Here is a 64,116-nt window from a genome sequence, read left to right as displayed (position 1 = left end):
ATCTTGAATATACAAAGAGTCATTCAAGCGCGACCTTTTTTCTTTCTTCTCAGAGTCAAAAACACAAACAGGCTGTAAACCATCGTCAATATTCCAGCCATTCTGAGAAATATAAAGAACAATTTTACTTTTCTGGAGGAAGTCCCTACCCACAATCGCGTCTTTTATAAGGAGGGGGAGAAGATGAAACTTCTGCCTTATACGAATACCCCTAATAAAAACATCGACTATAGTGCTCTTATGAGAAATAGCTGTCCCCTGGGCTAGAGTCAAAAACAGTGTCCTTTCTGAATTTGCACCCATTTGCTTGCCACCTTTCTGCTTCCTTTTGCGACACATGGGAGAGGGAGCTCCCACTATCCGCATAAAGATATGTTTCTCCCCCCAGAATTGTAGCTTTTATTAGTGGTTCCCTGGCCCCGGAGGTTTTGTCTTTGGCCGACGCGGCCGTAAAAAATGACCAGCTCCGTTATTTCTTTTCTTTTCTTCCCAATCGGCCCTCAATTTCCTCTCTCTCTGAGGAGATTCAGTATCGCTACCAGACACTTGTTTTCCTCCTCCTTTCATTTCAGAAGAAAAGGCTGAACCCATGTCTGGTGCTCGCATATTTGCCCTCTTATTGCCCCCCTTTTGTTAGTGTTATGTCTTTGTGGCTCAATAAATCCTGTTAGTTTCTCTTCATTCTGAAAACGCCAACCATTTTTGCACATGTGTAATTCTATTTTGGCTTTCGTTAACAGATCATTCCCAACTATAACGGGAATGTTAGCCGACTCTAAAACATAAAATGGATGCGACAACTTCTTTTTCTTTATACAGAAAGTCGGAAAAACAAGCTTGTGCGCGAAAACATGCCCTGAGGCCAACGAAATTTCCTGCTTTATTTTCTTACTTTGAGCGCCTTCCTGTTCCCATCTCCTAGCAGTGTTTCCATCCGTGATAGATATTTGGCTCCCAGAATCTAAGAAAAGTTCTGTCGGCTGCCTATAAAAATACCCAAATATATATGGCGGTGCATTTTTATTTGTCGCTAATTTCCTAACAAAAGTGGCTGCAGATACGTTCTCTTTTCCTGCATTTCTCTTCCACTTTTTAAACTTTTCGCAGACAGATTTTTTATGTTCAACAGATTTGCAAAAAAAAGCATTTAATCTGCTGTTTTTCCTTAGTATTCTCGCCTGCAACTTTATCGTGTCTTTTAAAAAGTGCTGGGTTTAGAGCTTCTGCTCTAATTTCCGGCGCACTGTCTAAAACCGTACCCTTTGTAGCAACTACAGCTAAGTCTGCCCTTTTCTGTTCAACTTCATGTGACTTTATGTAATTCAATTCCTCTAATAAATATGACTGTATTTTCAAAGCATACGCTTTTAGCTGTTTCAATCCAGAAAACTCTTTTTCATGTAAATAGACCTTATACTTTGGGTGTACTTTGGTCAAAATTTTCTTTACTTGTTCTACTTCTCGTGGAGGGTCAGGCAATCTCTTAAACATAAGTGACATCTCCCTAACAAAACGCGCTAGAGGTTCACTTGGTTTCTGAATCCTACTCACTAATTGCGATTCAATCTCTTCCTTATAATTAAAACTGAAATATTCCTTAAGGAAGCTATCTTTGAACTCCGCAAAATTTGCGAATGGTTTCTTAAACTGGAACCGTTCCTTACTTTCTCGCTTTAAGACTTTTGGCACGACTCTTTCTAGAATAATATCTAAAGAGACTTGTTTATGCGCCGCAAAGTCTTCCAAACAAGACAAAAACTCAGATGGATCTTGCGACGGATCCCCAGAAAAATGATAAAGCTATAATTTCAACTGCTCAAAATCTTGTCTACACGAGCAACTAGCATTTTCACTTCTCCGTGCATTTTGTGAGTCTTTCAAATTCCTAATAAAATCTAATAGAGACTCAGCGCTCAACTTTTCGGTTCTTTCCATGCCCAGAGCTTGTCTCAAAGCTTCTAATTCTATAGAATTGGACTCCATATTTCTCAGTATCTTCCCTGATCTTAAACGCATATACTACTTAAAAGAAAAGCCTAATATCCTGGACAGCATCCAACAAAAATTATGTGATGTGCCTTATATCAGGCGTATGATATAGTATGTTCCCTCTACTATCTTATACTACGCTTCCAAATCTGAAACTTAATTCCTGAGACACTCACATAATATAAATAAATTTGTTTACTAATCGTCTAGGTAACTAGCAAACAATAAACTTAATATCAATACCCAAGGTTCAGGGAATTTTATATCAATCAGACTTTTCCCAGTAGACTAGTTTATTCAAAATTCCAAAAACAAAAAAAAATGTTCTCTTTGATTAATGGTCCTTAACGAAAATGATTTCTCTAATCGAAAAAAAATCGTTCAGGTACACCTCTAGACCCAGAGGTCCCCACCTATTTAAACCTTAAATTACAGATCACTCCAAACATGAAGCTTCCTTTAAAAATTGTCTAAACTTCCTTAAGAGAGGTTCTGAACATGCGTCCTCGTACAAGCCATCATGAACCTCACATACTCTAAAGACAGACCCAACATTCTGAGTACTGTCTGGTCTAAGTCCCTAATTCAGGAATCGCCCTTAATTGGACAACCCTTAAGGAAATAGCTAGCTAACAGACTTTAAAAGGTAAAGGGAAAGGGAAAATTCCTTCATTTAGGAATAAAGCACCTCCACTCAGGCTCGGTAGTAGGAATAAAATTCAAAACAAACAACAGCCTACCATCCCCTTATGTGACGAATCAGCTGTGAAAAAATCAAATCAGCTAATCAAATACAACTAACCGAAAAAAAAATACCTATTGGGCTCGGTTACTATAGCAACAGCCTTCCCTGAAAATCAAAGAAAATTCTGAAAACAGACAGCGTCCGAAGAGGAACGTTGCCTCAATAGATCTAAAGATCCCTACTAAATTTCATTTCCTTAAACATTCCTAACCGGGAATCGAACCTATCCTTAGACTATAAACCCTAGGACATACAACCAGAACTTAAATATTCTGATTCGTATTCCGCCTAACAAGTCTAAGGGTTGACCCTATACACAGCCATCTCTTTCTGCTGTACCCCTGCTCTGACTTAAAAAGAAAAGTCGCGAAGCAAAAGAGACCCAAGGAGCCCAAAAGCTCCTCCCGCAAGAAATTCCGTCTCGACTCTATCAAAAGAATCCAAAATTTGCCTCCCCGCTGCCATTTCCCTTCTTACTTATATACGATTTAACAGCTTCCCCCTCTCCGCAACGGCGAGAAGAAAGTTCTACACCACCTAACACCTCCAGAACCTCCTAAAATTTTCGGACTCCCACAAAACTAAATTCCTTACACTCCTCAACTAGAGGGATGCAATATTAAAAAGATTCATTCTTGTTCTGCCTAAAGGCTCTCCAGGGCTTTGTAGAAAATATTTTAAATGATCTTATCTGTAGGCAGAACAGAAATTAAGTTCTGTCTAATCTTTGAAGACAGGGAATTCTACGCGAGGAGGAATGTTTTTTAGCGAAATGCAGCATCGAAAAGCTTGACTCCTAGCGTGTTTGTATGGAGATGGAAACTCATGTATAAAATGGTTCTAGTAAGGAAGGTAGGAACTAACTCCAAGCGGTCAAAATGCAAGGAAAATTCTGACGACAACAAAATCCAAGGCACAAAACCACAGTAGTATATATTGGATACCAGTGCACACCCTATATGATTATTTTTCCCATCGATTACATATATTCTAGAATGTTATCTGTATTTTTTTCCTCTGAAATACCTTTTTCTTTCTTTTAAAATACTGAAAACTCAATAAAACGTAAAAATGTTACAATGAAAGGGCAGATTAGCTTTAATTACTTTCACAGATACCCATATGAAAAGTTCTGGGTATTCCTTTTTATTATACCTTTAATCCATTTGAAATACGTTTAGCATATAGTAATATCATTCATTTTAGTTACGAAAAGTAACTGTGATGCTATTTAATTTTTAAAATGTCGTTCTTGTGTGATAGCATATAACAGTCTTTTATTTTGAGTAATGTATAAATATTTATTTTAACCCTTTTAGTATTTTGGTAACTTCTGTTACCATGGCGTAAAATGAAATCTTTGAGTTTTACGTCCTACGTTATGCCGACTCGGCTAAAGGAGACGGTGATGATGATAAATGAATGAATGAAATGGTGGAATGAAGAAAATGGGAGGAAACGGGAGAACCTCAGTTAAACCCACCCACACGGTGTTCGTTTCTCCAACTAGTAACTAAATTTGGCTTTATTTTCTGTGCAGACTTTCAACAATTCTTTCGCTCTTTGCTTTCAGACACAAGAATGAAATTTTCACACGTATTATGTACATAACTTATTTTTAAAATTTTCAGATCCCTACGTGAAACGAGGCCCGGGTCAGAGGAGCAAAGTGTTTTGGAGACATTTCAAAAAATATTCCGGGATTTTCGCGAATTTTCCGGTTCAGGTGTATGGACACGGACATGTGGGTGGTACCATTAGAAGGTACTCATTATACTGAAGAGAATGGGTTTTGAACCATGACTAGGTCAAATAGTAATGACGCGATACATTTTTGAATTATATATATATATATATATATATATATATATATATATATATATATATATATATATATAGAGAGAGAGAGAGAGAGAGAGAGAGAGAGAGAGAGATAGATCGATAGATTTTTGAATTTTATATGTATATAGATTAGATAGATATTTGCCTGTTTTGCATAAAATGAGAGTATTCTCGAGTACGCATACAATTGTCAAAGTTACAAAGTAATTACATAATGCTATAAAAAACATATAGATAGAGTAATACATACATAACTATGACTTCTATAAGCTTACACATTCATAACATAATTAACAACAAACATTTATACATTGTCTTCAAAAGACTCATTTACCGAGTAGTAACATTTATCTACTAAGAACTTGTGAAGATCAGATTTAAACATAGATTATGATTTGTTTTGCTTTAGAAAGTCAGGTAACTTATTGAAAATTTTTAAAACAGTTAATATGTACGCTTTTTTGAAAAAAACGAGAAATTTTGGGGGATAGCATGCAAATTATTAACGAATTGAGTACGTATTGTATTTATGGACGTTACTGCTTTCAATAAATAAGTGTTTGCTACTTATGGTAAACAAGATAATTTTATATAGATAATATAATGGTAAGGTTATGGTAATATTTTTATCCTCGAAAGATGGGCTTGCAAGAAGACTTTGGTGACAATCCAAACACAACCCTTAGTGCTTTCTTTATGGACGTTAACGTCCATAAGGGTTAATTCTGAAATATTGATCAAGAATTTTTTAGCAAAGATCAAAATGTGATATATATATACTATGTATATAAGACAAATCAACTGATAAGGTGATGTCGAAAAAGGAGTTGTGATGTAGAACACTAACATTCTTTTTTGTGAGTCGCCTTATGCATCCTCTTGCATTGTTTACTTGATATATAGCCAAACATGTCTTGAGGATGTGAACTGTGGCACCTTTTACGTACTGCGATTTTAGCATGTTAGAGATTAACTACTGGAAAGTAAATAAAATCTTAATGTCAAATACTTTGATATTATACCGAATTAAGTTTATTTTATGTTTGTTTTAGTTACAATGTAAAACGGATTTGTTGCAACTGAGTCAATCAATTTTCCATTTACCCACAGGTATTTTAAAAAATTACATTGATCTTTATCAAAGTAGACGTGAATAACACTGTTGGTAAAGAACTGTATCCTCGTCATTTTCCCGAAAACAACAAGAAGAATTACATCTAAATTTTTAATGAAACTTGAAGAAATAATTATTTTTCTTACAGCCTCTGTTAGAATTACCAAACAGATTATTACGAATGCAGGACAACATTCAAGAGGACAAACCCCGAGGAAAATTCAGACAAAACGGGCTAAATTCAAGCGACAGAATTATAGACTCAGATCAATAAAAGAATGATTATTTTTTTCTTCAACAGTTATGCATCTAAAATGTTAATCTGAAATTATTCACTTTACAGAAATAACATTTTTTTTTAAAAAAAAATGCTGAAAACCCAATAAAAGAAGTAGGATCGTTATAGTAAGTATATATATATTTCACATTTTGGTCTTTGCTAAAAAAAATCTTTATCAATATTTCAGAATTAACTCTTTTAGGATTTCTACCTTTTGAGTTAAATTTTTAGACTTTTACTTAAACAGCTACTGCTTCCTTACTACGTATCGTAGGATCATGGTTCATACCTAGTTTTTTTTTCTTTCAGGATAGAGCATACTGTCCACTGGTATTAATCGCTTGTCCGTTTATACACCAGAAACGTGAAAATCATGTAAAACAGGTAGATTTTTTTTAAGAAAAAGGATATGTTTCGAAATTTTTGCGCCCCTCTGCCCCAGGCCTGAGTTCACGTAGGGACCTCAATTTAAAAAAAAATACATTGTTATATACGCAATACGTGTGCAAAATTTCAATCTTGTATTTTGGAAACTCAAGTAGGGAGAAATTTTTGAAAATCTGAAGGTGACCCATGTTTTTCATCTATCTATATCTATATCTAAATCTATATCTATATATCTATATAAATATATCTATAATTCAAAAATGTACCGCGTCATTATTATTTGACCTAGAGTCATGGTTCAAAAACCATTCTCTTCAGTATAATGAGTACATTCTAATGGTGCCACTCACATGTCCGTACCATACACCTGAACCGGAAAATTCGCGAAAATCCCGGAATATTTTTTGAAAATCTCACCGAAACACTTTGCTTCTCTGACCCAGGACTGGTTTCACGTAGGGATCAGAAGTTTTTAAAAATAATACATAGTTATGTACATAATACGTGTGCAAGATTTCAATCTTGTGTCTGAAAACAAAGGGCGAAAGAATTGTTGAAAGTTTACACAGAAAATAAAGCCAAATTTAGTTGCTAGTTGGAGAAACAAACACCGTGTGGTTGGGTTTAATCGAGGTTCTCCCGTTTCCTTCCATTTTCTTCATTCCATCATTTCATTCATTCATTTATCATCATCACCGTCTCCTTTAGCCGAGTCGGCATAACGTAGGACCTAAAACTCAAAGATTTAATTTTACGCGATGATAACAAATGTTACCAAAAAATCCTAAAAGAGTTAAAATAAATATTTATACATTACTCAAAATAAAAGACTGTTATATGCTATCTCACAGGAACGACTTTTTAAAAATCAAACAGCATCACAGTTACTTTTCGTAATTAAAATGAATGGTATTACTGTAATATGCTGAACGCATTTCAAATTGATTAAAGTTATAAAAAATAGGAATATCCAGAACTTTTCATATGGCTATCTGTGAAAGTAATTAAAGTTAATCTGCCCTTTTATTATAACATTTTTACGTTTTATTGAGTTTTCAGTATTTTAAAAGAAAGAAAAAGTTATTTCAGAGGAAAAAATACAGATAACGTTTTAGAATATATATAATTCAAGGGGAAAAAAATAATCATATAGAGTGTGCAATGGTACATCCAATACATACTCCTGTGGTTTTGTGCCTTGGATTTTGTTGTCGTCAGAATTTCCCTTGCATTTTGACCGCTTGGAGTTAGTTCCCACCCTCGTTACTACTAACATTTTATACATGAGTTTCGATCTGCATACAAACACGCTAGGAGTCAAGCTTTTCGATGCTGCATTTCGCTAAAAAACATTCCTCCTCGCATAGAATTCTCTGTCTTCAAAGATTAGATAGAACTTAATTTCTGTTCTGCCTACAGATAAGATCATTTAAAATATTTTCTACAAAGCCCTGGAGGGCTTTTAGGCAGAACAAGAATGAATCTTTTACCCCCTAGTTGGGGAGGTGTAAGGAATTTATTTCCCGGAGGGGTGTCCGAAAATTTTACGAGGGTGCTGGGGGTGTAGATAAATCATTGGTATAGTGTATGCTGTAATATTAGTACAATCACGAAAGAAAATATTCTTCAGTTGAGAAATTTTCTTTCCCTAATAACTCAACAATAAATTAACCTATTACAGTTCCGATTTTGGCAAGTTATCGAATTATAACTATTCTAAGATTAACAACAAAAAGATTCAAATTAATTCATTTGCTCCCGAGTTATTGGCAAAAGAAAATTTTACAATTGCCAAATACTTTCTTTTCCGTGTGTACAATGATATTTCAACAACTATAATGTATAAATGTATGAATTATGTTTAACAAATGTGTTTAATATGTGTACTATTGTGCTGCCAACATGTCTTGAGCCGTGGCAAAAATGCGAACTAAAGCTCACACCCTCACACACCCACGCGTTGAGCCAATAAGGGTTCATCTGTTGCTAAGAGAGAGAAAGGGATTGGAATTCCTTCGGCCGATAGCAGCGCTTGCAACGGAAGATCAGGGATCAAGTCAATATGGTATATCTTTACTTCAATTAAGCAGACGAATCCCAAGTACTATCGCAAAATTATTTCCAAGTTTGTACAGAATGGAGGATAAATCATATAAAATGAAATGAAGCATATTGTGCCTTATTCAAAGTCATTTTGACGTATTATTAGTGCCATACTAAAGGTCGGACTACTGCAGGAAACATATGCTAGTCGAACTCTTTAGTATGTCACTAATCACGCGGGTCAGAACGACTCTCTATCAGGCCCATTTAGATTATTTACACATAGTCTTTAAAATATTTTTACAAAAGGCCTGTGAAACATCCATAAGGTGTCTGAGCCACAACAACCGATTCCCAGATAGCACAGAAAACTTTTTCAAAATGTTTAAAAATTTGCAAAGGCAAACTAAAATGTTTGCAAAAAACTTGCCTTTTCAAATGAGAAAATTTGCCGAAAGTTCAATGCAAATAACGAAGTTGACGCTGGCTGAGTTTGCAGCAAAGTTGCCTCAGAAAATGAAAACATCTGCCAATACAAACGAAATGTTTGCGACTGCACAGCAAGAAAGTTTACCAGGACTTTGCTGCAAATATTTTGTGCAAATTTTCTTTGACAAAATTTCCGAAAATGAGCTGATGAATTTGGTGAAAATATTAAAAGGTTTGCAGCAACATTACAGAAAGTGTTTTCACGATCACAAGATCATGTTTGCTGCAAATGTATCAGGTAATGTTTGCTGCAAATTTATAAAGTGAAACCTAACTTTATGAAACATCAACATTTTTATAATGTGGATCCGTCTTTTCTTAGTGGCAAGCATTAAACATCTTTAGCTACTTGCCAAAGATAAGAAACTTGCGAACGATAAACGCACAGACAAAGGATATCGCAATTTATCTACTTACTCAACGATCATATCCCTGTACTTACTCTCACACACATTCACAAAATAACGTCAGGCTGCCTGGGTCAATAAAAACATTTGATAAGAGACCAGTGAGTTTATTCTGGAGTCCTCTGATGTATTGTTTTTTCTCGATTCTCACTTCCCGCTTGTTTTGTCACAGTTGATGTAGCGCAGTGAATTCTGGGTACCATGCGCGCGCACTCGGTAATATCATCACATATTTGCTTTCAGCAAGTTTTTCGAAACAAGTTTTTTACAGAGTTGCAAACTGTTTGCGACGGCAAACTTTCGACGCTATATTTTCAAAATATATGCAAATTAATTGCAGTGGTGAATTTATTTTTATAAATCAGCGAAAATTTGCAGATCATAATGAAAGTTTTTAATAAATATTAAGAAATTTTGCCTTCGCAAACTTTCAGATTGTTTGCTCCACTAAACGAAGCAAAAATTTGCCGCAAGTATTCGTGCTATCTGGGATTTTAACGAAACTTGGTAGACTAATAGAGCACCTTGCAAAACTAATGTAACTAAAAGGAATTTGTCGAAAAAGCTGTAGTTTCTGAGATGTAGTCGATTCATTAAAGATGTCATTTGTAATGATATCTTGGGAACGGCCCCACCGAGAACAAGCAAACTTTGCAAGCCATAGTAGATACATGATAACTTTAAAACAAAATTAAAACGAATTGCCTGCACCTACGCAGAACTACACATAACGCGCATATCTCGAAAACGTGAAGACCGCGATATATTTTTCTCTTGCTTAGTTTGAACTACATGACGAGTATAACATAATGCAAGAAAAAACAATTAGACTCAAAAGTGAGAGCTTTCAGCAGGTGAGATGTTGGGGGTGGTCTACTCCGGCTACCCCCCTCTAGTTACGACACGGGGGGAATCATTCAGATGCAGAAAGCATATATGAGGATTTTAAGACAAATTGCCTTAAATTATGCCAAATATTGTAAATTTACAAATACAATGAGGGGACCCACCTTATGGATGTGTCACAGACCCTTTGTTCTGTATAAAATACGCTGTCGTTATGCTTGTTCTAGTTTTGGAAAATTTCTGTTCATTGACTACCAACACTGTAAAGTTTCAATATGGCAGATAGCGAACCGTGTGACGTCGAAGCAGAAGAAAAGGAGGTGTAGCAGAAACAAATTGGAGTTTCAACTAGCTTTAGCGATATTTGTTCAAATGATAGAGAAGAATTGTTGTCACTGTATTTGCCTATGTATGTATCAGTTAAGTGATCGTAAATCGAATCAAATCATTTAGTATATTAATCATTCTTAGGACTTAATTTTTCGTGCATGCTTGTTGTAGAAGAATCGATATTGTGAACTTGGTGGATGTGATTACTGTAAATTAATGTATAAGTTAGGTTATCCTTAGACAAAAACGTGTTTTATATATTTTAGTATTAAAATGAAGTGTGTTTTTCAGTAGTGGTAGTAATAGATTCAATCGTTCATTTTAAAACACCAAGAGACTTCCATAGGTCAATGAACTGGATCCATAAGCTGTCTTGGTTTGAAACAAAATTTAGTAATTACCTTTAAAGAAGATTACGGACTACGTGTATAACACAATTCCCTTGTTATTCATTTATTAGGTAAACTAGTTGCAATGGTGCGTCCAGAGAGGAATTCAGAAGAAAATTTTTCATAGTTAAAACTCACTATATGCGCTGGGTTTACTCGAGCAGACGGTTCTACCAAATAGAAAATTTATAGGTGAAACATTTTTTGGGAAGGAATGAGAGTGTGAATTTAAGTAATTTCTGTCAGTGCACAGGATATTGAAAAGAAATGTCAAAATTTGATACAACCAACCTGAAAGCTAAAAATGTAAGTGTTCTGTCAAAATTTGGTAGGACCGTCTACTCGAGTAATACCTATGCGCTATTTGTTATGCGTGAAGCGTTAGAACATTGATCCCCCCCCCCCATATGTTATAACAGTTTATAGCTCTGTTATAATTTATGGTAAATACGGTTCCATTCGTTGTAAGCGGAGCAGTGAATCGGAACATTGAAACATATTTGCTGTAATTGTTCCGAATTCATTTTCGGCTAAGATTCCGCTGATGGGCTTCCGGATTGGAGCAACATAATGTTATTTAAACATTATATTTTCATAATTATTTATGTAAATATACCTTACTCAAAGTACCCTTCTTTGATTTCCCTACTTCAATGACAATTCTATTTCGGAAATATTTATTAATTTCCCGCTTTCTTTATTATTTACTAAATAAGTATGCATCTATATTGTATTACTACGCAAAAGCAGTACTGTTCAACTGGCTACTGTTGCAAACTCTGCCATACTTAGAAATAACGAAAGCAATGGTTTACCTGTCGCCTTTTACCGTCACGTTTACAAACCACTGCAAACTGTAACCAACCTTTGGAGTAATAAAACCGGCTAGCTGCAGTGGAGTCCTGAGGGGACGATATGTTTTGGTTACTGTAGTGTTGCTGGAATACATTGCCTAGCTTACTCATTAAGATAGTGGTTTGAAAGACTGGAGCGGTATATCTATTGTCTATTTAGATAATATGGGCTTATTATGCGCCTTTAGATAGTCGAAGATTAAATTTCATTTCACGGTGGCTCAGTGGTAGAGCGTTCACCTTTGGTGCGTGGGATCTCTGGTTCGATCCCAGCTCGCGCCAAGTGGGCTTTGTGGTGAGCAAACACCGTGTTCGTGGGTTTTCTCGGGGTTCTCCCATTTTATTCCATTAGCCGGCAAATTTTTACTTTGACTCAAACAGTGACTTCAACCGATTCATCTGATCCGGTTCCCGGAGCAGTTTAGGAATCATTCCTAAACTGCTATCTGAACCGGATCAAATGAATCGCTCACAGTTACTATCACAGTCAAAGTAATGTACGATGTTAAGAATTCTACTATAAGTACAAGGGCCAAAATGTTACTAAACACCATTCCTAAAGTCTTTCGAGAAATCAATTCAAGTGAAGTGGTGACTATCAATTTCGAGATCTAAATGGGGGGGATACCGCCCCCCAAACCCCCCGCTCAAGTACCGTAAAAACATCCAAAACGAAAAATAAATAATCACACCACTACAATAAAGCTAACATAAGAAGGGAAAATGTAAAAGAAAGAAAAAAAAAACACTCGTCACTAATCATAAATCAGTGCATGACAAAGAAAAATAAATTACATCTCAACAAGACAATAGGACAACCAGCAGCAAGCCAAATACTTTGCTTAATACTCAAATGCAAAACAAATCAAGAATAAAAATAATATGAATTAAAAAAAGAAAACACTCACCATTTCGCCATAGGAGAACACTCATGAATAATGAACTCATAATTGCTTTTACCAACTTTTACCATACGTCGGAAATATCTTCAGCCTTAGACCACAACCATGATAGGTTTTCTGTAACTCAATTAAACCACTCACTCTGCAAAGCGATATGAGTTAATATCCAAATCTAATACAAACTTATTTAAAAACGACAAGTTCAAATTCTTTCTATTAAATTCATGAAACGGTTTCTCAATAGCATTTGCTAACTCGATCGTCGCCATGAAACGAAAATTCAGTTACGCGCTCCCCGCATTCCACCAACAACAGCACACACATACAAGCACACAGAACATGTGACATCACACGAACAAACTACCATATGACTGTACGCAGACTCCTAGTAGGAAAAATATGAACTACCACCATAAACTACGTCACACGAAAGTCACGAGCAATTCCAACAAGCGACTCATGCAGAAATAGTTCCAAGAAGTCACTGAACCTATAAGAACCGATTAATGTCACTGTTTGAGCCAAAGTAAAGACTTGCCCATTAGCCTAACCGGCATAATCGTGGAACGTAAAACTGAGGTTGTCATATTACCCGATTTTAGCGGGTACCACCCGATTTTCAGTTTTTACATTGGTCCCCCGCTTAATCATATCTTAATGACGAAAAACCACCCGCTTTTTGGATTGGAGAAAAATTTAAGACGACTTTGTTGATAAAGTGGTGTTAGATATATTCAACGTAAACCGCTACATCTCTGTTCAATGTCAATCGCGATTGAGTTAAATTTAGACTCGCGCTCAGGTTCAGGCTGAGAGTTATGTGTTCACTTAGTCTTTATATATTCAGAAATGATTGCAAATTGTATTACGGTATTCTTAGTATTTTGTTTAGATTAGATCCATTATTAATATTTTTTCTTTTAAAATAGTTATGCTGTATTTCATATATTGTGAAAGCGTGGTAATTTTGTATGTTAGTACGATTTCTACGACACATTCCCTCGCTAACACTCGTGCCTCCCTGCTGCTCTCCTCCCCTGACTTGGTTAAATAACATTCGTGCTTTTGAGTGACCACCTAACAGAAGTTGATTCGTGTTATATGCACAGTAGTTTTTATGCCATACGTCCATACTGTATTCATACTCATGACTTAATCACAGTTACAAATAATCAACCGTAATCACTACCAATTGATTTGGGAGAGAAACTAAATAATACCCACAGTTGTCAACCATTAAATTTTATTATTATTATTATTATTATTATTATTATTATTATTATTATTATTATTATTATTATTATTATTATTATTATTATTATTATTAAATATTTACGTATAAATGTCAAATCCAAATTTTGATCTAGTTTAGTCACCAACAATTAAAGAGTAGCATTGTTACGTGTATTCTACGTGAAGAAATTTGGTCCGTTTGGCCTGATATTGTCTCTTTCTACCACTTCCGGGTTTTAGTACAGGGTTCGTACTGGTCAGGGGAAGTTCAGGAAAAGAGACTGGAAAGTCAGGGAAATTTTATAAATGAATGTATAAGAAGTATCGTATCTTCAGAGTTATTTGTCAGACGTTTGTAAGTAGATATTAATGATCATAGTATGAAACATTGCTCAGATTTTTATGGGAGATAGGTGGAATGTATGTATGAGCAATTGATTACTATTTGTCTCTATAGAATAAATGTTCTCATATATGAATATTCACCGTTATTTATTCCTTATTTATATGTCAACGTCATCCGGCACCTGTCATGAAAGTCAGGGAATTTCGTGCCAAAGGTCAGTGAAAGTCAAGGAAATAGACTTCTTTAGATCAGTAAGAACCCTGTAGTAGAGATTAGAGTGGAAGTGGAATATGTTGAGATGTTTAATTAGTTGCAGAAAACGGGTTCTTGCTATCTGTTACAGTTTTTACTCTGTGACGGTCAACGTTAAAACCAGAAGTAGTTGATTTCTGCCACTTCCTGTTTAAATATAAAGTTAAGTGAGCTGCTTTTATCTAGTTTTAGAACTATAAATCGATTGCAAACAAAGCTGCTCGATATTTTTAATCCTTTTTTTTCTGTATGTACATAGATCAGTACCGGTATTGAAATCGGTAGTTGCTGTAGATTTCTAGGGCAGCTTTAATAAAGAAAGAAATCACCCGAGCTACTAACCAGCCTTGACTTGCTATCGCTTGCTGCACATTACTATGTCAATTGAATATTGAGCTTTTTTAAAGCTGGCTACTAACCAACCTTTACCCATGTGTACATGCCAGCATAAAACCTTCCCGATTTTAGTGCGTCCGCTTTTTCACTAGATTGTTATGAATTGAGATGAAATTTATTTCTAGGGCGATTAATCGATTGCAGGTAACCGTTGCTTTTTGTGTATTACCGTTTTTAGTTTAATAGTGATCAACAGGGCCCGGATCTTGTTGACAAGTCAACCTTTTTCTGTTACGCATAGGACAAGGCAACTTCAAATAAAAACGTTATCCATCAACTCTAGGTTCTAAAAATATAGTTTTTTAGGGTCAACTTTTGGTCACTTTTTGCCGTTTTGAAATTTCAGGTCATTGTTTAATATTTTAAGGTAACTTTTAGGTCACTTATGGTCGTTTTATTCTTTTTCTTCCACATAAGGAAATCTTTAAATGACCACGATTTACGAATGTGGAAAAGACGAAGTTGAATAATCTCTTTTCTTGCTTCCTGACTATTGGGGTGGAAAAACTGCATTCTTAACAAGCTAATGAAAACTAAACTGTAGCTGGTTAACGAAAGGTGGGGGTTGGTAGGTGGCCTACAGATAGTTTTGGGTTATTGACCACAAAGAATGTGATCACGTGAATAACTAAAAATGGATTAGAAGGCGTACAAGGATTTTAAACAGGTTTCTATCTATTGTTTTCATGTAGTCTACACTTGCGAACTTTTATTGTTTAAGAGTGCTTCCTATCTTCAACTCGCGAGTGAATTGACGCTTTCAATACTTACAATGCCGTACAATGGGCTGATCAATAGAAATAAATGATCAATGGACTACAACTAAGTGAAACAATACTTTTTGAATATGAGTGAGAAATGTTAATGAAAACCCAATGGATATTTATAAATGTCAATGTTTAACGAAATAAACGTTTAAGAAAACGCAAGTTTTAAGGTCAATTTTTGTGATTTTTAGGGTCATTTTACAGGAATTTTAGTGTCATTTTATAGGTCACCTTTTACAAATTTTTAGGTCAACAACATCCGGGCCCTGGTAATCAACATCAAAACCGCAAATGATTGGTTTCTACACACGCAATCTTCACCAACGAACTCTATTCCTATCGTTTGACCCTCTTCATTCTGGCCAAAATTGATGCTGATCCAACAAGTATTTAATGAGATTTTGTTCTATCTTGGACTGACACGGACAGACAGGGTAATTAGCAGGGTTGGCTGGTTTAAAACGAAAAATGTTCGTAAACGTGTAAGTGTTTGTAAAATCTTAATGAACACACATTTGTGGGTTATCACGTTTTACTCCCGTATATTATGTGTATTATATTCAGACCTAAATTCCCCATTCAGTACTCAAAAAGATTATACTACAAAAGCAACTTTTTTAAATATATATACGTTTATGAATGTATGTTTTGTGATTTTTTTTTATAGTTGGTTATTATTGTTATGCAATTGCAATCGAAGAAAATTCTAAATATTGTTTCGTTTCAATAATGTTTACTATTGATAAAATACATCGAAATCCCGAACTTTTTTGTGTGAGGGGGGGGAGGGGTCACACAAACCCCACGAGAGGCATTTAGTGAAATCTGAAGTATCTTTGTTATCTATTTATGTATAAATGAGTCTGTGCCAAAGTGGACTCAAATAATTCTTATCTTTATTATTCACTTTTCTTACTGATATGCAAATTAAGTCGTTTTATTTTTTTTTTTTTTTTTAACTTGGACTAATAGAAGTCGTCGTTAACTAACTTAGACTAAATTAGTTGTTCTGTGCTCTGTAGTACTTTAAAATTGTCCATATGTAATTCTGTATAATGGTTTCACTTCTGCAACTGTTTATCTTTTTGTTCTTCTGTTATGACTCTTGACAATTATATTAACAAGTAGGCCTACGTAAAGATCAGTACAACGTATTTTTATCAGGAGTCCTTCGCGAGTCGGCAGACGTATCGCATTTGTGGCCAATTAGTCCTAGTTCCGAGTTCAAATGGAGAATAGTTTCTCTCGGATGTAAGTCGAGAAGCGGTTTGGATTCCGCTTTAAGCTTATATGACCCCTTTGTAGCATAACCCGGTTGTTGCATAATAACACCAAGGCGAAACAAACTTATTTCTGTCCATATATGCCAACCCTGGTAAATAGGTATATAAACTAGTTTTGGGAAACCAAAAACCTCTTAAAAAACTAATTATTCATATTAGAATTGAAATCTTTGAGTTTTACGTCCCACGGTTATGCCGGCTAGGGCAAAGGAAACGGTGAGGATGAGAAATGAATATAATGGTGGAATGAATAAAGTGGGAGAAAACGGGAGAACCCCGAGAAAACGCACGCACACGGTGTTTGTCCACCATGAAGTCCAGTTTGCACGAGCTGAGATCAAACGAAGGACCACATGCACCAGAGGTGAACGCTCAACCACTGAGCCACCGCGATCCATTGTTGATATTAGATTTTTTTTTCTTTTAAAAAGACTAAGTTTTTAAACTTGTATAATAATACTTGTGAATCCTACACTCTTCAGTTAGTGTTCAGCAGTCGGTGGAAGTGGGTGGAAGTGAATCGTGTGCTATAACAAGCTAGTTTAGATAGAATATGTGTGTAGAGACCAAGGGCCTTTGTTTTTCAAGTTACAGTACTTGTTTTGGGCGTGGGATTCTCATTCCTTTTTGTCAATTGAGGGGGAGGGGGGAGAAGTAAGAAGCAAGGGATATTACTGTACTTCCAATGTTGCCAATTGGAAAACATTACTAATGCACTAAACCTTCAGAATTTTTTTTGTAACTTTAACGTCCCACCGTACCCTAGGCTAAAGAGATGTAATGAAGTGAAATCTTTCAGTTCAACGTCCAACGATTAACCTTTAGGCTAAAGGAGACGATGATTAAGGCAAGTAAATGATGATAGAAGAATTAATGGAATAAGAAAGTGGGAGGAAACTGGAGTACTCCGAGAAAACTCACGGACACGGTGTTGTTCACCATTAACTTACGTGGCCCAGGGTCGAACCATAGATCCCATACACCAGAAGTAAGCGTTTTACCGCTGAGCCACCGTACACATCTCCCTGGGCTAAATGATCCAATGCTAAATGAAGTGGTCGGGAAGGCGGAGCCCTACGAAAACCTAGCATAGTAGTTCACTATAAATCCTGTGTACCGTAAGCTATTTGAGTATTTTATTTTATTTTATTTTTAAATAAATAATAAACACTTTTGACTAGAAAATATACATTTGTTTTTTTTAAAACTAAATTACAGTGTAACGGTTTCAACAACTTAACGTTGTCTTCATCACATACTAACTTATTTTATTTCATTTTTTATACTCGGGTTTTCTTTATAATATTTTATGAGCCTCTGAGGGACTTATCTTTCGCACCCTTTATGTTCTTAGTGTTATAAATAAAGTAATTAGAGGTTGCCCAAGTAGGACCAGCCCGAAGAAAAACCATTGTTTTTATTTTATTTATATTTTTCGAGTTGAACCTACCTGAAAAAACGTACCTGGATTTTTGAACTTTCTAAATTGTATTAGATGTACACTCAAGCTATATGACATTGCGCTTTTGGTATGTTTTATGAAAAAATATTTGGTAAATTAGACACTTTCACCTATTATTAAGGATTAGGAATTAGGATTTCTTGGCTTTCGGCATCTGTGACAATGTTAGCCCATCACGCATGAGGGATGACGTTCCTCGGCGAGCACTTATTCGGGGAGAGGGAAGGAAGGAAGCGGCTTTGGAACCCGATGGCAGAACTTTCTGCGATGAGCTCTTGTAAGTCAAAAATTTTTTGCAGCAAGATGATCAGTTCCAGCAGAAGAAACACTTGTGATTGTTAAAAATACGCTTTACGCGACGTGAAAAACAGTTCAAACTATATTTATCCGAGTCGTCCGTGCATTGAAGATAGCCACACATAGCAGGCGTGTTTTTATACATTTCTGTTTGCTATTTTTTTTTCCTCTGGCACTTTTTTCTACACAGGCACAGCAAAGTTTCTGCGATCACATCGCAGATCGTGGCATGTTCTGCTATGTAGCTCTGGATCTTATGTTATGTACCATCCCGGCGTTTACGAGGTGTGAATGAGGAAAACCATAATCAGGATGACTGGCCTCTTAAAACCTTTTACACTTTTCGACTGAATGTCCCCGCCGAGAATCGAGCCCGGGGCCGCTGGGACCAAAGCGTTTGCTACCACGCTACACGGGACCACCACACTTAATTAGATACGCTCTACTACGACTAAATTGTAATAAATACTAATCCAAGGCCCTCTTCAAATTGTGAATATACTGAATGAATAGAACGTATTCTCAACTTAGTTTCATCTAATTAAAGAACAAAGTAATTTGTGAGTTACGTTTATATTTTACATAACATATACCGGTACTCAATTTTTCGTGAGCCTTCGTCACTGGTCTAGTGGCTAGTGTATACGTCTTTGTTCGCGGTAGAAAGAGACTATTGAACTTATTACTGTTGTTCGGATGCCATCTTAAACTTCAGGTTGACGACTTATATAACTTCAGTGCTAAAAAGGGAATCCAATTTTCAATAATAATAATAATAATAATAATAATAATAATAATAATAATAATAATAATAATAATAATAATAATAATAATAAAAGCTCAAAACCAGAGAAGCCCGGACTTCAAGCACTAGAATGGAAAAATGGAAAATATTGAAGTCTTTATCTACCGGTACCATTGTGCTCTTCAACACAGTTTAAAAACTCAAAATCTTACGTTGTACCTCCTACCTTACCAGTTCTAGGAATGGTCACTTTTATTTAAATACCTTTTCAAAATCTAAAAGTTTTCGAAACCCGGAAAAAAAAGAAAAATCTTTCGAAAAGCCAAAAACGAAGACTAGAAAAAAAACTTTTGTCGTAAAAGGAAAAACTGAATTCATTTCGGTTGCTAAGACTATCAACAAGGCTAACTTTACCTTCTACACCGAAAATCTTACCTTGTTAAGGTACGTTATCTCAATATATAAATCAATACCGGGAATTGTTGCGTAAAACTGGAGAAATGTAACGATTCCTTTTTGAGACCCTTCAAAGTGGCAGCCCATCACTGGGTGTAGGTGGTGATAGGGCCAACTAGCGAACCACTGATAAACCAGATAGTTCGAATAAGAAAATGGATAGTGTTAGGACCTTAATAAATTTTGACATCAATCAGTCCTGCTGCATCCTGTATTACAGGATTGCTCTTTGATATCTGTAATTACGGTAATTGTCTTCTACTTAACAGTGTTTTCTATACTAAATATTATAATACGAACGAAAAAAAAATTTTTTTTGAGTTGATTTTGAGTTTAACGTCCCGTTCAGCAGCGAGGCTATATCAGACGTGGACCTACTGATTAACGTGGAATCCGAACCACATGAGCTCCCGCCGGGAATCGAACAAACGAAAAAAAAAGTATATATATATGTAACACGGTGAACCAGGTTAGGAAAGGGTTGGCTGTGAGGGATGAGTAGAAGCAAACGCAAAAAAGAAAAATAGTAAGTATGTGCTATAACAGGCATTATGAAAGAAAAACCGTCTACAAAGCCTTTTTTTGGTCTTTTTTTAAATCCAATTTTAACCCACTGGCTTCTGCGTATTCTTTCCGTTAGAATATTATAGAAGACTGCTTTTACACCATATTTTAAGGCTTTTAAATATCACAGCATACATCCATGTGCGATACCCACTTTTATTTTTATTTATTTATTTATTTTTTTTTTTTTTTCAGTTTACGGTAGTATACTGGAAATTTTTCTAGCAGGACACTGGGATACTAGATGTATCTAGATCAACTCCAGTAGACACCCTATTTAAAAATAGCTGATTTCTTGAGGGCAGTAGATCAACAATACACCACTCTGGAAGTCGCTAAGTCCTGAATCAAGGGGCCAGTCATCCCGATGAAAATTTTCCCCTTAGTTTATCACATGAATGCCAGGGTAATACATTTAAGTGTAGGCTCTGTCCGACTATATGAAACTTTTTGTGAAATTAGTATCTGGTTAACGTCCTTCTAAGGTTCATTTTTATTTGTATTCATTTATTTTATTTATTTATTTTTGTGGAATTAGCATCTGACCGATACCATTACATCCTGCCTTTCTTTCATTTACTGTGAGAGTTTCATTGTGTTGAAGCCTTTTCTGACTGTTTGGTACGAATCTGAAACGTACAGTCATGTCCAAAATGATTGTCGCATATCTATAAGTGTCTTCCTGTAAGAATATAATTTGATAATGATTTTGCAGGGTACTTTTAATACTGATTCTATGTGTAAAATCAGGAAATGTATATTTGTGGTAAATATCATAGAAATAGAATTATAAATATGAAAATTAGAATAAGTAAAACAAAATGTTGCTAAATGGACAAGAAAGTTTTATTTTCGTTTTGTTGTGCTTATTTACTACTCTTTTGGCATGAAATTTTCCACATATATGTCTCTGTCGATTATACACATACTAACATAAGAAATACCGAGCGAATTCGTTATCAAATTATATTCCTATAACAACATATTTATAAACATGCGACAATAATTTTGGACATGAGTGTACACAGCACAGTTTTTAGACTTACTTACTAAACTATATCCATCCTCCCCTTTGTCTGTCCAATAGGTATTAGAATAGAAAAAGTAAGCATTATCAAGATTTTTTTTTTTTTTAATTGATTCTTCGTCTGTATAGAAATCCAAAACCAGTTCCAGCTTCAATATTATCCAGAGAGAAATAAAGCGTTCACTGGAGAAGCGCTAGGCGATTGCAGGTCGGAGTCCAGAAGACTTTTTACTTTAGCCAATCGCTTCCACGTTTTCACCGATCTCCCGTCCTTTCTTGACCAGGGCAAATGTCTCGGAAGCGCTTTTGCACAGCTGAAAGCAACATTTAATTGCGCAGCGCTGCTCAAGCGAATGCTTCATTTCTCATATTCTCTGCCGTGACAAAAACTCAAAAACAGCTTTTGTGCTATGCATGATCCTCATTGCGTCTGAGCTCGGATGGGACTGTCGCCCGGTGCGTTGCTTAGCTTAGACCCCCCCCCCTTCACAAATTCTCTCGCCGGGAAGCCCGCTGCTGGCGACTGGAGCGCCGCGCGGTGATCACTCTCATTACTTTACGGATAAACTCTGTATTATAATGTAGAAATGACAAATGTAGAGAGTACCGGAACTTGAAAGTTAAAGTATATATTCCCAGAACTGCACCCCTCAAATTTCTGTATCCGCCGCTGATTGTGGCCTTGAAAAGTCAGGGAATTCTTGCTGACCAAATAAGTTTAGGTGCTCTGGTACTAGAGACTACCAAAACTGCTTTTATATATGTTATATAAGAATTGAAAACTTGTTTGTAGATACATGTTTTTGATAGAAAACTAAATCGGTCTTTTAAAAAAGGTTTTTTCTTTAGTTTTCAAAAACTAGTTTTTCTCAATACCGAAAAACTATTCTTGTGCTCACCACCGGTGGTTGTCCTAATTTTTAAGCATTGACTTAAGTGAAATTCATGTATTTGTTACCGATGTTTAACGTAGATTGATTTTATTAAAAAAAAAAAAGTAATTTTCTTTTATTTTCTTGTCTTGCAGAAGACTGTAGTTAGCTTAAGTGAGAATTGACCATGGAAAAAGAGGGAGAAGAAGAATGGAAATCGGGGGCAGTTGCTCAGCCTCAGCACGTTGGGTGGCAACCAAATGAGCAGTATTTGGAAATCCTTATGAGTATGGGCATCTCACGGAACGTAGCTGAAAAGGTAAGAGATTAGTACTATTAACTTCAGACTTGTTACTTTTTCAAACCGTTTTGTTGTAATGTAGTATGATGTGTTACCATTTAATGTTTCATAGCTTCCGTTTTTAGTCATAAATTTCAAATTTTCGTCAGTATGCGACCTAAATATTTTTTATGAACCTTACTTAAAAGGTCGGAACCCACATTAATACAGGGTGTTTCAGTCAAATTAGTCCAAGGGGCAAAATTTCCGGTCGCCATTTCGCCATTGGCGACTAGAAATTTAGAGTTGGCGACCAGTTTTCAGTAGGAATGGTTTACCTATATGTGAATTGTCCAATTCAAAATTGATTATCCTGAATCTAATTGTCTGATTTTGAAATTTTATACCCTGATGTACTCTCTTTCTTTGTCAAACCAAAGGCCGTGGGAAGGGGGGGACCTCTCATAATTTGTACGTGAGAGATACTGGCGATCATCATTTTTGGATTGGCGAGTGCGTCTGACTTTGAAATTTTGCGCCCTGCATTAGTCAGTTTTTTCGTTTTATTACCGTGACCAAACGAATTATCGTATACAAATAACCAAAACATCACTGTGAAGAATACTGATCTCAATTTCATTACTGGCGAACAAAATGTATGACATGTTCAATGTGTCCTCTACGCCTGTTGCAAGCCTTACACTTGCGAATCTAGGAGTTTTGGAAAACCCGTCTACATATATCTCTGTCGATAAAGGTTCCGCAATCAATGATGTACAAGGTGTACAAGTAACCTTAGCAAACACTTTCTCCTTCAGGAATCCCCATAGGAAAAAATCGCATGGGTTCAAATCAGGGCTAGTGGATGGCCAGGAAAATCCGCAAACACCAGAAATCGATTTGACACCACTCGATCCCGGAACTTGAAATGGAGATAACTGAGCACTTCTGCAGTCGTGTGAGGTCCTACTCCGTCTTTTGAAATCACTGTCGATGTAATGGAAACCTTTTCCGTCGCAGTTCTGGAAGAAAAAAGTCTCTAACATTTCCCTATTTTCCGCAGTGTCATGGACATCCAAGAAGAAGGGACCACCACACTAACAGTTTGGCCAGATGAAGGTGGTCTCCTCGATTACATGTAGATTTTGCAGTCCCCAGAAACGGACATTTTGTCTGTTTACGTCTCCTGTGAGATGGAAATACGCTTCATCTATCATCCACAGTTTATCCAACACATCAAGCTTTTCTTCCATATGATCACCGAATGCACCGTGCGAACGTTTCCCTCTTGACACTTCTAGCATTCGTTAGTCCCTATAGTATATGCATTTTATAGAGGAACATCTGCGGATTTTGCCAAAGAAAATGCCAGGTGCTGGTCAACGATACCTTATTTTTCATAGACAAACCTCTCAACGATTTCTTTGTTGGAGAGTCCACAACACTGCAACGAAAGTTCTCGATGTTTCCAGTAGTACGAACACGAGGCGTGATCTCATTTTTTCTTCCCTGTCACGTTTCTCGTGGCACGAAATTGTTTGACAAACCTTTTGATTGCAGTTTTATCCTAGCACATGAACACTTATACTCCTTTCTGAACATTCTCTGCACGGTAGTGGGCGATTTCGTTTCAAGATATCACTATACAACACACGATTTCTGTCCCGTCGTTAAGTATGGTGCCAGTTTGAAGTACGTGTAAGTGTCAAGTATTGCCAGACGTCAAAACAAACTTTGAACTCCATTGGTAATTAATATCACCAACAGCGCTTCATCATATTTCGTTTGGTCATAGTAATAAAACGAAAAAGGGACTAATTGACTGATACACTTCGTAGAAGTGTATCGTTGTCTGTGAACTTTTGAAAGAGTTAAAATCGTATCCTGTATCTCGAACATGTGTTTCTATTCAAGATTTCATCTTTCACAATATTTCGGCGCTCTGTACTCGTGTCTGTAAAATGTGATATGAAATATCCGTTACCGTTAAACTACATAAATTTACGGAAGGAATTAGTGATAAGAGATACTGAATTTATAAATGAAAACAAATTTCACAAAAAGCATCCGTAATTCTTGAAAAAAGTGTTAATTACAAAACTTACAAGTGTTGAATTGACATAGTGAGTGCTTCACCTGGATGCGATGCGTTCCTGTGATGATCAATGTTTCTTTAAATGCTCATCGATATTTCAGGCGAAATTATTGATTACCTTTTCCAGGACGGTTTTTAAGCTTAAATTGTGTTAGATGTTTGACTAATCATATGCTAGAGTAAGGGTATATTATTTCAGTGGTAATGGAGGATCTATGTATTCCAGTAGTTAAACAAATAATGGAAACTCTATACAAAGCCTTATATACAATATTTGTACTTCCTGATTATTTATAAAGGATTTCAAAATGCACTGTTTAAATCAATATAATAAATTAATACTCTCCATTTTCAGACAAACTTCACAAAATTTCTGGGCATTATTCTGGACGAAGAAAAAGTAATTTTTTAAATGAATTTTTAATAACATCTAAAAGTTTTCTGAAGTCTACAACAAATTATGTCAAAAACATGAAATCGATATATGTACAGTGTCCTGTAAGGCACTTAAAAACGGTTGTAACAATGAATTATAATGTTTCAGCGCTCTAATTAGGCATCTGCTTGTTGTGTTGGTAAATAAATCAATAAAGCTGTAAATAGTGAGTATTAACTTATATTGAGTTGAACACTTTCAAGTCATTTATAAATAAACAGAAACTAGCATATTATATAAAGCACTTTCTATAGGAAATTTTCGTTATTTGTTTTAGTGCTGGAATACATGGATTCTTATAACTGGTTCATTGCCACTGAAATAATACTCTATACTCTTACTCTAGTACGGCCTTGTGCAACAGCCAGCCCTCGGGCCAGCTTCTGCCCATTGGTTCCTTTCATCCGGCCCGTCTGACTCATTAGACACTATTTGAACTATATATCTTAACTAATATTTAAAACTGAATTGAAACTGCAACCCTTGAACACACAGTGAGACTTAAAACATGAGAAAACAATCCAGAAGCTAGTATTTCTCTTCAGCACCACTCCTTCCACTCAATTTTGTCCTTCAAAACTCGTCATAAGTAAGATTTTTATTTATTTATTTATTTTTTTTTCTTTTAGTAACTAAATATTTTTGGTAACCGACAGACAGTTTTAACGTTCCTGTGATATTAGTGTACGAGAATGAGATTATCCATTGAATATAGCTATTCAATTCTTGTGAAAATTTTATACATTGTCTCGTACGACCCCCGACACCACTAAGAGTCTGTAACCGACCGTTTCAGCTTTGTTCATTTTATTTCAATGTTAACGTTTGAATGTTTGGTTTATGTTTATTCAATATGCCGACGTTATGTATGCTGACGTTATGTCTATCTGCGCTGTTGAATTTAAGTTTACTACTTGTTAAGTACCTCATGTTTATGTTATAAAATTGTCCCTCTGACATATAAATAATCTTTAAAAATCTTTTGTAATTAAGTTTAAAAAAAGTAAGTAAGTAAGTGTGATATATAGTATATTGTCTTAAAACAAGACTACTAAATAATTTTGAAAAATAATTTTGTGTAATTTTAAACCACAAAATAATCATCTAAAGATATAAATTACAATTATTTATTTATCTGCATTCTATATTTTGTGAAAAGGGATTTATTGCCAGAAAGTTTAAAGAAAGAAAAAAAAAAAATGATGTATCTGTAAACCAATGTTCTCCGGAATCTACAGGTAACATTAGATGTACGAAAATACATTGGATGTAAGATTCATTCACGTCTGAATACCGAAGTTTTCTTTCATTAGTATTTAGATTAGTTTAACTGTCTACGATATTTATCAAATTCGTTAGCTACATCCAATTAGACACTTTCTTATGAGGGCACACCGTCTTGTTTCCGAACCGGTAATCTAGAAGGAGTAAGACAAGTCCTATGTGATTAGCCCACCACGTGTTCCAGCTTGCACACGCCTGCTCTAGTGTGTGATTAGTCAAATGTCTAATACAATTTAAGCTTAGAAACCATCCCAAAGAAGAGCTCCTTCGTGGCTAAGCGGTTAGTGTCCGCGCCTTTGGCGTGGGAGACCTGGGTTCGATTCCCGGCGGGAGCTTATGTGGTTCGGATTCCACGTTAATCAGTAGGTCCCGTCTCATATAGCCTCGCTGCTGAAAGGGACGTTAAACTCAAAATCAATTCAATTCAATTCCATCCAAAAGAAAGACAATCAATAATTTTGCGTACAAGATCAATAGACATTTAAAGAAAAGTATTAATTATCACATGAATACTTCCCGATTAGTATTGTTTGATGCATTGTTTAGTAGATTATTGATGGAGCACCTCGGAACCTGAATAGCTGGAAGTCAGCTAACTTCCTTAAAGGGCCGAAAATAACCCGAAGTAGTAAATGTAGCCTGCTTTGAGTACTACCCATTGTTGAAAGTCTATTACAATAGACTTCGCGGTTCGGGAGATTTAAAGGAAACTTTTCCATACCCCATTCTGTTCACCATTCCTAATGAGGCAAAAATTTCAGAATCGTCTTATTTTCAGTGATCTATCTATTGGGCGTCGTAAAACCCAATCACCAAGAGAGCATAGTTAGCCCAAAGTAACTTCTAATACAATAAAAACTATATATATAAAATAAACTGCTATCTTTGATTTGCGTGGAACGTTTACCGAATTTCCGACCACTACCCTTCCTGTGACCATCGTCAAGGTGGATATTTCTATCCCACGAGAGTGCGGGTTCTTTAGATATTCATAGTATCCCGCGGAGGGAGCATAAGTTAATAGCTCAGATTACACAACTACTAAACAGATTACACAATTACACTTGGGGATGTAAGACATGAGGATGAAAACTGATATCCTACGCGGAACTTAACTGTTAAGGGTTATGTTTGAGTGTAAATAAAATTCAAAGGATTAAATTTTTAAAAAAAAAAAAAAGTCTAGTTTGAAAGATGAGGTGAAAAGAGTATGTTTTAGATTATGAGAATAAAGGATGAGCACTAGCCTGAGTAGCTCCTGGGTGACTGGCATCGTCCTTGTCGTCTTGAATGATGTATGTATCTTTCTGGCGTTTTCCACTCTCTGGATGGTAAATGGAGAAATTAAAGCTAATTGACAACTGGAACCAAATCCTGTCAAACTGCTTGGGGCGTTGAATCAAATCTGCCATAAATGTAATTCTTTATCATTTCTGCCAAAATGTTTCTGCGGTGATGAACCTTCAGTATTGTATTTCAAAAGAAATGGAGCTGCTGGATCGTCTCCAATGGTATGATGTGCTTCTTTACTTGATGTAGCACCTATTAAATCTTCATGATGAATACTCCTTGTAAACGTGTCCTGTATCGTTTTGTTTAATCAAAAAATAACTCTTGCGGGTAATGAACGAGGAAGTACTAGGCTAGGCGGAAGGGAATGCACGAAAACAGGAAGGGAAACTAGCCTTGTGTTTATTAGTAGCTTTTGCAATAAGGATATACATGTTTAGTTAAACTGTTTGAATGTACAACATAGATAAAAAGTTTTGTTTTAACAAGTGATGAGATCAATAATTCTGATGTGTTTTACTTGAAAAAAAAAGTGAAAATAAACTGATTAAGTGATTATGATGAAATTCAACAATTTATAACAAAAGTACACATAACTATGGGTCACTTCACAGTAATTCCTCCTCTTTTTTCTTGTTAAGCTAATTAATACTTACATATCTGAGAATAAAAGTAAATAAAATTATATTCACCTTCCTTGAAGTACTGGTCCATTTTGTTCATGCACACAAATTAAAGATAACTATTATATTTATACAGTTAATTTGCGTAAAAACTAATTAAGTTGACCTAATTTCTATAGAACCTTCATTTCCTCATAAGATATATGTTACTTATTACTTCATAAGCTGGCCACCTGTCTATCTTGAAAATTGGCTGCATTAAAACATCGGTATATTCTTATCCTGCTAACCTTAAATTTACGTCTATATGTTGGAGACCAGCTACACATTCAACAGTGTACATGAACATTTTCTTTTCACGATGATACTAGTTGTTGCTACTCTTGTCGGCGAGTATATGTTGAGGAATCTGAAGCTTAAAATATATCAAACGATAATCATGCTTGTTGTGCTATATGGTTGCGAAACATGGTCGCTTACTTTAACAAAAAAACTCAGACTGAAAGCATTTGAGAATAAAATCCTGAAACGAATATTCGGACCCGAGAGGAACGAGAGTGGCCGAATCTTCATAACGAGGAACTGCATAATTTATACCCTTCACGAAATTGTTTGGGTCATCAAATCTAGGAAGCTCAGGTGGGCAGGTCATATAACCAAAAGGGAAGAAAGTAGGAACGTTTTCAAAGTATTAACTGGAAATTCAATCGGAAAACGACCATTAGGAAGACGTAGGCGCAGATGGGAAGACAATATTAAGATGGATCTCGCAGAAATAGGAATAGAAAATAGAAACTGAATCCAGTTGACTAAGGACAGAAGTCAATGGAGAGCTTTTGTGAACGCGGCATTGAATTTCCTGGTTCCATAGGCCATAGAGTTAGTTAGTGTATTAATAGATCATCTCCAGTCATATACTTCACTTCAAGTCATTTGGTAGTCTAGGTCAAATGGATTTATTGAAATATTTGTGACCTTACCCTTGAAGGTTTCTAGAATCCACCTGCACAGCAAATTTGTAACAAATGAGGAACGAATTCATGTTGGAATGTGTAAAGAAAGAAAGAACACAACTTCTTCGTACAACTGTCGGGGGTTCAAAACTCATAAGCATGATGTATGTATCTGTTTTTATATCCAAATGCCTGAAACTGACGATCTTGACTGCTCCTATTTTCACAGGTGAAAAGGGGAAAAGAAGAAAGAATATTCCAAGAAATTAGGAAGTATATATGTTGAAATTACTACATTTAAGCCAGTGTGCGAATGGCAAACTACAATATATATATATATATATATATATATATATATATATATATATATATATATATATATATATATATATATATATATATAGGAGTGGACAAAAAATCTAAAAACACTTGTACAGGACACGTAAGTTTGGCCCTCCACTGTACAACACGTGTTGCGGTTGCCGATCGTTTTTTTTGTTTTCAATGTGTCATGTGGACCTACCTCTTCCGTCAGCAGTAACCAGTTCACCTGTGAGTGTCGTGGTGTGAAAGTGGTGCGGTAAAATGGGCGACCTGACAGACTTATAAAGAGGCATGATCGTTGGTGCCCGTCTGGTTGGAGCTTCAGTGGCAACAGTGGCTAACATTGTGATGGTATCAAAAGGCCACTGTGTCCAATGTCACGAGGGCATACACAATTCATGGGCAAACGACGTCTGCAAAGAACAACAGTGATCGAAAGACATCCTGTCAGATAGGGACCGGAGGGCATTAAAACGGATTGTAGCAGCTAAAAAGAAGACCACTGCAATGAAAATTACGTCTGAACTCAATTCCGGCCTACACAACCCAGTTTCATAGAAAACAGTGCGACCGGAACTTCATAAAATGGATATTCATGGCAGGGCCGCCATCGTCAAACCCCTGGTCACAGCAGTAAATGCGAAGAGGCGTATCCAGTGGTGCAAGGACCACAAGGCGTGGACTTATGAGCAGTGGAAACATGTAATGTGGTTCGATAAATCGACCTTCACCTTGTTTCCAACAACCGGTCGTGTTTACGTATGGAGAACACCGTCGCAGGCCTATGATACAGACTGTCTGCTCCCAACTGTAAAGCATGGGGGTGGTTCTGTTACAGTATGGACAGTGATATCGTGGTTTTCTGCAGGTCCCATCATACCCCTGCATGGAATGATAAATGCTAAGGCATATGAGGCCATTTTTGGGGACCAGGTTCTACCCATGGCCCAAATATTGCTCCCTGATGGTGATATCATCTACCAAAATATTTGGCACCCTATCACGCTGCAAAAACGGTGAAATCATGGTTTGAGGAGCATGACCAGGAGCTATCACAGCGCCACCTGGGTCCCAGAATCACCAGACCTGAACATCATTGAGCCATTGTGGTCTGAATTAGAAAGGCGTGTTCGGTCTCATTACCCTCCACCAAATCCCTTAAGGAACTGGAGCATGTTTTGGAGGAACAATGGTACAAAATTCCACACAACACGATTCAGAAGCTGTATACGTCCATTCCAGGTCGGATCCAAGCTGTTTTGGACACAAAAGGAGACCCCACACCATACTAGATATGATTTTCACTTTTGCAAACGTTTTAGATTTTTTGTCCAACCCCTGTATATATATTTAGTTGCTTTAGAGTTTAACATCCCTTTCTAGCACCGAGGCTACAAGAGGTGTGTACCTACAGCTTGACGTGGAATCGAAAATACGTAAGCTCCCAGTGGGAATTGGACAAGGATCTCTGCATCGGAGCTACATACATTAAACATATTTCATACAATCTTATGTATATAAATCAATGTTTGTATGTTTATTTGTCTGTCCAGTATACAAATCTACATCGTTCGCTTACTATACTTCAAAGTAATTTTATCGAAGAGACCGTAGGTACACGGAACTTTCGGTTCGTATCCTAAGCGAGGAGGAGAGGACTGCAAAGGGAAAGAGGTGGTTCAAAATGTATATAAGAAATAGAGTATCTTACGAATTCCTCATATTAGGAAGACATGACTCGCTATGTGATTTCGAAAAAACAAATTTACATACACGTATGACTTACAATCTTAAAATAAAACTATCCGGACAAGACGCTCCTAAGGAGTGGGTACGAAGATGTTGACATGTAAAAATAATCGATATTAGTGTCGAATCCATAGTTTTAGGGAGCCGCTGAAATGAATAGTGACACTCCTGATGGCGTCTAAGTGCAAGTTCAGTCTCCATCAGCATGGAGAGGGGAAACATGACCGGGATTAGTGTAGAATTCATAGTTGTTGTCGTTGTTGAGTTGAGTTTAACGTCCCGTGCAGCAGCGAGGCTATATGAGACGTGGACCCACTGATTAACGTGGAATCCGAACCACATGAGCTCCCGCCGGGAATCGAACCCGGGTCTCCCACGCCATAGGCGCGTATGCTAACCGCTTAGCCACGAAGGAGCTCTCATAGTTGTCGGGGTCGCTAAGCTGATGGGTTACATTGTATTTGCAGTTGGACTAGATTTAACAGCGGTAACGCCGGAGGTGTTGCTCTTTATTACCTATTCTATTCAGTTCTTTATTTTTAAGTATTGTGCATGAACATTATCCTTCCCATTCGAAACCGGGCACTTCTGCTAGTGTTTTATATTACAGAAATAAATTTCCTACATATTATTTACAAGATACGTAGATAATACCAATACGTAGATAATTAGCTACTTCATTACAAATACATATAGTACAATTTACAATAGTTTTTCGTTTGAAAATTCAGTTCATTTTCTGAAATTTAGTTGTCTGTCTGAATTATGCACTTTTCCATGGTTTCTCTGTATCGTTTGGCATAAATTAATTATATATACATGTATACACCCGCCGCAGAAGCACTTCGGACCTCATAACAAAAGCACAATAAATACAGAAAATTCACGTGAAAACCTCGGATCATATAACAGAAAATGCATACATTAATACAGAGTTATGATCCCTTTACTTTTGAGAACCATTTAAATGCGCTTCAGTGAGTTCATGTCAGTACACCACATTTTCTTCAATTCTGTTCGGAGAGTATGTAGGTACTGAAGCTTTTTCTGTTCCAAGAATACCTCCATACGATGCCAACGATGTTCGATTGGATTTAGATCGGAGCTACTCTCAGACCATTCTAGATCTTGGTATGTTGTTCCTCAAGAAAACTCGGTATTTGTAGCCTCCTGACAAGGAGCGTTATCTTGCATGAAAAACTCACACTCGTGGATGTGGAACATATCTCTGTTGATATGTCGGTCTGCGTTCATCGTCCCATTTTCTGATAAGAAATATAAACCTCCTCTCCCTTTTCACCTCAAAAACACTTCCATACCAATACAGTATGGAGTGCCTAACAGTCGAACTCTGTATACTTTGGATTGTATCTACTTCAAGATTGTGGACATCGAACCGTAACAGCTCTCATTCGGAACAGTTGGTGTGTGTTTTCATCGGAAAGCATGATTTTCGTCCACAATGCTGATGTCCAGTGTGCATATTATTTTGCAAAAGTAGGCGTTGTTTATTCTTGCGGGTGGTGAGTAGAGGTTTCTTAGTAGCAGTACGACAGGCAAATCCATGTCTTTCTGCAAACGGTGCTGAGTCATATGAACAGTAACATGTTCCAACAAACTCGGGTGTTTCTTTAAGTTCTGCCGCTGTCAGTCGAGGGTTTTTCTTTATTTCTCTGATTAACAGACTGTCTGTAGATTTCGCTGTTATTCTTGGCGTTCTATTACCGAATTTGTTCTTTGGAACTACAGTTGGAGGCAGTCCTTTGGCGGCTGCCAGAACTTTTATTATGGTTGATTTTGCACGACCTACGCGTTTGCGTACCGTCTTATGAAGACGTCACTTTGCCATACAATAACGTGGTCTTTTTCCGCACTACCACAGTACTTTTCTGACATATCACAAATGCCCAATATAAATACAGTAGTAATATATCAAACACAAAGTGCACAATACGAAAACACATCCATTTATAACACACTCTACAGCAGTAAGTTACCCTCTCTGTATCAACTAACTAACTAACTAACTCTATGGCCTATGGAACCCAGAGGTTCAATGCCGCGTTCACAAAAGCTCTCCATTGACTTCTGTCCTTAGCCAGCTGGATTCAGTTTCCACTTTGGATTCCTATTTCTGCGAGATCCATCTTAATATTGTCCTCCCATCTGCGCTTAGGTCTTCCTAATGGTCGTTTTCCGATTGGTCTTCCAGGTAAAACTTTCTGCCCACCTTTGCCTCCTAGACTTAACAACTCCAACAATGTTTGGTAAACCGTATACATTATGTATTTTCTCGTTATGAAGTTTCCGCCATTGCCGTTCCTCTTGGGTCTGAATATTCATCTCAGAACCTTGTTCTCAAATACTTTCAGTCTGTGTTCTTCCCTCAGAGTAAACGACCATGTTTCGCAATCATACAAAACAACAGGCATGATTATAGTTTTACATATTTCAAGCTTCAAATTCCTCGACAAAATTCACAACAACAAGACATTTTGAACTGAATAATAACATGAATTCCCTGTTTTAGTCGACATTTAATTTTTCGTGAATATGGTTTTCGTTTGTTAATATTGATACTAGATATTTGAAAGTATCCACTTTATCAAAAGTATTATTCGATATTTTAACGCATCCATAATTCTCGTGTTACGATCCCGACGAACTTTCATTTATTTAGTTTTCTTTGCATTTACTTCTAAACTCATGTCCCTGCAAGCGTTTAATAAGACCTGTGCATTTCTTTCTATTCTCCTATCTTACCCTATTAAATTTACTTCATCAGCATGCGGCATAACTTGGTGAATACCATTCAATTCTAGGTCCTGGTTGCTATCTTTGATTTTTCTTATAGCGTATTCAAGGACAAAATTGAATAATAATGGCGACAGCGCATCTCCTTGTTTCAGGCCATTCTCGACGTGAAAGCTCGTGGACAAAAATTTTCCTACCCGGACTCTACTTTGGGATTCATTTAAACATATCTTAATTAATCTAGCTTTTTCGGTATTTGAAATTCTGTAAGAATGTTGTAGAGCGTTTCTATCCTAATCGAGTCGTAAGCCTTTCTAAAATCAATAAATAGTTGATGTACCGGGGTATTTTATTCCCATTTCTTTTCGAATATTTGTCGAAGGGTAAATATTTGGTCGATAGCTGATCGATTTCGTTTAAATCCACACGATAATCTCCAATAATTTAATCTGCGCATGGGGTCAATCTTGCTAAATAGAATGTTCGAAAGGGTTTTATAGGATGTTGACAGAAGACAAATGCCCCGATAATTATTACAGTCAGTGTTGTCGCCTTTTTTGTGAATTGAAACAGTGATTGATTCTTTCTACTCTTCTGGCAGTTCTTCCTTGTTCCAGATAAGGTGAATGAGTTCGTGTATCTTGTTCCACAATTTTTCGCCTTCAGCTAAGATTAACTCAGCTGGAATTTCGTCTACACGCGTAGATTTGTATTTCTTTAATTTCTTTATAGCGATTTCTACTTCTATTCTGTTAGGTTCTGAAATATACGCTTCTGTGGCATGTATTTCCGTTTCTCTACGCACATTAGTTTTTGGCTGCATGTTAAGCAAATAGTCAAAAAAAATCTTTCCATCTATTTAAGATGCTATCTGTATCAGTAAGCACGAGGTTGATAGCCTTTCTTAAATTTGTTGATTCCCTTATACATGTCCCGAATGTTTTATTTTTACTATTATCTTGAAGTTCCTTAATTTTAGCTTGCGATTCTTTGCTCTAAAAGTTTGGAAGTTTCCCGCCAGATGTTTTCTAAATTTTGCATAGTTATTTCATTCGAATTTTGTAGTCAACGTAATTTTGCGTTTTCTCTTCTCCGCTAGTTGAGTGCATTCCTGGTCGAACCATGATTTGTTCCTATGTATTTCCGCGTGTCTCAGTTTTTCTTTTGTTGTTGAAATTTTAATGCTATCTGTAATTTCAATCCAAGTATCCTCAGCGCTAATGCACTCGGAACCTTCTAAAACCGAGAATCTATTCGAAACTTCAATTTGGGGTATTCCTCTGTTACGTGGCTGTTTTCTAATTTCTTTATATAAAAATTGGAAATGACTATTTGACTTCATAAATCTTGAACCACGTGGTCGATCTTGACGGGCCTGGGATGGCTTCTATCATTTCACTTTGACGCTGCAACTTAAAGAAAGGGGAGGTATTTAAAAATGATTAAAAAAATTACCGATATTTGTGTTGAATCCATAGTTTTCTGTGTCGCTGAGATGACTAACGACACTTCCGATGCCATTTAAATCCAAATTTGGCCATGCAGTATGGAGGAGGGGGAGATAAATATAGAAATGATCAGAAATGACCGATATCAGTGTCGAATCCATAGTTTTCGAGATCACTGAGATAAACAGTGACCATTCCGATACACTTTAAATCCAGATTTATTCCTTTATGCCCAAAATGAAACGTATTCTCCCCGTGCGAAGAACGGGTATTCTACTATATATATATATATATATATATAGATAGATAGATAGATAGTTAGATAGATAATGTTCGAAGTGGAAGGAGGCGGTATGTTTTATTAGAATTTAACTTGACATACGAACTACTTAAGTGTTGAAATGCAGTGAGAGTATGTTGCCTAAAAGATTGCATTTCTATTTACATAATAGCTGTAAAGCGTTGGAGAGCTTCTCTGTAGTAACGCGGGGGAGGGGGGGGGGGCATGGAGAGACTTTGATCCCCTCCAACTCTCTGAAACAAAATATCTCCTTATGTTGTATTATAGAGAATTATACACGAAAGTGCTCAAAAACCGAATGAGGATATTAATAACTTCCTGCAGAAAAACTCCCGGTCCCTCACGCGACTGTGGGGTATTCTAAACAGCCGGAAGGTCCGCTCCCACAGCAGACAACTTTAAAACCTGCCCATTCTCAAAACACGGCATTTATATGCATTAAGGCAAGAAGACATACACATACACACATACATAACAAAGAAACAATTAAATATGGCACGCCAAAATATAAACTAGGTGAACTTCTTTACAGACACATCATTTTGAAAACAAAAGTTAAGAAAAATGTCAGTGTTGTTAGCCTTTCTGCATAACGAATAAAACCTTTTACTCGCGCCGTGTGGACTTTGTGGTGGACAAACACCGTGCTCGTGGGTTTTCTCGGGATTCTTCCGTTTCCTCCTACTTTCATCATTCCACAATTTCACTCATCTCTCATCATAACCGTCTCCGTTAGCCTAACTGGCATAACCGTGGGACGTAAAACTTACAGATTTCATTTTTCATTTTTACAAAATCTTTTACGTGTAAAGCTATTCGTCAATTACTGTGTACAAAAATGGATTTATTAAAGGTTTTTAGCATCTACTTTCCAGTGACGGTATGTTTTAATCATTGAAAAACCAGAGGTGGTATGCCTTCATCACTGAAAAACCAGAGGCGGTATGGCATACCATCGTATATTGCCTCACTTCGACCACTATATATATATAGATATATATAATATGTTTTTTAGTATTTTGAAAAGTATAAATTACAATTAAAACTATTAGGTGCCTTAGTCAATTTTATCTACTGCTTTTATTAAATGTTGTGCATCCAATGTTTGTTTCAGGCATTATATTACACGGGCAACCACTCTGCCGATCTAGCGGCATCCTATATCTTTGATAACCCAGATAATGAAGACATGGATTCTCCGTTGTTTTTCGACTTTATTGTTGAGAAAAAGGCGAGGAAACGTCGAGGCGATGGTGAAGCTGCCGACGACGAGGAGGAAGAAGACGAATTAGATAGATTCAAAATGGTGTTTGTAGTCAATTGTGGGCTTCAAATGGGCGTCGGCAAAATAGCTTCTCAGGTACAGTTCTTTTTTCATATTTTATTTATTAATGTATTGTCAGTTTTTTTCTTCCATTTGCGCCTTTGGAAGCTAATATTTAGAAGAGCTATAACATCTAAATTTGCTTTTAATTATCAACATGGGCGAGGACATAATAATGATTTAATTTGATTTCAGTGCTGCAAGAAAAGGTGAGACAAATAATCTTTTTTGAATGTAGGCTTGCTCCCCATAGAAAATAGACGTCTTTTTCGGGGGGCCAAAACAGAAATTTTTGCTTTTTTTGACTTTTTATTGTAACAATTTATATTATTAACTTCAGTTATTTAGCACAGTTAGTTACATATTTGCCCTAAGTTTGTCAGAATATCTGATTATGAACTGGTTAAGTTGTAATTCAATTGATGAATGTTCAAAGATAAAACAGAAAATAAAATAGATTTAAACTCGTGTATTTTTCGAAGACTTTTCCACATTAATTTTTTTGTTTTTAAACAATATTTCTTCCTTTTAAATTGAACATACATCCATTCACAATGGCGTCCTTGCGTATTGTATCTTAACTGCCTAGAACTCTGTCTGGCCACAAAACCTAACAACGTAAATGTGCAGGAGAAAAGGATATCTTCCGTACCGGACCATCGTCCATAACAACATTTACATATTTATACACATTATTGTTATTATCGTTACATTATAATTATCTTATTCAAATACTAGGTTTGTTTTCTTGAAGTGGATTTTACAACTAAAAAATGTCTTTACAACATTCTGTGAATTCTATATTTCAGTCCTCTACTGCTTTCTTGATTCGTTTTCAAACAGGTACTGCATTGGTTACCAGCAAATGTAAATTATGCAACCCAACAATACGCAAGTGTTGTTGCGGTTGTGTAACACCTTCCCAAGTGCTTGAAACACAAGCACCTTGTAATATGTGTCTTATGGGTTGGTTAAATTCAAACAGGTATGCAAAGAAAGAAACACAGTAAACGAAAAACTACATACAACAATATTTTGGCTTTGGTGTAAAATCCCGCTTGCATCTCGTTTTCCGGGCTCGGGAAGCTTTTATTATGAGCTGATATTCTATTATAATCTACGCCAGCCGAACTGGCGGATGGCGTCAACTAATGAGCCCGCAGCGCGATGTTACCAAACCTCCGGTGAGAAAGCCAGCTTCCAATGGGCGCATATTGCATGTATCAAAGGCACGCGAGTGACCAACAACATCCACTATGTCATAATAATACAAAACTTCGACACTAATAGGATCATTAATGTATGTACCTTATTAATAATACTGTTTTCTGTTACAAATGTGGTATGAATATTCTGTATCGTTTATTTCGAATGTTCAGATGGTAAACAAATAATTGTCAATACGCTTGATATTAGTTGGCTAGATAATCATTCATAACCCGATTCACATGCATCTGAGGATCAAACTTAGGACTCCTCAAACCGAAAGACAATGTCCTACTATTTTGATTTTTCTAAATTCCGAGACAAAGGAAGTCTCGTAAGAAGAAAACAGTTACTTCTTATGCACCAATTGATGCAAAATACATACAGAACGCACAATGGCCCAGTGATGAGGCACTTACCTCTGATGTCTGATTCGATTAAAACCCCGGGGCGCGATGGCTCAGTGGTAGCGCGTTCACCTCCGGTGCTTGGAGTCCCTGGTTCGATGCAGGCTCGCGCTGTGTTGACTTTGTGGTGGACAAACACCGTGCTCGTGGGTTTTCTCGAAGTTCTCCCGTTTCCTCCCACTTTCTTCATTCCACCATTTCCCTTATTTCTCATAATCACCGTCTCCTTTAGCCTAACCGGCATAACCGTGAGACGTAAAACTCTGAGATTTCATTTCGATTAAAACCCATGCAAGTTTGTGGTGGAAAGGTGTTCGTAGATTTCTCCGGATTTTCCCATTTCCTCCCATTATTTTAATTGCATTAATTCTCCCATCATCATTAATTTTTATTTATTATTTCTATGCTTTAACCCATAGAGCATAACCGCGGTACATTGAATTAATAATGTATTTTTTTATTTCATCATTTGACGATTATTCACCGAGACGAACAGTTCTTCTGCTAATTCCACACGCTTCGTTCTTAACATTTGGAAAAGTCGATATTTTGTTGATTTGCGACCGATGCACATTTTTTTCTCTTTCTTTTTAACGTATACACTTGAAATACCATTTCCTAACTTTGTCTCCTTAAATCTCGAGCTCCTATATCACTTGTGCTAAATTTCTTCCACGACATTTTTTGGTTATATAAACACATTCACCACAAATTAGAAAACACTATAACACACCCACTCGTTCTCTTCAGAATAAACACTTCATTATATATATACTCACGAAGTTTCAAAAGGCGAATACAGTAGCTTGTTAGTAGAGCACTTACCTCCGGTACGTGGGGTCTTTGATTCGATCCCCGGCCAAGTAATTTTGTGGTGGACAGCACCGTGTCCGTGAGTTTTCTCGGGTTACTCCCGTTTCATCCAACATTGACATTCCACCAATTATTCCATATCAACCACTTGCCTTAGCCATGGGACGTTAAGCTGAACGATTTCATTTTCATTCTTTCTAAATTTGAAAAGACTATAACGCGCCAATTCTTACTCCGCATACGCAAACGACAAGTATAGAAGCGAACGCTAATGACATTATACAGGGTGTTTCAAAACAGCACCGACAACATTCGGGAGGTGATTCCTGACACCAAGATAAGACAAAAAGTATAGACCAACCTGGGTGCACAAATGCTTCCTTTCAGAGTTATAGGCTGCCGAAAACATGAAAAACTGAAATTTAAAGGTCCATAGCTTCAAAACTATGGGACCTACCGTAGTCGGGTCAAGACTTCACTTAGGAACTATTATGTGCCCTATCCAAAAGTCCATGTTTCATAATCCTAAGGTACTCACGAAGCAATTTTTATAGAGGGAGTTTCGCTACGGACATATAATTTGAAGTACTCTGCAACTACCTCTATAAAAATTGTTGCGGAAGTACCTTAGGATTCTGAAACATGGATATTTGGATAGGGCACATACTAGTTCCTAAGTAAAGTCTTGACCCGACTGCGGTAGGTCCCATAGTTTTGGAGCTATAGACCTTTAAAGTTAATTTTTTCATGTTTTCGACAGCCTATAACTTCGAAAGGATATATTTGTGCACCCAGGTCGGCGTATAGTGTTTATCTTACCTTCGTGTCAGAAATCACCTCCTAAACGTTGTCGGTATTGTTTTGAAACATCCTATAAAGGAGGGAGAGATTTTATAAAATAATAAATATATTCTATACAATCCAGTACCTGTTCATCAACCTCGTATATGCACTTCCCCGAAATTCATAATACATGTGTCTGGAATGGTAAGTTACCAACTCTGCCTACAGATTCGACCAAGCAGGTACCAAGATCGAAAAGAAAACAAAAATAAGTTTTGACATCAGATCTATTTTTGGTCTCATTACATCACTCAGTTGATTAGTAAAAAGGTTTTTCGCTTTTGCTGCTCTTTAAAAACTGAAGCTAAACTCTGGCACAACAAACCCATAGAGAACGAAGACAAAGCAGCCGGCTTGTGGCCAGTGATGATTTCAGATGAAAACCCAACCTAAAGCTCCCTTTCCCCGAACATTTCTCCGTTCTTCCTCAGCCTAGCTTACTACTATTTCAGCAATACCACTTTAAATTATAGGATTCATAAAAATTAATGTTTTTAAGCTAATTTTCATTCATAAAATCAACTTTCATAATGAAGCAATAACCACAATACGAATTCACATGAAAATAAAAACAGATGTAAAATACAAAACATATTAAGCAAGAAACATGGTTGTTTCACCAATAATCTGTCACAGTACATGAAAGTGTAATCATAACGAGCTTAATCTATTTGATGCTTTTAGGTTGGCCATGCTGCTGTTGGTTTGTACAGGAAACTTCTCAACAGTCAAACAAAATATGGAGAAGACCTGTTACAATGGAGGATCAAGGGTAAGAAATTTTTAGTCCTTACTTTATTTTACCTATTTCTCTTACTCATTTGTATGTATTTTGCTTTCAGAATGTTATATCAGAATTTGAAGTTCTTTTATTCTCATCTTACATAAAGAAAAACAGCTTGTGATTGTACTAATTGTGATTTGTTATTTTTTAATGACTTAAATTTTAATGAATAACGCGAAACAACGACCAGTATTAGAAATTTAGAAAATGAGTTGTGTAAATGATAAACTAATAGATAGAGAGATATCTTTTCTTAGAGCCTAGAGATCTGAGTTTGCAGTTTATGATCAGAGATTCTACAGACCTGTAAAGTCAGGAAAATTTACCAAATACGAGAAGTCAAAAAGTAAAAGGACTTGCAACTTCTCGCATTAGGGTTTGGTAACACTGTTAGTATCCAGCGCTGAATTAGTGTCGTCTGCAACACTTCTATGCAACGTGTCACTGTTATTCCCGCGTTAGTCGTTGAGTATAGTAGACCGTTAAACACGGCAGCTCCATTGTCAATCTACACCAACGAAGAAATGAGGCAGTGATTCACTTTTTATTTTTAGAAGGTGTTAAACCTGCGGAAATTATTTGTCGAAGCAAGCGCAGTATGGTGACAGCTGTTTATCGCGAAGCAAGATCTACGAGTGGATAGAGTGTTTCAAACAGGGAAGAACTTCTTTATGTGACAAGGAAAGATCAGCAAACCATAGTCCCGAACCGGAAACTAAGGCTGCGAGCATGGTTTGGAAACACTCATCATCGTCATCAGAAGTTAAGAAATTTAAACGTCAGCCATCAGCTAGTTATTGATGCGGTGCAAAATTGGTTACAGATGCAACCGAAAAACTTTTTTCCGACGGAATCAAAAAAACTTACGAAAGGTTGGGAAAAGTGCGTTGAAGTGCAGGGCGAGTATGTAGAGAAATAATGTATGTTTCAGTTTCGTATCATTAGAATAAATGTACCTTTTCTCGAAAGTCTCTTTAGTTTTTGACTTCCCTCTTCCATATTTTACGAATAAAGAAACTGAAGACAGGCTGCCGCAGGTTGCTAGTAGGTAGAAAATGCATATTTACAAAATCCGGTTAGGCCTTGATAACTCGAATTTTTTCACATTCCTTTGAACTCTCCATAAAACTCAGTGTTAAAATAACCTGTGTAACTCGAATGTTTAAATATTACAACCTCTATAAGTCGAATTTTAAGGGTTTTCGTGATCATATTTTAAAATTTCGTTAACTTGAATTTTCGTAGCTGCGAACCTCTACGAGTCGAAGTTTGCCTCTATAAGTCGAATTTCTTTTGATATGACCTCGATAACTATGCTTCTACAAGGTAGCTATCGGTCACGAAAGTCACCAAAAGTCATGAAAAAGTCACGAAATTTATACATATATATATATAATATGTACAAATATAAGTGCAGACCAGAAAATGTTGTTCTATGAAACGTCAAAATTCACCACCAAAAATGTCTATGGTCGGCTTTAGATGCTACCAAAGTATGTTTCTATCGCATATATGAAAATTCAGCCTAATTCGCACCCAAATTCGCACTTGAGAATGTTACTAAATTTTATGGTTTGGTAAAGAAAAGGTCACGAAAAAGTCATAAAATTTCATTTTGAAATTTTAGTAGACACCCTGTTCTATGTAATTGTCATAGTTGCTAATGTGTGCTGTAATTGTGTTTTACTCGTGTCTAGTTTTTTACTAGTCACCTAATAGTTTAAGGAACTTTCATCACTTCGAATTTTAGAGGTTGAGCGAATAAAACTTTGAGTTATAGAGATTATATAGTTCTCTTTTCATGAGGAACACAGAACCTCTGTATCTCGAATTTTTGTTGTAGCCACCTTGATTACTTGGAAAACTCGATAACTCGAATTTTTATCTATTCCCTTCCTCTTCGAGTTATCGATATCCCATTGTATTAATACTTTTTAATTTACTAGCTAAACTGAGATTGATTGTTCTGCAGCTTACAAGGAACCCTATGTATCTATCAGAGCTCGATTTTCATGAAACTTTGTATATAGAGAGAGTACCTCGGGAAACTCGCACAGCCAAAATTGTAGCCTCAGAGTCCAAGACGTTGGGACACTAGGACCCTAGATTAAAAGTGGAATGTCAGTACATTAAGGACATGGTGACAAAATGCACATTTTTGTTTAAAACTAATCATTGTAGCGACACGAAATGAGCATACATCGATACGAGATGGTCGATATGATCTGTTAAAAGTTATAAAAAGAATATCCGCCATCTTGAAAGAGGCCATGTTGAAACTGGTGCGATTGGTGTAAATGAGAAGAGGGTCATCCGATGCATTAATTTGAACGTAAATAGCCACAAAAACCTGTTGGTGAAGTCTGTGGTGGGATTACATTATTCCTGTGCTTCTGGTAGAGTGGTTTAGGTACAAGATGAGCAAAGTGTATCTCATGACACTCGAGCAGATGGAGGGTATGGAGCGCTATAGGTGGACTGATATGACGTTCTGATTGCTGTTCGAATTCATTTAAGTCTAATAAAAAGTTACAAGTTAGTGTCAACCATGACATTATTATGAAGATTGAACCGTCATATCAGCACATCGACACCAATTACATGTTGACTCTGACACAAATGTAGTGCTAAAATTACATTGCGTTCGGTTTTCTAGTTCCACTGATCCCACTCATAGCGCTCCATAATCTGCATCTGCTCGAGTGTCATAAGATACACTTTGCTCATCTTGTACCTAAACCACTCTACCAGAAGCACAGGAATAATGTAATCCCACCACAGACTTCACCAACAGGTTTTTGTGGCTATTTACGTTCAAATTAATGCATCGGATGACCCTCTTCTCATTTACACCAATCGCACCAGTTTCAATATGGCCTCTTTCAAGATGGCAGATATTCTTTTTATAACTTTTAACAGATTATATCGACCATCTTGTATCGATGTATGCTCATTTCCTGTCGCTACAATGATTACTTTTAAACAAAAACGTACATTTTGTCACCATGTCCTTAATGTACTGACGTTCCACTTTTGATCTTTCTCGGGCCATAGTGTCCCAACGTCTTGGACTCTGCAGCTACAATTTTAGCTGTGCGAGTTTCCCGAGGTACTCTCTCTATATACAAAGTTTCATGAAAATCGAGCTCTGATAGATACATAGGGTTCCTTGTTAGTCAGTAGTGTGTCCGATTGCCAATATAGCGCGATCGTTATTCAATCCCCAGTGGGGGTAGGAGTTTTCCATCTAGGCCGTATGACCTAAAGGTAGTTCAGCGTTGGAAAAACGAGAACAACCCTGGGGACAAACTGATGAAAACGAAAAGCCAAAATCTTAATGCAATACCGTCGCTGTGGAGGCCCAGGCCCCTGTAGAGTATGTAGAAATGTTTATATATATATATATATATATATATATATATATATATATATATATTTCTTTGTAGCTAAACATGGAATTAATAAAACTAAAAATAATTGGAAAAGGTAGAACATTAACCCTTTTATGTTCCTGGCTTTTTGAGGTAAATTTTAGGCTTTTAGTCAAGCAGGTACTGCTTCATTACTGTTTATCGTAAGATCATGGTTCATAGCTCGTTTTTTCTCAATAGACCAACCTTTCCAATGGTACCACTCGCTTGTCCGTATCGTAGACCTGAAACGGGAAAATTGGAAAAAACTGAATTTTTTTTTTCAAGAATGAATTTTTTCGAAAATTTTGTACCCTTTTGGTATGGACCTGGGTTCACGCAGTGATCTCAAAATCACTGGAAAAATTCATAGTTACGTACACAATACGTGTGCAAAATTTTAATGCGATATCTTGAAAACCAAGGGCGGGAAATTTTTTTGAAAATCTCAAGATGACCAATCTTTTTATATATACATTTACACGACGTGATATAAAAATCTCCTAATGCAAGACTATTTGTCCCTGGATCATGGTTCATATCTCATTCTCTTCAGAATAAAGCAACTGTTCAAAGGGTATCACACATTAGAAACGAGAAATTAGGAAAAATTGAAAAATTTTCCGAAAAGTTCCTTTTTCGAAAACTTTGAGCCCCTTGGGCCCGAGCCTGGTGAGATCTCGAAGAAAAGTGAGAAATACTTAGAGGTGTAGACATTACGAGTACAAAATCTAAATCTGATATCTTGAAAACTAAGGGCGGGAAAACTTTGTGAAATCTGGTACAAAGTCAAAAGTATATATATATATATATATATATATATATATATATATATATATATAAACATAGATAAATAAATATATACATATACAGATTTATACATAGCACATAATGTAAAAATTTACTTCGTCATTACTATTTGTCCCTGGATCATGGTTCATACCTCATTCCCTTCAGAATAAAGCAGCCTTTCAAAGGATACCATTTTCATGCCCATATCATACACCAGAAGGGGAAATTAGGGAAAATCCGGGAAATATTTCGAAGAAATCCTTTTTTCAAAAATTTTGAGTCCCTCGGGACCGGGCCTCGGTTGACGTAGAGATCTCAACAAAATTGAGAAATACTTATAGGTGTCGACATTACGTGTACAAAATCTCAAACTAAAGATGGGAAAAAGTTTTGAAACCTGGCACAAGGTGAAAAGTATATATATATTGACGGATCCAGGATATGATCAAGGGAGGGGCTAAACCATAGTTTGCTACTTTATCCAGTGTACAGCAAGATTGAAGCCCATTTTATCCAATGTATACCTGAGAGTCAAGGGGGGCTATAGCCCCCCCCCCCTTGGATTCGGGCCTGTATATATACATAGCGCATAATGTAATAAGTCACTGTGTCATTATTATTTGTTCAGGATCATGGTTCATACTTCATTCTCTTCAGAATAAAGCAGCCTTTCAAAGGGTACCACTCATCAGGCTTTCCAATGCTCCTATTTTTCCTATATATTTGCGTCTCTTCCTATAAACTCCTATATTTCCCATATTTTAACGAAACCTCCTGTATATTTGTTGCATTGCTACTTTCATTTGTGAAAATAACATAAGGAAATAAGGTGTGGGTGGTTAAAGTGCCTTTTGTCTCGGAAGGCCCTCCAAATCCCCATTCTTTATCGGAAGCAAAGTGCATTTGGGTTAATAAATATTTCAGTGGCTAATCGTGCAAAGAGTGCTCTTGTACAGCACGCGGCTACAAAGATATACATTAAAAACAGAGAAGTGCACAACAATGTACATTTACGGTTCACGGTAGGACATGCTTAGTGTCATTGAACAGTCATGTATCTCACAATTACTGGAACAAAACCCATATTGACAAAGTCGTTATCGCTGAGACCTTGTAGGGTGCTAAAGTTGCTCTACGGGTTACAGCTATAATTCTTGTGAAGACATCATTACTTTGTTTTGCAACATGTTTAATTGCTAAGGATTTTCAGCTTCATAAGACTAAGTTGTTATCAGTGGCGTATATACGATTTTGTTTCGGGGAGGGCTTTGCTAACTTTCGGGGGGGGGGGGTGCCTGAAAATGTGGAAATTCTGCCATATATTTCATATACTTGACTATAGTAAGTACAGCGGCGTATTCTGCATGAATGCAAGGCATGCATTGCATGCGTTCTTATTCTAATTTATTTATTTTTAATTAATTTTCAAAGAGCCAAGACTGAAAAATTACGGAACTTCCCTTGATATCGTAGGTCAGTACGCGTTACGAAAGCTGGCAGTCAATAGTTGAAAAAACTGTTCACGTGTGGCGCTGCAGTATTCTCGACAATGTGTGTAGGCATCCGCTCAAGATCCTTGTCGTCCGCTAGCCTGTAAACCTGTGTTTTATTGGGTGAAAGAAGCGAGAGAAATCCAAAATGTATGCAACTCGAAAGTTGCACGCAGCATAGTTGCCATCTATACATATACACGAAATGACTAAATCAAAGATATACCAAATACTCTCTCAATTTAATTGCATTAGCTAAATGAAGGAAATGAGCTAAATGAATTAAATTGCTAGTACGGAGAATATGTATTGACATTATCTCAAATACATTTACTTTGTAGTCACTTAATGTACTATTTGTTAAATAAAGAATCGCGCAGATGTGATTTAAATGTGTATGAATTTGTTTAGTGAAAAAAAAAAAAATGCTTAAGTGGTTGGAAACAAAGCATTAAAAAAATGTCTGACGTGAAAGCAGAATTTCTTCTGCTTTTGCAGCGTTGTCGGATCTAAATGCAAGAGAGTATCGGTGTATGAAAAAAATGTTTTATGAATGCTGTGAAATATAGGTTTGAATTACGGCAACAAAGCGTACTCTTACGGAAAGCACAAGTTGGCCGAAAAATCCGCGAAAATTGACGAGAGAATGTGTTATCGGAAGTCCTCGTTCGAGCGGGAAAAGTTCATTGACTCATAGTTTAAGAAATTTCGGAAAGATGTGTGGTGCGGTGCGGTCTTTAACTCTATTTCGTTTCGCTGTATGAAATATTTATAGTGCGTGCGTTTTACTTTATCGTTAGTGTTGTGTGTTGTGTGAAGTGTATCTTTTTAGTGTTTACTATGGATAGAGAAGAGGTAATTTCGAACTTGTTTGAAAAACCTTTCAGTGCTCGCCCTATGGAGGAAAAGTTCGACCCTCTCCAGCTCTAACGAACTTAAAGTCACAAAACAAAACTTGTGTGCGTAATTTTAATCCCAAAGTGTATAATAAAACTGTGTGGCTTTGCGGTTCGGAAAATTTGTGCAAACTATTTTGTTGGCCTTGTGTTTTGTTCGGAACCGAGAACTCACCATGGAACAGTAAAAACCGGGGCTACGCAGACCTGAATAACCTTCATACTGCTATTACAAGGCACGAAAAATCGGACTCTCACGTTAATGCACTAATAACTTTGGCGACCTTTGGCAAAATTAGAATAGACGTACAATTTGATAAGCAAAAGCGAGAGGATATTAGAAAACATAATGAAACTGTAAAAGAGTATAGGGACATTTTGAAAAGACTAACGTATGTGACGTGTCTTTTAGGCAAGCAAGAATTACCTTTTCGCGGGCACGACGAGAGCGAAGAATCGAACAACCGAGGCAACTACGTGGAAATCCTGCAGTTGTTATCAGAATTTGATGCAAAATTGAAACATCATTTGACCACATCTAAGGTTTTCTCAGGTACATCTCCCTTAAATCAAAATGATTTAATACAAAGTGTGGGTGCAGTTATGGTTGAAGAAATTAAATCTCAAATCAAAACAACTCGTTTCGTATCTATTATGATCGATGAAACATCAGATGTCACCAATCTATCCCAGTTATCTACTGTGTTGCGTTACAGTCACAACAATAACGTTGTTGAAAGATTTTTAGGGTTTAGTGACGTTAGTTCTGATCGTAGTGCTGCAGCATTAACAAATATAATTATGAAAGTGTTAGAACAGTTTGAGTGCAAAAATAAACTGATCGCACAAACTTGCGACGGGGCTGCAGTGTTAGCAGGTGACATAAGTGGGGTCCAGACGCGGGTAAGGGAAATTGTTCCGGAGGCGATTTTTATACATTGTTACGCGCATAAGCTAAATCTTGTGTTGTCACAATCCGTTTCCTTTATTAGTGCTTGTCGCATATTCTTCGTTACGATTAATGGAATTGCTGCATTTTTCTCTTCTTCAACAAAAAGATCTAATATGTTGGACACATTTGTTAAGAAAAGATTCCCAGGACTTGCAGCTACGAGATGGAACTTTTCCAGCCGATTAGTGCAAACTATTGCTAACTGCAAAGATCAGCTCCAGGAACTATTAGAAGCCATCTTAGAATCTCCTGGGGATTGGGATAATATTACCGTACAAGAGGCAGACGGATTTCTTGCAAAGTTAAATGACTTTCAGTTTAATTTTCTTCTAAATTTGTTTCAAGACAAATACACTTTCACCGATATAGTGTTTAATATCTTACAGTCCAAGTCTTTAGACATTGCGTATTGTTGAAAAGAAATACTGACACTGAAGGAGAGACTGTCATCAAAACGCAACAATGGTTTTGAAGAAGTTTGGCGCGACACCTTACTATCTAATGATCCGCCGACAAAACGTCGAAAACAAGCCAATTCCTTATCAGTAGAGGAGGAATTCAAGAGGTGTGAAATATATGACACCATAATATTGCAGCTGCAGCACCGTTTTGATTCACTGCCAGAAATGTATTTTTTGGAACTTCTTGATTGTTCTAAATTTTCAAAAGATTTTCCAGAACAACAGTTTGTGCAATTGGAGAAAATGTACGCAAAGTTCTTTGATTTTGTACGATTGAAAGCCGAGCTTAAGGGTGTCTATAATTCTGATCATTTTGTGGGAAGGAGTTTGGGAGATATTTACAACTTCTTAGTTTCAAATGGTCTACAGACTGGCCTTCAAGAACTTAACAAGCTGTGCGAATTAATTAGAGTTATACCTTCAACTACATCCTCAGTGGAACGTTCATTTTCGGCCTTGAAACGCATAAAAACATTCCAGAGAAATTCTCAAGGACAAGAACGTCTTTCGGCTTTGGCGATGACGTCTATGGAGAAAGATCTTCTAATAGAAATGAAAAGCAACGATTCATTCTTTGACAAAGTCACCGAGGAATTTTGCAAGAAGACCAGAAGAGTGGATTTTCTTTTCAAGTAATTGGTGAGTATTATCATAATTCTAATTATTTTCTGATAGTCTACTCTTTTTGAACATGTTATATTCACAGAGAATGGTGGGTACAAGAGTAACGGAAAAGAGCATTGAACCCCCTTCTTTTCCCAAACTATTTTTTTTTTTCAAGTGTTAATTCCGCATTACTATTAGGATGCGCTTATAGATGTGCATACCAATGTAACAAACAAACTTTGGAGTTATATACATGCTTGAGAAACCGCTGAAACGTAGCGAGGAACATATATAAGAAAGTATCCATTAGTTTCTTAAGTTTCTGGGCGAGAGGGACAAGAGGAAATGCAATGACGACTGGGACTTCATTACAGCGTTACATGGGCGATTGGAGCATCCACATTCTTTTTGCTCTTCTGTCAAACGAAACAGAGAGAGAGGGAGAGAAAAAAAGCGCAATGTGCCTGCCTGCTCGAACGTGTCCCTCTTTGAGAAAGGGGATGATTGTCCTCGCTGACAATCTTCCTCATGTCCTCAGTCACAGTTGCCAACTTATTTGGTTTACCACTGTCTCTGTTTTTTTTATTTATTTATTTATTTTTTATTTTTAAAGAGCTTAAATTGGAGAAGCAAATTCAGCACAGCATTGGATTGATTATTGGGTGGATTATATTAACCCTTGGATTGATTATATTATTCCTTAGTTGTGTTTCCGAGTGAATAGTGTGTATTTTCAAATCGTTCAATAGCTACCTAGTAAGAATATACTTGAACTACGTTATTTTATTAGCGGGAGAGGAAGTGCAAGCATTTTAAAGCATAAAAGTGATTTTGAAAACTAGTTAGAAATTGACGGTGGAACATTCGTTTCTCGAACAGTGTACTGTTTGCACTTGAATAAAATATATTTCTTTTCATCATTCAATATTGTGTCCCCCGTGAATGAGTGGTTACGCTCGTCGCTTTGTAATCAAGGGGTCCCGTGTTCGATTCCCGGTGGAGACACAAGTGGTTCGGATCCCACGTAAAGCTGTAGGTCCCATCCTTAGGACATCATCATCATCAAATGGAAGGCAATGGAAAAACACCATGGAACCTTCGGGTCAAAGACTTGCCTTCGGGCAGAACACCAATCGTCATCATCATCATCATGATACTGAAACAGATGTAAAGTTTATTCTACGCCGCAAGGTAGAATGTTCCACCATAAAGGAGTGCTGGAGCGTTTTACAAATAATAATAATAATAATAATAATAATAATAATAATAATAATAATAATAATAATAATAATATAGTGGTAGTAGAAGTAGTGGTATTGGAACATTGCATGCCCAACCTCAAAACTCAGGATACGCCACTGAGTAAGATTTCGGGGGGGGGGATTAAGCCCGGAAGCCCCCCTAAATACGCCACTGGTTGTCATACTCAATATTGCATAGACTTGGCCCCTATTTACGTGAAAAATTGTTGTACGATGTTAAAACTTCTGCTAGCTCCTTCAGTCTTGCTGTAGATGAAACAACAAACGCAGCAACTGACATAGTTTGATATTCACATTCGATATTTTTCTTCAACCAATTGTGTTGTTACTCATTACCTGAACAGTGCATTTTTGAACACGTTACATCTTCAGATCTTTTTCAGGCTGTTGCGAAAACTATTAAGACATCTAAACTGCCTCATGACAAAGTTCCTCATGCTGGAAAATGATGGTCCTATGTGAACGTGTCTCTTCGGCGAATGTTAAATGATTGGTGCCAAGATCAAGGGTTTCCGAAGCTTCTGGATATTGGTTCTTGTAACGTTTCATGATGGAGTAAAATATTGTCGTGGGCTTTTCTAAGTTTCTGATGCAGATCCTTTCTACACTTTCCTTATAGTCGTTGCTCAGTGCTGGTGAACATGAACGAAAACACAAAGAAACTCGTATAAAATTTTGCAACGAGATTATTAACCATTTAGTTATTTTACAGTAGAATGTATGTTCATATAATAATTGGTGTAATTTTCATTTTATTTCTACCTATTGGATAAGTGAATACCTAGTCCTTTTTCACAGCTTCACGAAACCTCCTATATTTTTTCGTCGTGATTTCCTATATTTTTTTTTTTGTACTAGCATTGGGCTCATTCCACGTCAAATCACCCAGAAAAAATCCGAAATGTCACCCACCGATTCCGATTTTAATTGAACTTCGTGTACTTGTTAACACTACTATGGTATGAAGACCTGTAAAATTTTTCTTCCGAAACCCTAATAGTTTGTGAGAAATAAGAGACCAAAGTTTTAGAATTTCAAACATCTCGGTCGTTCTCGAGGCCATCTAATATTTCGTAGAGCTTAATACAAAAATTCATATCTCAGTATCTACGCAATGTATCACTTGGAAATTTCTACCCGAGGTTTATGTAAGTCTGCAGACCTTATTTAAAAAAAAAAAAAAAAAAAAATCAAGATTGTTGTACATTAAGGGTGAAAAATGCACCCTTGCACTTCAAAATACTTAATTTTTAGTGTAAATTTTTAATTTTACATAATGCGCATTATCGCTGTGAGGCGGACCAATTACCTTGCCGCTTTTTTTAAAAAAATTAAACCTTAAGATATGTTCTAAGAGACTGTAAAGTAAAATTAGTGTTTTTTTGAATTCTTCAGTTAGTAATTCTCGTTTAACCCTTCAAGGCCAACGCGCCAGCTTTTCGTGTCATCTGTAAAGTGTTACTGCCATTGAAGCAAGCAAGGTATTGGTATATTATTACTCGATTCACTCGCACAGGTCTCAAGTAATCACTAAGTATACGTGTTGTTTGTGTTGAAGTGTGTGGGGATTCAGAGAAGCGGGATAACCAGGCTAGAAACATTCACTTTCGAAATTTTATAAAAAAGAAAAAAATCTGTTTGCCGAACTGTTAATATAATCAAAGTGAATTTAATGTTAAAATTGAATTAATTTTCCAAATCTACAGTCCATTATCTTTCAAATACAGTAGAAATGAAGGTTATATAACAGTCAAGGGGAAGCCAGTGCCAGATAAAGTCTTGCCAACCAAACCAAACTTAACCTAACCGTATAAGCTTTTAGTCATGATACAAAGTTTTATATGACTTGAAGAGTATATATTTATTTAATATATTTGTTGAAGTATGTATCTATAGTGTCAAAGATCTTACGTTTGTAGTTGTTAAATGTACAGGGTATCTCAAAAGTCCCGTGACATAGGGTAACTGTTATTATCATAGTTACAACAAAATGTAAGAGGAAAAACAATTTCCAAATATGATGTTTTCAATCTAAAGTGGAGGGTTATTTTTTTTTTTTTTTTTTTTTAATCGAACTAGCCATTTGGGTTGTACACTGTTTATGTACCTAATGTTAACTTGAAATACAACATTGCCATTTACCTGGACCCACAACATAAGTGAATGAAGTTACTGTCTTTTGCGCTAACGTGTTGATGGCCAGCCCCCATTTAAAACATGACCCCTATTCACCATACTTTTACAAAATTGATCCGCCTCCCCAGCCCCTCTATTAATGGCAACGTTGCATTTTCGTTTAACATTGGTCGCACAAAGAGTGCACAGCCCAAACGGCTAGTCCGATTTAAAAAATCCTTCACTTTAGATTGAAAACATCATATTTGGAAACTGTTTTTGCTCTTATATTTTGTTGTAACTATGATAATAACAGTTACCTTATGTCAGGGGACATTTGAGGTACCCTGTATATTTAACAACTACGAACGTAAGATCTTTGGCACTATAAACAAATATATCAACAAATATATTAAATAAATGTATACTCTTCAAGTCATACAAAACTGCATTATGATTGAAAGCTTGTACGGTTAGGTTAAGTTTGGTTTGGTTGGCAAGACTTTTATCTGGCACTGGCTTCCCCTTGACTGTTATATAACCTTCATTTCTACTGTATTTGAAAGATAATGGACTGTAGATTTGGAAAATTAATTCAATTTTAACATTAAATTCACTTTGATTATATTAACAGTTCGGTAAACAGATTTTTTTCTTTTTTATAAAATTTCGAAAGTGAATGTTTCTAGCCTGGTTATCCCGCTTCTTTGAACCCCCACACACTTCAACACAAACAACACGTATACTTGGTAATTACTTGAGACCTGTGTGAGTGAATCGAGCAATAATATACCAATACCTTGCTTGCTTCAATGGCGATAACACTTTACAGATTACACGAAAAGCTGGCGCGTTGGCCTTGAAGGGTTAAACGAGAATTACTAACCGAAACATTCAAAAAAACCACTAATTTTATTTTACAGTCTCTTAGAACATACCTTAAGGTTAAATTTAAAAAAAAAAAAAAAAAAAAAGCGGCAAGATAATTGGTCCGCCTCACAGCGATAATGCGCATTATGTAAAATTTAAAATTTACACAAAAATTATCTATTTTGAAGTGCAAGGGTGCATTTTCACCCTTAATGTACAGCAATCGTGATGTTTTTTTTTATTAGGTCTGCGGACTTACATAAACCTCGGGTAGAAATTTCCAAGTGATACATTGCTTAGATACTGAGATATGAATTTTTGTATTAAGCTCTACGAAATATTAGATGGCCTCGAGAACGACCGGGATGCCTAAAATTCTGAAACTTTGGTCTCGTATTTCTCACAAACTATTATGGTTTCGGAAGAAAAATTTTACAGGTCTTCATACCTTAGTAGTGTTAATAGTGCATGGAGTTAGCGTAAAAATATTTCACTTCCGGCTACCAGTCTGCAATTTTACACAGTTCTTATATGTATACCAAAGGAAAAGAATCCGCCGGGAGACACTCGATCCAATGTCCAAAACTCGTGTGATGACGTCATCAAAATGGCGGACAGCTCGATTCAAAAAATAAGCCATATCTCCGTTATTTATGAACTGATTTTCTTCAGACTTGGCTCATTTTAAAGGAAATTAAATTTGCAATAAAACATGTTACCAAAATATTTCCTCTAAAATTAACCATTTCGGAGTTGTTTAAGAATTTAATAAATTAATAAGTATTTATTGAAGAAAAATACAAAATAACTCCGAAACCCTTAGTTTTAGACGAAACACTTAGGTAACGTGTTATATTCTTAATTTCATTACCTTTAAAATGAGCTATTAATGAAGAAAATCGATCCATAAATAACTGAGATATCACATATAACGTGTTAATTACATTATTAAAATGGCGGTCACAACTTGTAACAGATAGCGACAAATTCAGCCAAAATACTTCACTTCCATATACCAGTTCCAAATTTTGCACAGTGTTTATATACATAATAAATAATTTTAAAATACCTGGGAGACACTTGATTTAACGCGCTGAACTATGTTGACGTCATCAAAATGGCCGCCGGAATTAAAAACATAGGTTTGCTAAATACACTAACTCCGTTACCAATCATTTTATTGAGTCTTACAATTGTTCCATTTGAAAGAGCATGAAATAAGCTACAAAAATTTTATTCGATTTTAAATGGTTCATGGCGCTGACAACGTGGAAGGGGGTAAAAACCAATGTTTTAAAATGGTTGCTGTTGGCTTAATATATTTTGCAATGATATTTCTGTTATTATAAGAGGCGTTAACTCAAGTAAACACATTACATCCATTGCAATGTTAAATGCTTGTATATTTTTTTTTTAAAGAGTGATTCATCTTTAATTATAAATTATACCACAAAACAGTGAACATGAAAATAAAAATAGTTATTTACATATTTTAGTGGATCCAATGCCCTCTTTTTACTGATTGGCAAAAATGAAAAAAAAAAACTTTTCTTTTTTAGGAATTGTAACAGATATTTACAACAGTTTCTCACAATGAAAACATGTACAGCCCATATGGATTATTAACGCGGAAGCCACAACTATTGAAAACAATGTAAACTTTAAACAAAGTGAAAAGTTTGTAAGATTAAACTTAATTTCTGCATTGACCCTCACAACTACAAAGTAAAGTGCAAAGTTCGTGTATTTTTACACATCGACAGCGCGTGCAAATCTGTTTGCACTTGCATGCTATCAAGTTATTTAGCTTTTCCATGGTGAAGTTTGGGCTTGTCGACCAGAGGGGCTCATAGTCACCTGCTGTCTTCTTCCATCCCCACTCACAAGGATCCATGCGTTGACTGTTCCGTTGAAGACAGTTTGTCCACAAAGAACACTGTAGGATGGCCGTCTTCAAGTGTTGCAACAGAGCGTTGCTGGTTGGTGGAATATTTTCAATGGGTCTGTTTTGCTGGGTAAAGAGAATCCGCCTGGTTTCATTGACGGTCTCTGCAGAACTTGATGAATGGTACATAAGAAGTACAAAGCGTTGAATGAGTAAAAACGTGTCGTCATCTTCAGAGATGTTGTCCAGAACTTGAGAATATGCCGAAAAAGCTTTGTCTACATCTCGGAAAGTCATCCACGTTTTCCATGCAGTGGTTTTACCAATACTTGCAAAACTTAGACACAGTGTCAGCCACCGTAAATGCATGGAAGAAAGGTAAAAGATCTGGAACTCCTCGTGGAACTTTGTTGTGCACTCGTGAATCAGAAGGTATTGGAGGTGCTTTCCACTGCCGTATTCAATCCAAAATTCTTTCAGTCTATTGAGTCTAGAAAAGGCATATATAGCAATTACTACCACGTCACTATCAACAGTTTTCACCATGACCTAAGAACAACCCGAGTATTCCATGGCATGCCATACATGAAGTAGGAGACGGGCATCGGCTTCTTCATGGAATTCGGAAGATATAGCTTCAAATGTCGCCTCCATTTGCGATCCAATTATCGTGTCTCTGTAGGTGCAAATGACTTTTTTCCCGGCGGGGAGATCCATTTTGACCAGGTTTTCAGCTAAAAATTCAGAGTTCTTCTTTATTTTTACTGTGAGCAAGGAACTTACTGAAAGATTTGAGGATGACAACATTAGATTTTACATTTATTCTGAGCCCAAACACTCTCGACTGTCTTACGTCATTTTCTAGGCTTCCTTCTAGGTAGCGATCAAAAACTAGGTCAACTCTTTCCACAGATCTTATTCTCATTAGAATGTATGGTTTAACAATCTGGTTGCAGTACTCTTGAAATGTCCGGCTGGATTTAGGGACAAGCATATGGATCAAGCCTTCTGCATCGATTATGAGCGAAGAAACTTCGGGCTCATGAGCAGTGGTCACCCGAACTCCACTTGACCCGATGATACAGGACACCACGTCGGATTTTTTCATTGGTTTTCCGAGCTTACTGCGGTCGGATATGGAAGGTGGACATGAGCTATTTTTATGAGTAAAGAACTTTTTGACGTCAATTTCCCTTGATTGACTAGCAAGGTACAACTTGGCAAAAAGAGTACTGTCTTTTCTCAGGTCTACTATTTTCTGCTTGTCTTTGGACTTAACTGTAACTTTCTTAACACTCATCAAGGGAAGGTTGTTTCTTTTGATGACTTCATGGGTGGAAACTTTTCTAAGGATCAACCGATCTTCGTCAAACGTATCAAATTGGCTTTTCCCTGTAGCATTTGCCGACATGACGCTCATCGCATTTTCTTCTGGGAGAATGATTCTACTGTGTTGACTGTAGTTAACTCGTCATCTTCGAATGGGTTGCCGTGTGATTCAAACACTTCAACAAGGACAGAAACATGGTTTTCGAATTTCTTATTAAAACTTGGAGTATTTTCATGATGCTCCTCGCAAGTGATGTTAGATTTCAGGTTCCGATCCTTTTCGAACTCTCCAATCATGCGGCAACTTCGGGTCCTGCAACCATCCATAATCCCTCCCCTTGACTTAGACGGGATAGGTTAATTGAAGAATTCTTAATTAGTTTGTTGTTCTGCTCATCTAACTGGTCATGTACCATCCTGGAAAATTTTCTTTTAGTTTTGCAGCCAGATATATTTCCGTTTTGAAACTCACGGAACATTGTTGGATGCATCTCTGGCAGTTGCTTTAAGTTGTACAGAAACACTGGCAGCCATCGCGCATAGTTAGTACGATCGAGAGCATACATCCATGGACAAATTTTTTCCAGAGTAGAAATAAAGTCTATCAAACTGCCCTGTCGAATGCTGCGGACCTAATCTAAAAGGAGACATTCTAGCACCATGGTGGTCTTCCAGTACATTGTGTGATAGAATATTTGTTTCTTTTCTAAAAATCCGGTAAGTAACAGAAGTCACCACTACCAAAAACAAAATAAATGTTTATGCGTTTTCTTCAAGCAAAACTTCTGCCATCTACTAGAAGAAAATGTACGGATCATCTTTTCATCCACTTCCACGTTGTCATCGCCATATATAGTTCATAAACCATTTACCTATAAACTAAATCGAATAACATTTTTGTAGCTTATTTCATGCTCTTTCAAATGGAACAATAGGAAGACTCAATAAAATGATCGGTAACGGAGATAGTTGTATTTAAGCAAACCTATGTTTTTAATTCCGGCGGCCATTTTGATGACGTCAACATAGGAGTTCAGCGTGTTAAATCAAGTGTCTCCCAGGTATTTTAAAATTATTTATTATGTATATAAACACTGTGCAAAATTTGGAACTGGTATATGGAAGTGAAGTATTTTGGCTAAATTTGTCGCTATCTGTTACAAGTTGTGACCGCCATTTTAATAATGTAATTAACACGTTATATGTGATATCTCAGTTATTTATGGATCGATTTTCTTCATTAATAGCTCATTTTAAAGGTAATGAAATTAAGAATATAACACGTTACCTAAGTGTTTCGTCTAAAACTAAGGGTTTCGGAGTTATTTTGTATTTTTCTTCAATAAATACTCATTAATTTATTAAATTCTTAAACAACTCCGAAATGGTTAATTTTAGAGGAAATATTTTGGTAACATGTTTTATTGCAAATTTAATTTCCTTTAAAATGAGCCAAGTCTGAAGAAAATCAGTTCATAAATAACGGAGATATGGCTTATTTTTTGAATCGAGCTGTCCGCCATTTTGATGACGTCATCACACGAGTTTTGGACATTGGATCGAGTGTCTCCCGGCGGATTCTTTTCCATTGGTATACATATAAGAACTGTGTAAAATTGCAGACTGGTAGCCGGAAGTGAAATATTTTGGTGGTTTCTGACACTAACTCCATGCACTATAATAAGTACACGAAGTTTCATTAAAATCTGAATTGGTGGGTGTTGGCTTAGGTGATTTGACGTGGAATGAACTATTGGAAAGCCTGATATATCAAAAAGGGGAAATTAGAGAAATTTTCCGTAGAAATCCATTTTTCGAAAAGTTTGAGCCCCTCGGGTTCGGGCCTAGGCTTTTGATGATGTGGGTGGGACAGGAAGTGAGATTGTGATAATGTAAATTTTCTAGTTTAAGGTAGGAATAGGTCTCCCTTCGAGCTGACAGTCTCAGGGAGGAATTTTCAGTAGCAAACTACATGAGGGAGTGTAGGACACTCGCTGCTCTGCTGCAAGCAGAAAGAGAGGTAAAGTTTCCCACAAGGCTCCACTGCAAGCCAGGGAGAAAGGGAATCATTAACTTCACTGGAAGCTAAGGCTTTGGGTTAAGTACTTCTTAGGCTCCACTGCAAGCCAAGAAAGGAGATTTAACCAGTCGAAACTAATGGCGCTGCTGTTCTTCCGTCGTCATGGTGTCTCTGTCATGTGCAGATGTAGTATTCCATAGTAAGTTGCGTGTGGTGGTTGGTTGTAAATAGTAGCACATATCTGATGTTTGTAAACAGGAACACATGTAAACACAAGCACGTGGGACATTACACCCCCCAGGCCAGTTTAAAAAATAAGCCAAAAGGTTATTTTTTCTTATGGGAGTAAAAAAACGCAAAGTACAAAAAATTACATTTGGAGCACTGGAATAATGATACGCGAAAAAGTACTAAACAATTTGTATTTGACACAAGCAGGATTTGTGAATAACACGTCATTTCGATAATGACGTGAGACATTACAATAAATTTATCCTTTAACAAGGATGTGAGACGTTACAATAAGTTTATCCTTCTACAAGGACGTGAGACATTACAATAAATTGATCCTTGTACAAGGACGTGAAACATTACAGTAAGTTTATTCTTCTACAAGGACGTGAGACATTACAATAAATTGATGCTTCTACAAGGACGTGAGACATTACAATAAATTGATCCTTCTACAGGGACGTGAGACATTATAATAAGTTTATCTTCTACAAGGACGTGAGACATTACAATAAATTGATCCTTCTACAAGCACGTGAGATATTACAGTATATTGATGTATGTGAATTGTTTTATGTTCTAGGGAGAAGAAAGTTGTTCTACGGGCCCAGAACTTGTCGCATTTGATAAACATACAGAAGCAAGCTTCATTCCTCAGTTTACCCACCTTCTGTGTTCAGGATTCAGGGCTTACTCAAGTTCCCCCGAACTCCACTACGGTCCTCTCGATCTTTGGAAAGGAGGAGGCGTTGAATCAGCTAACTGGAGAGCTTCCACTCTTGTAGACTGTGGTTCTGCAGCAATTCCTCGATTTTTTTTTTTTTTTTTTTGTTTGTTTTTGATCGTGATTTGTATGAAAGAATGAAAGATCTTGATGTACATAAAAGATGAAGGAATGTCGTAAGTTTCTTACGACACGTTTTTTATTAATTTAAATTGTTAGCAAATTTTAATGGCAAAATATAATAGTTCGTAGGATGATTCACACAGGGAAATGCAATATTTTGACACGCTTTTACGTTTATTAGAGAAAATTACAAAATAAATTTAGTGAAATCTCAGTAATGTACAAGAGTTGAAAAAAATGCTCGACTGGACCACAATTCGAGTCCGAAATCTTTGGTTTACCGTGCCGATGCGTTCACTGTTCAGTCCACAGTCATACATTCTATCACTCATGAAGTTGGTGCTCATCTACTCAGACACTCAGATTAGATAGCGTAGTGGTTAACGCATCAGCATGGTAACCTAGAGACCCGGATTCGAATTTTGCTTTAGTCGTGGATTTTTTACCTTTTTTTAAAAAATATAATTGATTTCGCATCTATAGAGAATTGGTGTGATATAAAATCGGTTATTTTCTCGGTTTAACATGTATAATATGAAATCTCAATAGTAGATTGCAAATTGTCGTGGAAATATCACTGGGCGAGATGTGTTAGCATAATTGTGCCACTTTGGATGTTTAGTTGACTAAGTAAAAAAATAGTTTGGCAGCTGTTCCTTACTACATACCTTTTTTTTAACGGATAAAGTAAAATAAGGGATACTGCGTTTACTTTTCTCACGAAAGTTCCCTAATTCGATCTCTGGTATTAGTACAAGTGACGCTTTTGTAACTTTCCTATTTTCGTTAGGTAAAGAAAAAGTAAAAAATTTACACTGCATTTGCTACAAATATGATATGTTTATAATGGCTGTAAAATCTGTAGACAGCTACTTTCATCAGTGTAGGAAATACGCTATTATATTAATTGATTTGTTAATGAAAGCAGCTAAGAAAAAATTCAAGTGTGAATGTGTATTTGTGTTTGAATTCACTTAGTATTCGATTTATTTTTAGTGCTGTGAATAGTTTAGTAAATTGTAAAAAACTTGTTAATGTAGTAACAATATTAAGCAGTTTTGCTTTGTAATTGAAAGAGTCGTAAATTTAGTTTCCGGATTGTGATTGCAATGGCAAGATTTTCTTAACTTTTCATAGTGTACTAGAGGGAATTCCATTTACCTTACAGGTTATTTGGGGTGGATTTTTTCATTTAACGATGGCAAAAGGCATATCTTGTTAATTCTCTTACGAGAATGGAAATGAGGACGTATCATTTTAAGATCAACTTGCTACATCATTGCGTCTATTGGGTTCAAATATTGCTTTGTGATGAGATGAGCAGAAATCTTGCTCATAATTTTTCAGGGTCTCATATCTCCTATCATTTTATCATTTATATTTTATTGTAATTCTTTATCATCGTAACTTTTTTGTTTCCTTGACGTTGATGACACTACTGGATGCCACTAAAGAAAGGTTTTATTTCATAGGATCTTCGAATCGATTGGCAAGATACTTAGTTACGTAATTACCGTTGAAAACAAATAGGAAATGTGTTTGTGGTCATTTTTTTTTAATACTCTGAATTACTTCGAACTATAAATAAAGTAAATTGAGTTTGTGAAACCTCAGTCGGAAAATTGAAGCTAAATAGTACCGCAGTTATATCGATTAGGCATTGCAATAAATCATTGACAATGGAAGTATTCGTGGATTGAAGGAAATGGAAGGAAAATTGTAATCAATGATAATGGAAACATTCGTGGAATGAAGAGAATGAGTAGAAAATTGCAATCATGTATATTTCGTGGAGTGAAGGAAATGGAGAAAAATTACAATCAATTAACGCTATTGGAAATATACGTGGAATGAAAGAAAATGGGAGGAAAATTGTAATCAATCAACGATAATGGAGAAATACGTGGAATGAGGAGAATGGGAGGGAACTTACTCAATGATAATGGATGAATTCGCGGACTGAACAGAATGGGAGGAAAATTGCAGTTAAACAATAATAATGGAAGAATTCGTGGAATGAAGAGAAAACAAGAGAAAAATCAATATGATCACTACTCCCTTCACTTTTTTCGTTCACGACACACTAAGTATATTGGTATATTTTGACTATTCCAAGTCACTGCATAAGCGTACGTAAGTCATGTATATAAAAATAAAACATATTGTGAACTTACGAAAGATTCGTCATGTGTGAGCTTTGATAACTTGTTAGTGGTCTAAACCCAAAATTCAAATAATTTCCATTTTTAATTTTCAAGACTAATGGTTATTTCAGTGAAATTTTCCATATATTTCGCGGTGCCCTTGTAAGCCAGCTAAGATGTACCAGACGATTGCGACGCACACTATAGGAAATTCAGTTGTAGATGATGATATTAAAAAAAACTCATTGTGTAGAATTCTTTACTTATCTCCCTGCTGTGAACTGCTGCATAATATTTATACTCAGTCGATAATATAGTGTTAAGAAGTTTGTAAGGATCGGCTTGCCTCAACATTTGTTTCTAATTTGATTAACAACGCTTTTTCATCTAATTTTATGTAGAAAGTGTCATAAATAAATGAGAATAGAGTGACTCAGGGGTGAATAAATGACAATATATGTTTAGCAAGCATATTTTTTTCGCGCTCGACTCTAGTCATAGGAACTAAATACACGTTTCTTATTGGTTGGAATTATCTGTTGGCCCGCCCCTGTAGTACGAAGTTGCGCCACTCGAATGTGACGTAATGTCATATGGTATTATCATGGGGGCAAAGGTGGAATAAAATGAGCCCTACTGGGCTTCTAACTCCCTTCATTCGCTGACGCTCGTTCAGCTATGTTTCGTAACGTAAATAAATCACTTTTTTTATCAATAAAGTTGCGTGCGCAAGATGGACTAATTACTACGTAACATTACGTCACGACCGGATAGTACAACTGCAATGTAGATTTAATTACATCCCAAGGGGGGAAGCCTATGCCTACCTTTCATCCTTCTGGTGCCTCCCCCTCTCTCTAACTCGCCACTACCCCCTACAACCCCTCGCTTCGCGAGAGCCCCACTTCGTACTCTCCTATTGGTTTATAACGTCATTATTTATAAGGACTATCAGAAATCTCTAGGCAATGATTGGAAAAGCACAATTTATGCATTATATATTACGTACAAGGACAAATGAGTGTTGTTTTCATCTTATTTTAGCGTTCGATTTATGCTATATGTATTTTACGTGGCGAGAAACAGATAACTCGAACCAATCAAAACCATGTATTTAGCTCTTATAGCTAGGGTCGAGCGTGAGCGTGATTAAAATATATGCGTTTGACAATTGTACATTCTGAATGACTTAATTTTTTGTCTGCATTCCAAACCAAGACTAAATCGAATCATAACGTGTAAAATGACATGGTAATGAACAAAAGTTATATTTAAGTTAAATTATACAGAATACTGATACTAATGTATAGATTTTTCACTGACAGTTTGTTTTCCAGATGTTCAGTATTTTATTTTTCTTAAATGAACTTTTCCCAGTGAGTTTATTGTAATTGTGATGAGATACTGTTACGGGAAATGGTGTGAATCATCCTCTTATAAGTGTTGTACAAAAGAAAAGAATATATATATCGATAGTTGAAAGAATTATATTAATATACTCTTGTAAATAATACATACTATATATAAAATAGACGGAAGAAAAAATATGTATTTAGTAACTATACATATACATAC

The 64,116-nt window shown here is 36.3% G+C and overlaps 1 protein-coding gene across 1 annotated transcript; it reads left to right on the top strand.

The window, feature by feature from the left end:
• The first annotated feature begins 10,400 nt into the window (after positions 1 to 10,400).
• LOC145684459 (putative peptidyl-tRNA hydrolase 2) lies at positions 10,401 to 60,318 on the top strand. The gene is made up of 5 exons (XM_081756874.1): positions 10,401 to 10,551; positions 22,473 to 22,636; positions 36,969 to 37,214; positions 41,132 to 41,219; positions 60,134 to 60,318. Exons 2-5 carry the CDS (start codon positions 22,505 to 22,507, stop codon positions 60,175 to 60,177), a joined length of 510 nt encoding a protein of 169 aa, XP_081613000.1. The 5' UTR covers positions 10,401 to 10,551; positions 22,473 to 22,504; the 3' UTR covers positions 60,178 to 60,318.
• Positions 60,319 to 64,116: the final 3,798 nt, after the last annotated feature.

The sequence above is a fragment of the Thermobia domestica genome, chromosome 4 (assembly GCF_964235325.1).
Source record: "Thermobia domestica chromosome 4, izTheDome1.hap1.1, whole genome shotgun sequence".
Taxonomy (NCBI): domain Eukaryota; kingdom Metazoa; phylum Arthropoda; class Insecta; order Zygentoma; family Lepismatidae; genus Thermobia; species Thermobia domestica.
Note: the sequence above shows the minus strand (reverse complement) of the source record. Positions and strands in the feature narration are given on the sequence as shown.

Excerpts from the sequence above, each read along its gene's own strand:
- LOC145684459 (XM_081756874.1), top strand. The coding sequence starts at position 22,505 with ATGGAAAAAGAGGGAGAAGAAGAATGGAAATCGGGGGCAGTTGCTCAG. Across the intron at positions 37,215-41,131 it reads TCGGCAAAATAGCTTCTCAG|GTTGGCCATGCTGCTGTTGG; the intron begins GTACAGTTCTTT and ends TGATGCTTTTAG. Across the intron at positions 41,220-60,133 it reads GTTACAATGGAGGATCAAGG|GGAGAAGAAAGTTGTTCTAC; the intron begins GTAAGAAATTTT and ends TTTATGTTCTAG.